Source organism: Aplidium turbinatum, chromosome 17 (genome assembly GCF_918807975.1).
Source record: "Aplidium turbinatum chromosome 17, kaAplTurb1.1, whole genome shotgun sequence".
NCBI classification, from domain to species: Eukaryota; Metazoa; Chordata; class Ascidiacea; order Aplousobranchia; family Polyclinidae; genus Aplidium; species Aplidium turbinatum.
Window position 1 is genome coordinate 12,061,822 of NC_137488.1, and position 63,301 is coordinate 12,125,122.

The following is a 63,301-nucleotide window of genomic DNA, read 5'->3' on the forward strand; positions in this document are numbered from 1 at the left end:
GTCAACGAGTCTGCTTCGAATAAAAAGGTTGCTCATGACGTGTTCAAGCTTGGAGATTCCTGCTTTATGACAGGTATGTTTCCTTTGCCAAAACCATTGTGTCAACGTGGATACGTGTATCAACCGGAGATGCGTGTTTTACTCGACAAGAACTTGTGATGTATCAACAATGTATAAAAAAAATTAATCTAAAAGTGGTAAATAACGAAGATAGAACAACGTGGCAAACCATTGCCTTAAACTAGGGAGGCACCACAGTGAGGAATAAATATTACCGATGCATTGCCTTACCCAAATATAGAATATATATCTATTTTATAAGAAAGCTGCAATTTTATTAACTTATATAGGTGATGTGCTTACCATGGACAAGTACGGCTACATGTACTTCAAGGACCGCACTGGGGACACTTTCAGATGGAAGGGAGAGAATGTGTCGACGGCTGAATGTGAAGCTGAAATCGCTAAAGTCCTTGGAAACCACCATACCATTGCAGTATACGGTGTCGAAATACCCGGTTGGTTGTTTGTGTTTGGGAATGCATTAACCTACGTCTTACAAAGCTTGGACAGCTTCTAGCCTTGTATGCGAATGGGTTGGTGAAGCATTGTATGTCAACATGTTCGGTTTGAAGGTGTATGCTCAGCACAACTTTTGCTTGCTCAGCACTTTGAGGTGACGGCCTTATCCAATGTTGAGTGATTTTAATTTTCTTTGTCTTTTTACAATGAAGATACAGTTGATTTCAGGCCGAATGCACTTAACTGTTCAAGTATTCTTGTCGCCTTGTTAACTGTTAATTAGTTAACATGTTGTTTTCAAGATTCATAATTTTTTGTGTGCTTGTGGCTACAGAGGTGCAGAGTACAAGCCAAAGCTAGTTAGCTTGTTTAAAAATCACAAAACAAGCAATCTATATGTGTAGTTTTGTTAATCTTTAACTGGGCAATCACAAGCAGTACTTTAAATACAGTACAGTGCATGGTTTTAGGTGAAGTAATAAAATCTGTTAAAGGTATTAAACTTTATTATCAACTTTTATAGGCGGCTTTACGTTGTCTGCGTTCGTTGCAATATTAAACTGTTTTTTGCTTGTTTTCTTGCGATTTCTTTTATTGAAATCGTTACAATCTAGGTATAGATGCAAAAAAGTTTATACCACACGACATTTCATCGCAGGTACCGAAGGCAAGGCTGGAATGGCTTCTATCATGGACCCAGATAGAGACGTTGATATGGAATCGTTCTATGACGGAGTCTCAAAGATGTTGGTGTCCTACAGCCGCCCGCTCTTTGTCCGGCTCTGCAATCACGTTGAAGTTACTGGTGAGAATATCAAGATTTTTCTGATCGAAAGTTAGCAGAAAAATGTGGTTTGCAATATGGTGATAACCTGATGGGAATGAATAACAAAAAATATCTGAGTAAGAAAATAGTTTGCCAGCATAACATCGAATTAGAGTTAAGTTAATTTTGTGCGATTTTGTACATCTGGGGGATCATACACTTGTATCGGGATTCGGCGTAACCCTGGACACGACAAAAACACTTCTGTAATGTTCGACACAGGCACTCATAAGGTCAAGAAGACGGATTTGCGGGAAGAAGGATACAACATGGATTCTGTCGACGATCCCATCTACTTCCTAGATGCCGCTAAACGAAAGTACGTTCTTATGGACAAAGAGCTTTATGGCAACATAAAAAATGGTTCTGTGCGTGTGTAACTTCCGTAGGATTATGCTGTGCTTGTGTGTCGTTTTGAACATGATATGCGAATGCTACCCCACTATCCAGAGTTTTGCAGTGCGGTATCTTGCATGTGATTTTGTAGCTGTGTTATGCAACAGTAACGATAGGAAATTATCAATTATTATACATGTTTGATTATTATGATTATTATTGTTGATTGTTATCAATTTTGTGTGTCTAGTAATTTAGTACATTGCTATTTATCTTAATATTTAACCGCCATTCCTAAACTTATCTAGCGTCATATGTAAACTGTCGCAGTTGTTGTTGTCTTGTCTTTAACATGTTACACACTGGCAGTGTATGCATTTTCATGAACTAAGCTATTGGTGAATTTTTAGTAGAAATGCTTGTCAAGTCCTTACTAAGCTTTTGGAAGCGTTGTTTTGAACGAATTTGATGAAGCATTAAGGTGCTCTCTTGTATTTATCTGAAATGTTTGGGACAGTGTTTAAAAAGCGTATTACGCATGTCATTGTCAAATGTTTTTAGTGTTTCTTCAACGCTATATAATAGACTCTGCAACTGATTTCACGCAAGAAGTTTAAATGAACCGCCAAAAAAAAATTTTGAGCTAAAATGAATTGTTCCATGTGATTGTTAAAGTACCATGCTGTGATTTATGCGCAAGTTCATCGCGTGATTTATTATTTTTGTGTGTGATTCCATGCAGTGACTTTATCGACTGTCTTGAATAGCCACATTGTTGAGCTAAGAAATGCTTTCATGGATCAAAAAGATTTGTCAGCGTATTTATAATCTGCAGGTCGCTGCAGCAGATGGAGTGTTTTGAACGGTTGACACTTGAAGACAATTTTCTCTATGAACCAGCTGACTGTAGCATTGTGAGCCTTCTAGCACTCAGCTAGAGAGCTGCTACTTGCTATAAACTGTGTTTGATAACAATTACTGAAAAAAAAAGAGTAATGGCATAGTGGGAATAGAATCCACGCCATGAAATTACTATTCTCTAGCCCTAACCCTCTCGGTCACTTCGAAACGTTAATTTAATTTTCTTTCTAAAGTTTATGAGTCGCATGACTGCACTCAGCTGATATAAATCTTGCTTTCTGATTGGTTAATAAACCTCATCTGCTGCAGCGACCTGCAGAATATAAATACGCCTACCGGTACTCAGTGTTTTGTACGACAACCTATCTGGATGAGTATTGCAATATCGGTTACTGATAACTTGATAAGTATGCAGTGATATATAAGATAACGGTAGCTCATATGAAAAAGTATTGCTAATATGCGGAACAGCTTGTTATACAGCGTTCTATTGAATCGGTGACTTCTGTCGTTTGTGGTAGTGCGTGTTGTAATTAAACAAATGTCTCTATGCATATTATAGCTACATCTCCAAAGTTTTGAATTTTTACCATTTTTTTTTTTGTATCAGTTCCTGGCTAGCATAGTCTACGCGTTATTAGGTTTCTCATATGCTCTTCAGATGTGCAGCACACGTAGCGCCAGTAGTTGTATGTTAAAAATAGTACTAAAGTAACCAAAAATATACACGAAGACCATATTTATCAACTACTACCCAGGCCATTAATTTATCAATTACTGATAGTTCTGGCCGCCATGAAACGATCGGCTTCCACTCAGTTGAAGGTTGGTTAGTTTTGAACTTTTCATCCTCGGACTGACAAAGCAAAGCCGCTGATAGGTTATTCCTGATAGTTTGGCATGGGTACAATAGAGGGTGTTCTGTTTAGCACCTTACGCATGGCTTGTGTAACCTACACACGCCTACTGTAGGTCGCCACGGTTTGGCAACGAAAAAGTGAAACTCAAAAGTAATCCACTTTTGCAGTGTAGCCTACCTCAGTGGCGTAGCTAGGGAATATGCCGCCCGGGGCGGATTCAAATTTTGCCGCCCCTTCAAGAAAAAGCATGTGAAAATGAAATGCGTTTTTTTATCAGCACTGCAATACGCAACGTGCTATTTTCAATTTGCGGTGTAAAGTCAGACGAACGTACCATTATCAGTAGCGTAGCCAGGAATTGTGAAAGGGAGAGGTTTTGACAGCCGTCGGGCGAAGCCCGATGGCGTGTTCGCCGAAGGCGACACTTAGCGGCTGGGGGGCCTCCCCCAGAAAATTTTGAAAAATTACTTTGAATTTGGTGCATTCTGAGAGCATTTTCAACAAAAATGTGGGTATGAATATTCCTGTAAAATGGTGCTGTCTGGTGGCATAGCAAAAGAATAAGATCATGTTTTCTTCGGCATTGTTCGAAAATAAAGCTGAAGTCTTTATGTTTTCTTGTTGCTAATTCCTGACTGAGATATTTGAATGTTTGGTATTGGAAAAACTAGCTCTTTTAATGCAGTTTCGTTTAAAATTAGGCAAACTTTTTTTTAGAGACATAGGTTGATTGCTTTTTTTTGCGAGATTATTACAGTTTTATTATTTATCAATTTTCTCCTTAGTTGATCCAAAAAACGATCTTCTTTCGGTAAGTCACTAACTTTTATGTTTTAAAGTTAACCCGAAGTTTAAAAAATGTAACGTCATAGACGTCATACATCTTAATGAGTGTCAGACAAAAAGCTTTGAGACAAAGAAGTTACTTTATTTTTGATATATTCCAGTTTTGTATAACGAATCACTGGAATCGGGTATAGGCTATAAAAGGTTAGTGCAATTTTTCACAGCTGTAGATATTGCGGTGTTTCCATCGACTGCACGAGTTAGCTGCATACCATGGATACTGAACAATTGTAGAGCGGTCACACCCTGCTATATGAAAGGTCATTCGAATTATAAAGCATATGACACACAAGTTCTTACTCATTTTAAAAGATAAAGCACCAGAATTGCTTTAACATGTCGAATTAGTAGAATCATGCTTACAGCTAACAGTAACAGCTATGAAGAATTCATCAACACAAGCAATAAGAATGCAAAAAATAATTGATACTGATGAAACTAAAGGGAAAAAGGAAGTCGACGAACCTTTTCACACATCTTGTTGACATCCTCAACAGTTGGGACCAATTTTCTATACAGATTAAGCAAAGCCAAACCATTTAATCGGTTTTCAGAGGTTGAATTTCTTAAATAAGTTTAAGTCTTCGAAGAGCAGAAAAAGATCTTTCATTGGTGCAAGTGGTAGGCTAACTGGAAGAGTAGCCAGAATGCGGAGTAAAATATTAATGTTTGGAAACGTTGACTGCGGGCAAAATGGCAATGCACTTACAGCACTTTTTGGCAAGCTGGTTCGGGAAGAATTGAAAAGACATCGATACCACATATACGCAGTTCAGATATAATAGCAAGGGCGTTTATACACGGCAGATCTGCTTCGTAAAATTCAAAAAGTGATTCAGTTTTCTCCATTTAGTTTTTCTCAAAAGGGGGGGGGTTGAACCCCCAACCCTCTTCCCCCCCTCTTGGCTACGCCACTGACCACTATAATTTAGTAATATACTGAATGCAAAAGCACAAAAACTGCTGCAGAATTAAAATAATCAATTTGTAACCTTTTACAAGGCTACCCAAGTTTGAAGAGCATGTTTCCGCCTCTGCTTAATAAAAGCTAATAGGAATTTTGTAACGTATTAAAAACATAACGGCAGAAAAATTCATGAAAATTTGAAACGTTTTTAGATGTTTTGAACGTTGCCATTCTGTTTGCTTTTATTTTTCGTGTACTTTTGCATTATCAAAAAAAAAAAAAAAAAAGGCCTGTCTGAAAGTGCCGCCCCCCAGACGTGCCGCCCGGGGCGGACCGCCCCCCCTAGCCACGCCACTGGCCTACCTACTGTATATTATCATCCGTTCAGTCGGTTTCGACCCTCGGTCACTCTATAAACCTTCCCCGTCCACAGCTCTCGATTCTTCACAATCTTTTTTAGCTTTTCCATGCCCATCCCTCTGACGTGCGTCCCAGTATAGAGCCATCTTGTTATGGGACGACCCCATTTCATCAATTCCGACAACATTTCCAAATATGGAAGTTTCTGTTTGACTATTCCTCTATTCAAGCTTCTAGGGATGTATATATATGCAGTGTATATAACTTGAGTGTATATACAACCAGTAGCGTAGCCAGGAATTTTGAAAGGGGGGGGGGGGTTTGACAACCCAGCGGCGGGGGTCCTCCCCCAGAAAATTTTGAAAAATTGCTTTGAATTTGATGCATTCTGAGAGCATTTTCAACAAAAATGTGGGTATGAATATTCCTGTAAAATGGTGCTGTCCGGTGGCATAGCAAAAAGATAAGATCATGTTTTCTTCGGCATTTTTTGGAAATAAAGCTATGTCTCTATGTTTTCTTGTTGCTAATTCCTGGCTGAGATGTTTGGTATTGGCAAAACTCGCTCTTTTAATGCAGTTTTGTTTAAAGTTGGGCAATATTTTTTTTAGACTGAAAGCATCATTCTCAAGCATAAAGAGACTGAAAGCATCATTCTCAATATCGTGACGTCACACGCGTGCCAAAGGGGGGGTTGTAACCCCCAACCCCCCCCCCCCCCCTTGGCTACGCCACTGTTACAACTTGCATATTTCGAACATGTAGCCCACTGTTTCAGGCAAAGAACCATTGATTGTTTCACAAAATCTTGAAATAGTGTATTTGGCAACTATAGAAACAGAATCCACAGGGAGCGTTGCCAAATAAACAATTCTGTGTCAAATTTTGGGGAAGTTTTAAATATTTTATTACACTACGCATCCTAATTGGATCGTCAGTTGAATCATAAGAAGGTTTGATGAAAATTTTAATAATGGCATTTTGTTTTGGAATTTTAAATGTTAGTCTCCCGATTTATTCTCTCGTTTTTGTAAACCACACTATTTTTTTCATCGCTTATTTTTTTTTTTAAATCTCTGACCCTGTTGAAGTTTTTACCTTTTAACAAATAATGGCAATTACTGATGCAAGCCGCGGCCGCTTTTGACTTTTTCGCTGCGTGGAAGGTTGAAATGACAAAGCCGCGCCGCTTGCCGCATAAACTTTCAAGAAATTGAACTTTCGTAAACTTCAAATTTAAATTGGAAACACGGAACAATTTTTTTTCCTTCGGAAACCCTAAGCTGGAAAGCTATGCATGTTGCGGTAGCCACTTTAACAAGTCGAAATTCTGCCACTGAAATTGACTAGAATGCAGCCGCCAACCAATCATGAGCTACGGCTCAAGTGACGTAAAAAATGGCGAAAAGAAGATCATAGAAAGCAAATTAAGTGATGGATTTTTTGTCAGCTCGTTGGCTTAGGGGTTAGGGTTAGGGATAGAAAGTAGTCATTTCATTGACGCGTGTTCGATTCTCACCACTGCTATTGCTCTTTTTCTTCTGTAATTACCAAATAAAGTTCAAAACAAGCATTAACTCTCTGGATGAGTGCTAGAAGGGTCACAATTGGACGGTAGCCTCTTATAACACGTTCTGATTGGTTGGCGGTTGCATTCTAATCAATTTCAGTGGCAGAATTTCGACTTGTTAAAGTGGCTACCGCATGTTGCAAAGGCAGAGTTGCAAATGCCAAATCATACTAATGGCCAGGGCTGCGATTTTTGCCTTTTTCGGTGACGAGGTCACTCGACACGCGCCATCACTATTCGACAAACGCCGTGCCTTACGAAAAAAAAAAAAACGAAAAAAAAAAGGAAAATAAGAAGGAAAAAAAAGCTGAGAGGACTAAACGTCGTCAGGTCGAGGAACAATCGGGGGGGGGGGGGAGCATCACGTGATGCAATCATAAGAGTGCTGATTTACGTAAACTTTCTTGCGCCAGGCACTTCAAAGCAAGGTCTAGAAGCGACGCTTCACACGAGAAACTCCCAAGGCGCCAGCGCCGCCATTTTCAACACTGCGGGAGAATGCTTTGATCGAAGTTCCAACGCCTGGCATCAAACATTTCACCACACACGTTTTGTGCTATTCGACACAACGGGTTTCTTTTATAGATAAAATAACCGAAGTAGGCTACTTTTAGTTGTCAACGTGTTTCCAAGTTTGTATTTATGTCTGACTTATGCACTTGTTGTTCCAAGATTGCAGAAAAGTTTTGCAATGTGAATAAAGAATAGTAGACAGATAAACACGGTTGCAACTTGACTTCCATCCACTAAAAGGGTTTCTGTGATTACGTAATGGGCGATTTTGCATTTGCATTCACAAAAGCACACAACCCAGCTGGCAAAACCCGTCGTTTTTACATTGATTCAACGTCTGCAGACGTTGAATCAAAAAAACGAGAAGCGAAAAATATACTAGAGTAGGTCTATCACGAGTCACGACCGCACTGTTTGATTTGTAGTGATGTAATAAACTAATAATACTGTTACGGCCAATCTCTGTACAAATCAAACGTAATATAAAACCGTTCAAGTCTACTGAATATTACGTCATGGAAATTCCTAAAGCATGTGCCAAAATTGCACCATCGTTCATAAGACCTGTTTGGACCGGTTTGGGCCTGTTTAAACAGGAAATATTACATCAGCTTAAACACCTGTTGGAATGACTTCATAATTGTCTTTCATTTATTGCGTCACAGTTACTTTCTACGTGAATTTGAGATATTGATATCTATTCTGGTCATTCGTAAAATGATTGTTTGAAAGTTGGCCGCACATTTAACTGTTGGCTTAGTGCTTGCTAGCTGGACAAAAGTTCCGTCTTTTATCCAAGTAATTTGTATTGTAGTGACAGTTTTTAGGTGTACGGCGTTGCACCAGTCATTTCGATAGCCTCGGGCTAATTTTACTGGAATACACTTTTGAATAGACGTTTCGAAAGTGTGTTTATTTTTGGGTCATTGCATGCAGACGAACGGATTTGGGAATCTTACGTTACAATTTTCCCACGAAGAGATTATGGTTTACCGCTGTGACCATAAAAAATAAAAGACGAGTTCTTGTTAGCTGGTGGGCCAAGAAATTAAAGCATAAAAAAATAAAAGACGAAGTTTGTAGTTGGTAGGCTAAGAAGCACTTAGAAGCAAAAAATAAAAGACGAAGTTGTTGGTTGGTAGGCTACAAAAGCAAAGAAATAATAAAAGAAGATCTTGTTGGTTGGTAGTCTAAAGAAGCAAAGAAAATTAAAGACATTTCTTCTCGGTAGGCAACTGAAGAACTTTAAGCTAAAAAGTAAAGACATTTCTTCTCAGTTTGGTACAGAAGAAAAATAACTTTGACATTTATTGGCAAGAAAGAAGATTAAAGGCAATCCATCTGTGCTTGAAGATTCAAGTGGAAGAATCCAAGCAAGTTTTGTGGACGTTTGGACTTCACATACTCGTACAGCTACGGTATCGTGCATTTAAATTCTTTTTTGTATTTTTTACGGTCTTTGCAGTTAAGTTTTTTATAACTACTGTAATTTTGTGTGTTTGTGTAACTTAATTTTTTAATTGTTAAATTTAGCCCTAACATTTAATATGTCTACACTCGGTGGTGACAGGGACTCGACCGCCGTCGACTCGACTGAGTTTAAGCCTGATGATTAGGGCCATTTTTATATGACCTTAAAAAATCAATAATATGACTTTATTTTTTGGAAAATATGACTTTATATGACTTTATGTGAATATCGTTTATTTTTACATGCGAACAACGTCACTCACGGAACTAAAGAGTAAAACATACGCAACATAACAGTAATACACATCCATTTTTATTTAAAACCACTGTTGTAGTACAATACAGTTTCATGTAGTGTGAAATGTTAGAGTCTTTGAAGTTACGATTTGGACGTAAAAATGACTTTAGTAAGGAAAATGAGCGCTCCACAGACGCTGATGTGGGTTGAAACTTCTGCAGTTTTGCATAAAGCGCTGGTGAAATGTCTTGTCCTTGTAGCTCCATAATTTGTTTCACATCGTTTTTGTCCAATCGCTTCTTAATGTAATATTTAAAAAAATATTGCGTGTTTTATTTTTTCTTGCCTTCAATCGCACTGCAGTATATAACCTGGTGAAATTTTATTTTGTATGTTATTCGCTCTGAAGATGCGCATTGTCATGGTGCGCGAAACGTCAGTGAAGCAATAAACCATCTTGTTTGTTGTTAATTTTACTTTCAATTTCATCAGATGAACGTTGTAACTAGTGCTAGAAACGATAATTGTCCTGATGAACACCCAAACTTTTCAGTATTGCCTTACTTTCTTAGTGCTTAATTGCTTCACCGCTTAAATTAGTACTTTTTATTTAAAGTATACAACGGTATGACTTTATAACTCAAAAATATGACTATATAACTTAAAAAGCTGATTTATGACCTAACCAGGAAAATATGACTTTATATGACTTCATAACTTTCTTAATATACCTCATAGGGATGCGGTTTTTGCGTTAAAATTGATTTCACGACTTACTGATGCATAGAAAAAAATATGACTTTAATGACTTTAAATGGCCCTACTGATGATGTTCTTTGCGGTCGGGCAGGCCATTCTGGGGAGGGACCCATTAACGATGAGGCTAAGTCAGTTCGAGAGGCCCGGCATCTTAGACGGGATATTTTGACTCAAATTGGGAAACTTTCTGTAGCCCTAGGTTCTTTGAGTGATTAGCAGGAACTGTTAATTTTTAGATCTAACTTATCTACTTTAGAAGAGGAATTACGGCATTTCCATGCTCTCTTGAGTAAAATTTTTAACTCTGCAATCTTAGCAGAACTTCGTGATAGGGTAGATCCCGAATTTAACTCGTTAAAAAATAACTTCGAACAAAAAGAAAGTGAGTTCTCAGATAGGTTGGATGCTGACATACATCCTGAGGATAGCGCCTCAAATGTAAGCACTAGGATGTCTGAGAGCTCGTCACGGATAGTTGCACAAATTAACCTACAGCTAAGACGAGAGGAGCTCCAGATACAAGCCGAGGCTGAAGCGAGAGCTGCTGAGGCCGCCGCGAGAGCTGAGGCCGAAGCAAGAGCTGCTGAGGCCGCCGCGAGAGCTGAGGCCATACGAGCTGAGGCCATCGCAAGAGCTGAGGCCGAAGCGAGAGCTGCTGAGGCCGCCGCGAGAGCTGAGTCCATACGAGCTGAGGCTGCCGCGAGAGCTGAGGCCGAAGCCAGAGCTGCTGAGTTCGCACTCAAAGACGCTCAGTTGAGGGCTGAACAACGTAAAGAGGTAGTTTTAGCCGAATATCGATCAGAGTTGGGCTCCCGGCGTAGCTCTAGGAAGGGCTCTTCTAGGCATTCCAGAAGTGAACATCAATCACAGTTTAATTTACCTAACCTTTTCCACACGCCTGTTCAATCCGTAAGTGGACCTGTACAATCCACATGTTTTCCAGCTGTTTCAGGAGGTCTCGGGGCCGCGGCTAAGGATCTTCCGAAGGCTGTAGAGCCAAGGTCTGCAAATTACAACCGAACTCCTCCCCCAGAGCGTACAGGTCACGGGGCCGCCATTAGCAGTAATGATTTGCCCCCTTCACAGTTTTCAGCGCCGCTAGTTTTTGATCGCCCAGCTACACGTAATTTGGGTGGTTGTGAGAGGCGTATCGCGTCTCCTGATTTTAACGTGTGTGAGGATCGTGATCGGGCTGTGCATGTGACTGAGCCCACTCAGCCCCTTAAGGGATATAGCTTGTCTTCTCCCGCTAAATCGAGTTCTCAACAGCAGGATTGCTTTTTTGAATACCAAAATAGTAGGACGTTCTTCGATAAGGCGGCCTTGATTGGTTACGATGGTAATAATATGCCATTTGTCTTCTTTAAAAATCGTGTTATGGCCTTGATGGCAGCTTCGCCCTTTAAGGGAACTCGTTTGACTTTGTTGCAAGCAGCTTGTGTTAGAACAGCTGCACAAACGATTGCTAATTTGGTTTCTGACACTCCTGGCTTGTCAGAGGAAGACAGGATAGAAATGTCGTTAGCTCGCTTGTCCCAACGTTTTGGAGTTCGTGGAGGTCTTTTCGCAGAACCAGAAATTAGAAAGTATCGCTATGGTAGCAAATTGACTTCTATCTCTTCCAGTGATTTGAAAGAGTTTAAAGATGAATTGTCGCAGTGTTTGCTTTACGCGAAAGCTTATGGTCAGCGTGATAAATTAGAAGGACGTTTTGTTTTGGATTTGGCTAAGCGACTCCCGTTTGACGCTAAGCAGCGTTATCTTGACTTTTTAGGTGATCAGTATGGTAGCACTGAGGAACCTACCTTTCAGAGTTTGTTTGAATTTGTAGTACGAGAGGAAACGCGCAAGTCGACTGATTTTAGCATTATGCTAATGGGCGATTCTGGTGAGTCGCAGCAATTTAAAAAGTTTGGCAAAGGAAAATTGCCTTCATGTCCGGTTAGGCAGACGTCGGTAAAACCCCATGATAATGTGATTTCAGGGAGTTCGCAGTACTCGACTGCTGTTGGCGCACCGCGCGGCGGTGTGGCCAGACGTAGTGACATACCGGCATGTTTTTGTTGTTCATCACGTGGTCAAGTTGAATATCATTTTTTGTCTAATTGTAAAGAATTTTTGCGCTTGACACCTAAAGGTCGGAGAGATGTCATTGTGAAAGCTGGCAAATGCTTGAATTGTTTGCGCCAGCATATGGTTAGAGACTGTAATCATGCAAATAACTGTCGTAAGTGTGGACCTACCAACGATAGGAAACACTATTTTCTTCTGCATGATTTTTATGTGACGTCACGTGATTCTCTGTATTCGGTCGGTAGAGATGATGCTGGTGCCAGAGTTCCTGTGCGTAATGTTAAGATTGGAAATGTTAAAGCAGCCTTTAACCGCGTTACTGCTGCTCGTGTTTTGAATCCAATGACTGGCAAATCGAAGTTGGTGTATTGTCAGCATGATCCTGGTTCGCAGTTGACCTTTGTTTCGAGTGACTTGGTGTGCGAACTTGGTCTTAAACCGTATGATAAAGCGTCGTTTAAAATGGATACTCTGGCTGGTCAAAAACCTACTTGTGCTGAACTTGTTAAACTCAACATCCAGTCGTTAGAGACTGATGAACTGTTTTGTGATATAACCTCGGTGGTTAACCCAGCTTGGGCTGACGATGTTAAAACTTTACCTCATAAACAAGATTTAAGTGGTTTCCGTCATTTTCATGACGTGAATATGTTTCATTTGAATGATTGTAGTACTGTAGATGTACTGATTGGCAATGACAACGCTTATTTGATGTGGACAAAAGAAGAACGTGTTGGTGAAAATCGCAGTGAACCGCATGCTTTACTCACTCCTCTCGGTTGGTTGGCTTGTGGTGGTAAGTCACCCTTAGTTGAAAGCGTTGCTAAAGTGTGCAGAGTGCAGACGTCTTCAGAGTCGGATGTCATCTCTGGCTTTCAGCGTAAAATTGAGTCTCGTGATATGGAAATAGCAGACCTGAATAAAGTCATTCAGGATTTGACTTTGCAAAATGAAACCTGTGAATTGTCTCGCAATGATATTTTGGCTAGAGAACTTGTCGAACCGAATATTGAGTTGAAAGATGGTCGATTTGAGATACCTGTTCCGTTGAAGGAAGATATTGATCTACCTAACAATTTTGTGTTGGCGTCAGATAGAGCTGCTGCTTTAAGGAACAAGGCTTTAAAACAATCTGAATTTCGAGGAACTTGTGTTAATGATGTAATGTTTTCGGGTCCTGATTTGTTAAACTCTCTGGCAGATCTCTTGGCTAGATTGCGGCTTGGCAGATTTGGTTTCGTGGCCGATATGACCAAGTACCTTTTTCACATTTTGGACTCTTCAATACGTAAGCCCAGTTTTATTGAACTGCTTACGTACACAGGCAGTGCCGTTCGGATCGTGAACGAACGCCCTTTGGTACCTTTGAGTGACGACCCTAGGGATTTTACTGTCATCACCCCTGCCTCACTTTTGACCCCATACTTAGACCCATACTGTGCTGTTGGGCAACCACATGATCGTGACCAATTAAGAAGGGATTACCGGTTCAATTTGTCACTTTCTCAGCAGTTTTGGAATAAATGGATCGATTTTTACTTGCCAGGTCTTCAGGGCCGGAAAAAATGGCTAAAAATGGCCGAGAATTTGGAGCCTGGTCAACTTGTAGTGGTAGGTTCTCTCCAAGACATTGGTAAACGTGGGAAGTATCAACTTGGGAGGGTGCATGAGGTAGTTCCACAAATTAGGAAAGGGAAGCCTGTGGTTCGTAGAGCCAAAGTTGCCGTCTGCAACTATGATGAGAGTACGGGGAAAGTGAAAGTAGACTACGTGTTGAGGGATATTTCGTGCCTCGCCCCCGTAAAGAACACCTAAGTGTTATGGTTTGAGCCTGGTTTTGTCTGCGGTGGCCGACCCTTGTCTGAGCCCAGAACAGTCGGTTATTATCGCAACCATTGTATATAGCGTCATTTTAGCGTGTACCTATGGTACCAATTTCATGTATCGTCGTGTTTATTCTTATTGCTGTTCATTCTTTGCATGCCCTTTGTATTTGCGTATTAACTTAAACGTGAGTGATTCAAAAAATTTGTGTATCGTGTGTTTTATTCATTGGCTCACGATTGTCCTTCAATTCTTTTTTAGTTATGCCATGTTAGACTGTCATAACTAGGGGCCGCTATGTTACGGCCAATCTCTGTACAAATCAAACGTAATATAAAACCGTTCAAGTCTACTGAATATTACGTCATGGAAATTCCTAAAGCATGTGCCAAAATTGCACCATCGTTCATAAGACCTGTTTGGACCGGTTTGGGCCTGTTTAAACAGGAAATATTACATCAGCTTAAACACCTGTTGGAATGACTTCATAATTGTCTTTCATTTATTGCGTCACAGTTACTTTCTACGTGAATTTGAGATATTGATATCTATTCTGGTCATTCGTAAAATGATTGTTTGAAAGTTGGCCACACATTTAACTGTTGGCTTAGTGCTTGCTAGCTGGACAAAAGTTCCGTCTTTTATCCAAGTAATTTGTATTGTAGTGACAGTTTTTAGGTGTACGGCGTTGCACCAGTCATTTCGATAGCCTCGGGCTAATTTTACTGGAATACACTTTTGAATAGACGTTTCGAAAGTGTGTTTATTTTTGGGTCATTGCATGCAGACGAACGGATTTGGGAATCTTACGTTACAATTTTCCCACGAAGAGATTATGGTTTACCGCTGTGACCAAATACCAAAAGTAGCGATACGCACGCTGTTACGTTAAATAACTCAGGGGGAAAAGAAGGTTAATTTTGGGTTGATTCAACGTTCGAGTCAACACAAATCTATTTAATTTTCCTAGCGGGTTACATTGCGTACCTAGACAGAAAAAAATCATCATTTTTACATTGATTCAACGTCTACAGACGTGAAGTCAATGCAAAAATAACGAATTTTGCTGCCTGCGTAACAATGCCCAAGAAGAAATTTACGTTTGTTTTACATTAATTTGACATCTAGCGACTTTGAATTATCATAAAATAACGTTAATTGTTCAACCAGGTACCGGTAACAAATTAATATCTCACTGCGAGATGATTGCCTCGATTTACGTTTACACTAACAATAATTTCGGCACAATTGAGATACTGCGAGCAAACACGAGTCTGTTTGATAAAGAACTAGCTGTCAGAATCGGAATCATAAGACGCTGTATGGGAGGATGAAGCTGTCGCATCGTCACTGGAATACTTGAAGACGCAAAACTGCCCGTTCATAAACGCGCAATGCCATATGATCAGAAGCATTATTTTTCTTTTCTGCCGAAGAACCGTTTATCCAATTTTGTACTACTTTTTTTAACTTGACCCCGTAGCTTTTCTAATTCCGATTTGTTTCCGTCATACAATTCTTTACAAATTTTGCAAAATACCACACTAACTTTTCCTTCTGTTTAATAATCTATAGCAGGTAAATTCCACTTTTTAACTATATCTTCTTTCACGATGATTTATATTCGCAACGACACCAGTAAACAATAAGCATTTGATGAAAGAATAACTTTTGCGTAACAATAAGCCGGTATTTATAAGGTTGCAAACTTTTTACAGTTCACAAGAGCATTGTCAGCGCATAAAATAGCTTGCGTGATGCTCTGGGCTACCGCCGTGTGACACGCGATGAAAAAGCGCATAAAATTTCGTTTGATTAAACATTAAAGCATACGACAATTGTCACAGCAATCCAAGGTGTGTTGATTTGGCGACGGCAATGTTTTTGCCGTCGTAGATGGAATCACTCAACCAGCGTGCGATTAAAAACTTAAAGTAAGTGACTCTAATACCACAAAACTTGTGCGGTAACACGCGGCCAAACGCTTATAATCTGACTCTTGTGACGTCATATTACTATTCGACAAACAAGCGTAGAACTTTTGGTCGTTCGACAAGAAAGAAAAAATCGCAGCCGTGCTAATGGCTATTGGCTTGCAGTTGACAGGGTCTTGAGGCTGGCTTGTGAGGGAGGCCGTCTTTAAATGTAGCAAACCTCGCAAACCACAAGGTTGCCAGATGGTATTTTTTATTGTATTCTTTTAAATTTCTTGCCTCTTTATTTATCGGGTGCATGTTTTTTAAAACCCTTTTGAACATGTTACTTGTTTAGTGTTGATGTTGCAGATGTTCTATTCTCATCTATAAAAAGATATCATAATCTCTGCTTTGTTATTTATGGTTAGTTTTGATATAAATACATTTAAAGCAATGCCTTTGCGATCAACATTTGTGAGATGTTGAAACTTGAAAGGTAATATTAACGCAATATTTGGTAGTCAGACCTTCGGGAATCAGTACTCCATCCCTTAGTTAGACCATGGTTGGGTGAGTTCACTAATCACTGGTTTTCTAAAAACCGGGCTGCAGACGATAAATAAAACTTAACTTTTGCAGACGACCGTAGTTCCAGCCCTGGGCTACGCCGTGTGACACAAAACGAAGAAGTTCCTAATGACAAGTTTTTGTGTGTGTTTAGAAAGTAAGGGATATTTTGTGAACGAAACCGGTTTTTCCAAGGTTTGGTCATTTGAAGTGTGTTTAAAATACCTATATGCTTTGGCTCTTTTTTGGACTACTTGCAAAAAAATGGTTTGTTTTTGGGATTGGTTTGAAACGTGTTTTTGGCTGGGTAATTTTGTGGAATCTGGCAACTCTGCAAGGTTTGCTTCTTTAAATGTAGCAAACCTCGCAAACCTCACAAGGTTTGTACATTTGTACAATTACCTAGTGATGGTAGCTACTATCTAGGTTATGACTTTTAATAAGGTCTGTGCATTTGTCAATTGATAGTTATGAGGTTTTCTCAGCGGGCGTCTTTAAATGTCGCAAACTCCGAATTCCTCGCAAAGCTTGAGAAGGTTTCTGCATTTGAAAACCTACCGCAATAGGTTTTCATAGTCTCCCTAAAGAAGATAGATTTAGACTAGCAGCAAGTAATGATAAGGTTGTCTGTAGTCTAGGCCTATCTATTTGATGCAAACTATGAACAGTTGAAAACCTCATCGGCCATCAATTGTAGAAACCTTTCTCAAGATTTGCAAGGTTTGCTACATTTAAAGAAGCAAACCTTGTAGAGTTGCCAGATTCCACAAATTACCCAGCCAAAAACACGTTTCAAACCAATTTTTTGCAAGTAGCCCAAAAAGGAGCCAAAGCATATAAGCATTTTAAACACAATTCAAATTACCAAAACTTTTGGAAAAACCGGTTTCGTTTAAAAAATATTCCTTACATTCTAAACACACAGAAAAACTTGTCATTAGGAACTTCTTCCTTTTGTGTCACACGGCGTAGCCCAGGAACTACGGTCACCTGCAAAAGTTAAGTTGGTGCTGGTTTAGGATCGGCCGCCTTGGTTAGTGACGTCACAAAAATATGTGACGTCATGCAAAAAAACGCAACTACTTTTAGGAAGGGTGCAAAAACGCGGAATAGAAGTAAAAGCGGAATGCCTATTGATTTTTAAATATTTGTAGGCATTATTATTGATCTAGCGCTAACTTAAACTGTTACTATTTTGTACCAATTCTCAGCAATGCAATCGTGGTTCAGTATAAGCCGCCCACAGTTTGCTGTGATCGATGAATACTGCCTCCACCAAATATGCTGTAGCTTTCTCATTTCTGCTTGGATTCTAACAATTTTACTATCGTTGGATGGCATTATGCTTCATCTATCCGAATGGATTAATTGCCAATCTAAAGTAGGCATTACATATATGTAGCGCTAACTTAAACTTTACTATTTTGTACCAATTCTCAGCAATTCATTTTTTACAATAAAAATACCAAACCAACACAAATTAAAAGAGTATGTCTTGCTTTAGTCAAATGTTAACTTTCACATTTATATCTAATCCACAAAACGAGCAATCGTTGTTCAAACGTAACCGCTCGAAGAAGCATTTTGACTTCTAACTTGTAACGCTACCGTACCATTGTCTATAAACTTGTAACAGTAGATAGGCCTAGCCTATTTATTGAGATTTTGTGCATTTGCAGTTTGTGTATTATTTTGTTATTTTTTGATGTTATTTCGTTGTTGTTGTTCGTTATTTGTGCATTTGCAGTTTGTGTATTATTTTGTTGTTTTGTTTTGGATATGGACAGCTTTGTCTGATGCAAATAAATTATTATTATTATTATTATTTACCAAAACAATGCAAACACAAAGCGATCAGTTTCCAGTGTTCATTACAAGCCGCCCACAGTTTGCTGTGATCGATGAATACTGCCTCCACCAAATGTGCTGTAGCTTTCTCATTTCTGCTCGGATTTGAGAAATTTTACTTTATTGACAAATGCGTGATTGACATTATTCCCAACATGACACAAGAAGACTCTCTTTCTCAGACACCATCTCTCGGAGAGGTCAAAACTGCCATCATGGCCATGAAAAACAACAAAACAGCGGGCCCTGATGGAATCCCAGCAGAGATTTACAAAGTAGGTGGCAGTTTAATCCAACATAACCTTCATCAACTGCTAATCAAAATTTGGACAAATGAAATTGTTCCATCTGATTTCAAAGATGCTAATATCATCACCATATACAAGCGCAAAGGTAATCGATCAGAGTGTGGAAATTATCGTGGGATCTCTCTGTTAGCAACTGCTGGCAAGATTTTAGCACGTATTTTGAACAATCGCCTCAAGCTGATATCCGAGAAGATCCTTCCTGAATCTCAGGCTGGCTTCAGGCCATCGCGTAGCACCACAGACATGATATTTTCCCTCAGACAATTGCAAGAAAAGTGTCGTGAACAACATCAACCACTGTACATGGCGTTTATTGACCTATCTAAGGCCTTCGACCGCGTCTCAAGAGATCTCCTGTGGGATGTACTTTCGAAATACGGATGTCCAGACAAATTTCTTCGTATTCTGCGTCTTCTTCATGATGGTATGTTTGCCAGAGTACAGACCAGCAACAACAGTTCTGAACCTTTCCTGGTTAACTCTGGAGTGAAACAAGGCTGCGTAATAGCACCAACTCTTTTTGTAATTTTTATTGCATCTATCTTGGAAATAGTCCACCATGACCTTCCATCTGGCATTGACATATCTTACCGCATGGATGGAAAGCTCTTTAACCTCGCCCGCTTTAAAAGTAAATCAAAGACTACAACACGGAGTATCATGGAGTTCCAATATGCCGATGATAACTGTGTAGCAGCACTGAGTGAAAACCACCTACAGCAGATTCTGAATGCTTTCCATCAAGCATACAAGAGGCTTGGACTTAGCGTCAATATCAACAAGACTCAGGTCCTCTTTCAACCACTTCTTAAAGATCGTACCAGTCCTCTGCCAGAAATCCTCCTTGATGGTACACCTCTAAAGAATGTGAAACACTTTTGCTACCTCGGAAGTGAAATTTCAGACAACGCTGATCTTCAGGATGAAATACAACATCGTTTAAATTGTGCTAGCACTGCTTTTGGAAAACTTCGCTCACGAATATTTGACAACCATAACATACGAAAAAGTACAAAGCTCGCCGTCTACAATGCAGTAGTTATCACAACACTACTATATGCTTCCGAGACCTGGACCACCTACCGAAACCATATTAAAACTCTTGAAAGATTCCAACAACGCTGCCTGCGCAAAATTCTGAATATCAGCTGGGAAGAGAAAAGAACAAATTTAAGCGTGCTAGAAGAGGCTGAAACAACAAGCATTGAGTCCTGCATTATTCGAAATCAACTCAGATGGTGCGGGCATGTAGTGCGAATGCCAGATCAGCGTCTCCCTAAACAAATGTTCTACTCGGAATTGGCTAAGGGTAAGCGTTCGGTAGGTGGACAAAAGAAGCGGTATAAAGACTCACTGAAAAGCAATCTTAAAATGTGTAACATCAATTATACAAACTGGGAGGAAACCGCAGAGGATAGGCTGCTTTGGAGATCTGCCACTCAGAAAGGTGTTGCCACGTTTGAGAAGAGCAGATCTAAAAGGTTAAAAGAAAAAAGAATGCAAAGAAAAGAACGACAATCACACCCACAACCAACTCTCCCAAAGGATCTTAAATGTACCAAATGTAACCGAACTTTTAAAGCCAAGATTGGACTAATTAGCCATTTAAGAACTCACCGTTAGCTTTTATTTTATTGCGAAGGCCATCATCCTCGAAAACGAGGGATAGCCATCACAAGCCGCCCACAGTTTGCTGTGATCGATGAATACTGCCTCCACCAAATGTGCTGTAGCTTTCTCATTTCTGCTCGGATTTGAGAAATTTTACCATCGTTGGAAAGCACGATACTGCATCTATCCGAATTCATTTGTTGCAAGTTTAAAGTAGGCATTATATTGATCTAGCGCTAACTTAAACTTTACTATTTTGTACCAATTCTCAGCAATTCATTTTTTACAATAAAAATACCAAACCAACACAAATTAAAAGAGTATGTCTTGGTTTATTCATATGTTAACTTTCACATTTATATCTAATCCACAAAACGAGCAATCGTTGTTCAAACGTAACCGCTCGACTAAGCTTTTTTCCAATGCATTTTTCAAGGCGATTCGATCGTGGTCCAGCATAAGCCGCCCACAGTTTGATGTGATCGGTGAATAGTGCCTCCACCAAATATGCTGTAGCTTTCTCATTTCTGCTCAGATTCTAACAATTTTACTATCGTTGGATGGCATTATGCTTCATCTATACGAATCAGTTAACCCTAATTCACAAATAAACACTGGAGCCATTAACTGATGGTTTAAACTTTACTATTTTGTACCAATTCTCAGCAATTCATTTTTTACAATAAAAATACCAAACCAACACAAATTAAAAGAGTATGTCTTGGTTTATTCATATGTTAACTTTCACATTTATATCTAATCCACAAAACGAGCAATCGTTGTTCAAACGTAACCGCTCGACGAAGCTTTTTACCAAAACAATGCAAACACAAAGCGATCAGTTTCGAGTGTTCATTACAAGCCGCCCACAGTTTGATGCGATCGGTGAATAGTGCCTCCACCAAATATGCTGTAGCTTTCTCATTTCTGCTCGGATTTTAACAATTTTCCTATCGTTGGATGGCATTATGTTTCATCTACCCGAATGGATTAATTGCCAATCTAAAGTAGGCACTATATTTATGTAGCACTAACTTAAACTTTACTATTTTGTAACAATTCTCAGCAATTCAATTTTTACAATAAAAATACCAAACCAACACAAATTAAAAGAGTATGTCTTGTTTTATTAACCTAACAACTTTCACGTTTATATGTTATCCACAAAACGAGCAATCGTTGTTCAAACGTAGCCGCTCGACGAAGCTTTTTTCCAATGCATTTTTCAAGGCGATTCGATCGTGGTTCAGTATAAGCCGCCCACAGTTTGCTGTGATCGATGAATACTGCCTCCACCAAATATGCTGTAGCTTTATCATTTCTGCTCGGATTCTAACAATTTTACTATCGTTGGATGGCATTATGCTTCATCTACTCGAATGGATTAATTGCCAATCTAAAGTAGGCATTATATTGGCAGTAAAGTTTAAGTTAGCGCTACATAAATATAGTGCCTACTTTAGATTGGCAATTAATCCATTCGGGTAGATGAAGCATAATGCCATCCAACGATAGGAAAATTGTTAAAATTCGAGCAGAAATGAGAAAGCTACAGCATATTTGGTGGAGGCACTATCACCGATCGCATCAAACTGTGGGCGGCTTGTAATGACCACTCGAAACTGATCGCTTTGTGTTTGCATTGTTTTGGTAAAAAGCTTCGTCGAGCGGTTACGTTTGAACAACGATTTCTCGTTTTTTAGATAACATATAAACGTGAAAGTTGTTAGGTGAACAAAGCAAGACATACTCTTTTAATTTGTGTTGATTTGGTATTTTTATTGTAAAAAATGAATTGCTGAGAATTGGTACAAAATAGTAAAGTTTAAGTTAGCGCTACATAAATATAATGCCTACTTTAGACTGGCAATTTATCCATTCGGGTAGATGAAACATAATGCCATCCAACGATAGGAAAATTGTTAAAATCCGAGCAGAAATGAGAAAGCTACAGCATATTTGGTGGAGGCAGTATTCATCGATCACGTGAAACTGTGGGCGGCTTATACTGAACCACGATCGAATCGCCTTGAAAAATGCATTGGAAAAAAGCTTCATCGAGCGGTTACGTTTGAACAACGATTGCTCGTTTTGTGGATTAGATATAAATGTGAAAGTTAACATATAAATAAACCAAGACATACTCTTTTAATTTGTGTTGGTTTGGTATTTTTATTGTAAAAAATGAATTGCTGAGAATTGGTACAAAATAGTAAAGTTTAAGTTAGTGCTACATAAATGTAATGCCTATTTTAGATTGGCAATTAATCCATTCGAGTAGATGAAGCATAATGCCATCCAACGATAGTAAAATTGTTAGAATCCGAGCAGAAATGAGAAAGCTACAGCATATTTGGTGGAGGCAGTATTCACCGATCGCGTCAAACTGTGGGCGGCTTGTAATGAACACTGGAAACTGATCGCTTTGTGTTTGCATTGTTTTGGTAAAAAGCATCGTCGAGCGGTTACGTTTGAACAACGATTGCTCGTTTTGTGGATTAGATATAAATGTGAAAGTTAACATATGAATAAACCAAGACATACTCTTTTAATTTGTGTTGGTTTGGTATTTTTATTGTAAAAAATGAATTGCTGAGAATTGGTACAAAATAGTAAAGTTTAAGTTAGCGCTACATAAATGTAATGCCTACTTTAGACTGGCAATTAATCCATTCGAGTAGATGAATCATAATGCCATCCAACGATAGTAAAATTGTTAGAATCCAAGCAGAAATGAGAAAGCTACAGCATATTTGGTGGAGGCAGTATTCATCGATCACAGCAAACTGTGGGCGGCTTATACTGAACCACGATTGCTCGTTTTGTAGATAACATATAAACGTGAAAGTTGTTACGTTTTTTTTTTTTTTTTGTCGTATCCAGGCTTACACCCGGTGGTTGAAGATTTAGATTAAGTGGACGGGAAGGCAAGGAAGCCAATCTTCGTGTCCACCTTCAGGCATGCCTTCAAGTGTCCAGCCACAGACACAGCCGCATGCTCTTGAGTGGTGTCGAACCGGCGCCCTTTCGACTGCCGTTCCAGTGTTCTCACCACTCGGCTATGCAGCCGGCGTTTATTAACGTTGTTACGTTAATAAAGCAAGTATTTTTAATAAAGGCAAGTTACGTTAATAAAGCAAGTACTTTATTAACGTTGTTACGTTAATAAAGCAAGTATTTTTATTGTAAAAATTCAATTGCTGAGAATTGGTACAAAATAGTAACAGTTTAAGTTAGCGCTAGATCAATAATAAATATTTAAAAATCAATAGGCTTTCCGCTTTTACTTCTATTCCGCGTTTTTGCACCCTTCCTAAAAGTAGTTGCGTTTAATATTTAAAAATCAATAGGCTTTCCGCTTTTACTTCTATTCCGCGTTTTTGCACCCTTCCTAAAAGTAGTTGCGTTTTTTTGCATGACGTCACAGGTGTTTGTGACGTCACTAACCAAGGCGGCCGATCCTAAACCAGCTTACCAGCACCGTTAAGTTTTATTTATCGTCTGCAGCTGCAGTTTTTAGAGAACCAGTGATTAGTGAACTCACCCAACCATGGTCTAAGGGATTAAGTACTGATTCTCGAATGTCTGACTACCAAATGTTGCGTTAATATTACCTTTCAAGTTTCAACATCTCACAAATGTTGATCGCAAAGGCATTGCTTTAAATGTATTTATATCAAAACTAACCATAACCAACAAAGCAGAGATTTTGATATCTTTTTACTGATAAAAATAAGACATCAACACTAAACAAATAACATATTCAAAAGGGTTTTAAAAAACATGCACCCGATAAATAAAACGCCAAGAAAAAAAAAATACCATCTGGCAACTTTGTGGTTTGCGAGGTTTGCTACGTTTGCTAGGTTTGCGAGGTTTGCTACATTTAAAGACAGCCCTCACTCCACAGAACAATTAGCCTTGTGAATCACTTAACAAACATCTTACTCCGAATCATGATGATGAGATTGAGACCAAAACAGTGGCGGATTTAGAGCAAAATTTTAAGGGGCGCCAAAGAAGTATGGAACAACCTCGCCGCAAATGGCTTGGGAAAATTTGAGGAAAATTGAGTTTTTATTAATAAAATTGCCTATCTAAGCCTACCAGTCATTCCCACATCACAAATAAAAACAATTCAACTGAACTGACATGACAAATTTTCATTTAATTGTTCAAACATTTTATTTCTATTTTTTTCTGCACGATTTCAACGTTTAGCGACGTTAAAACGATGTAAAAACGGCAATGATAATTGGGCTACGGTACCTGATAATTTTCTAAAAAAAAATTCAAAAAATCTCCGAATAGGAAACTCTCCGAAAAAGGCTGTCTCCGAATAGGAAACTCTCTGAAAAAGGCTGTCTCCGAATAGGGAACTCTCTGAATCGGACTCGCCGAAACAGGCCATTCCGATAAAAGTATGTATTTGAATTACAGATTGTCATTGTCACTGTCATTATGGAGTCTAATTTTAGTAGTGCATTACAATTGACTGACTTAAATGACTTTATCACACCTTCTCAAGAATGCATCAAGCCTGTACAAATGAAAAAAACAACCAAACAGAAAGGTTTAAGTAAAATTCAGATTGCAACTGATGGCAATTATATGGAAGTTGATATGAAGACTGGAAAATCAACAAAATTACAAAAAGCAGAGGTTGTACTCCGTAACATTGTATTGCTCTCAGACAGAAAACATCATTTTTGCATTGATTCAATGTAGCTGCAAACGTTGAATGAATGTAAAAATGATGTATTTTACTGTCTGGGCTACATTTCACTACTATAATTTTAGTTATGAATTTACATGCATTGAGGAAGATTTTTTCATCTTTCATAGTGTTACTGTTCTGTCACAATATGTTGTTTGTTTTTGTGAATTCTGGTTATTAAAGAAGCAAAGAGTTATAAGTTTCACACCATTGACTATTTTTATTGATGTGAAACTTGTTTGCATAGTCAAGTTAATACAACAAACTGCGTGACCTCAAACACCCAATTCATACAAAACATTGCTTTTAAATGCTTATTAACCTATATATACATTGATATGCAATTTCTGCCTGTTTAGGCATATAAACTTGTACATTTGACATACAATTCTGTACCTCAAGGAAATCATTTAAATACAGTAGGTTGTGACAATATTGTTTATTTGGTAGCCTACATGTTGTGTGTGATTGATTGACAATGCAAGCAATGATCTATGAATGCATTCAATTGGGTCTAGACATATTAGGGGAGTTGCAATGTTATCAAATACGAGGCCAACATTAGAAGCTATGTGTTTTTAGAATCGCAAGTTTGCAAAATGAACGGTTTGTTAGTATATAATTATACTTTATATCATGATAACTGCAACTTTAATAGTTTCTGAGATGGTTCTTTGCATGACAATGGAGTCATTACTTTGCATAACTTAGTGAGCAAAATATTGGACAAAGTAGTAATGAAGTCATACCAAATTCATAAAAATCACTTACATGCTGAAAAATTGTGCTAAGTGACTTTTGGCAAACGTTTAATTTTAAAACCAAAAATAAGCTATAGAAAAAGTCCGGAATGGCCCATTTCGGCTAGTCCGATTCGGCTGGTCCGATTCAGCTAGTTCCCTATTCGGGTACAGTCTTTCTCGGCTAGTTCCCTATTTGCCAAATTCTTGAAAATCCAACCATAATCCTTCTGTAATCCAACAAAATCTTTAAGTAAATCCAACAAACCAGCCGAAAAAGACTACAGCCGAATCGGACTAGCCGAATAGTAGCAGACCCGAAAAAGTCACACCTCTGACATGTTGCATTGTTTGGTATGGTAGATTTAATCCTCCCTGAATTAAGTATGACTAATAAAACTTTTCTGTTTTTTGTGAACCACCCAGCAAACTGTCCACTTGAAGCGGTTGACTCTCTTATCATTAGTCTCGTCCTGTTGCTCAACACAACAAACAGTGTACCAGCCTCATTTTTGTAATCAAATATTGATTTCGCTTTTAAAGCATCTTCAGTTTGATATTGTCAAGAGCCTTGGCAATTATCTTGACAATATTGAGGCTCTTGACAATATCAAACTGAAGATGCTTTAAAAGCGAAATCGATATTTGATTACAAAAATGAGGCATGAGGCTGGTACACTGTTTGTTGTGTTGAGCAACAGGACGAGACTGATTTAAGTCTGGGTATAAGAGCCAAATTTTTCATTGTAAAAGAAAGTGTCATCACTACAAATTTCCTCTTCCCTTGTAACATATCCCCAGCTAAGCACACAGTGGCTTGCTATTCATCAATACGATAAATTTTTTTCTGTACTTGTCAATCCCTCAAACACTTTCACTTCTGATAAAACCATTCTGTATTGAGCATAGATTGCAAACATGCCCTGCTGGTGCACATACAGAAGAATTGTCAATTTCCTGATGCAAAGCTTGGCCTTGCTTATCGACAGTTTTTCAGAGACCTGCTGAACATTTATAAAATATGTTCCCCCACAACCTTGCTTCAGCTTTCCAAATGGTTTCTCAAGAAGATCTGCTGATAAAAGGCTTTGAGCATTTGGGCAAGCTCAACTAGACCTAAGCAGGTACTGTATGATGAAAAGTTGCACAAGTTTGTTAAACTGGACAGTGGACAACTCTGCCGTCCCAAGGTAAAGCGACGTAACTACAGATTTTTGATTTTTCCACTTTTTAATGTTAAACGCTTCGGAAAGACTATAGGCCTATTTTTCTTCCAGCAAAGACTCAACAGCGTAACTGCAGTAGTTTGCGAGATATTTGTTGGTCAAAACGACGTAACTGCGTATAAAGATCATCTATGCAAAGCCAAAACGACGTAACTGCCAGTTACGTCGTTTTACCATGGAATCCAGAGCAAATAATATCAGTTACGTCGATTTACAATAGAATTTAGAGTTAATCCCAAATTCTCAATGGGATGCCAGTCTCTGCCAAACAACGCCAGCTGTTTCGCTCGTGTTGCAAAGACAATTACGTAGCAAAATAATAACCTCATTTTGTAGATAAAATTCTTATTAGCTTCTGAAGTGAAAACATTAGTACAGAAGCTGCAGAGTCAACACGCAACAAAGTATTAATCTCATTTTGTAGATAAACTTCTTATTAGCTTCTGAAGTGAAAACATTTTATCTACAAAATGAGGTTAATATTTTGTTGCGTGTTGACTCTGCAGCTTCTGTACCCAAACACTCCTCATAAAGCGTCTAGTAGCATCCTTTTAGTGAACAGAATCAGCAGTTAGCTTTAACGCAGCTACAAGTTAAACGCGAATAATGGCAAAAATTCGACTTGCATGAAGTTGTGAAAACGCTTATGAATGATTCTGAGGACGATAACGCCAATGACAGAGACTACATGGTGACATACTAGGGTCTGCTACTATTCGGTGAGTCCGATTCGGTGAGAGCCCTATTCGGTGATTTTTTTGAATTTTTTTTTAAAAATTATCGGGTATCGTAGCCTAATTAAAACCCCAAACCCCCTAACCTCAAACCCAAAAACCAAAACCCCAAACCCCCAAAACTCCCAAAAAACCCAAAACCCCCAAAAAATCCCAAAACCCCCAAAAACCCAAACCCCCAAAAACCCAAACCCCCAAAAACCCCAACCCCCAAAAACCCAAACCCCCCAAAAAACCCCAAACCCACAAAAACCCAAAACCCCCAACCCCAAAAACCCCCAATCCCAAAAACCCCCAACCCCAAAAACCCCTAACCCCAAAAAGCCCTAACCCCAAAAAGCCCTAACCCCAAAAACCCCTAAACCCTATCCCCTAAACCCTATCCCCTAACCCCTATAATGGCAATGATAATTAGGCTACGGCGCACAATAATTTAAAAAAAAAACTCACCGAATAGGGCTCTCACCGAAAAAGGCTCTCACCGAATAGGGAACTCACCGAATCGGGCCATTCCGGACATACTAAGCAAGCTATGCCCGCTTATGCCGGAAAATTGACCACAATTTTGGGAACAGCTACCCACCAACGAAAACTCACTTGACTTAATTGATGTTGAGAAAGATACTGCATTGTATATGAACCGTATTACATGTTTTGTGTGTGAATTCAATACATTTGCGTCAGATACGCCGGTTTGCCTTTGCAGCACTGTCAGAAACACAATCAGGTTTACAAAGGTAAAACGACCTAACTACACTAATCATCTTAATTAGCGAAAATTAGGATAGCAATCAATGTTTTTGTTCCCATTGAAACAAAAAGTAGACAAGGTCTTTTAGTTAAAGGCATCAAATGTTGAATTGCGATTAAAATGTTGTTATGGTTTACGATTAACTTTAAAGCGCTTTTTCTCGGTTTTAACTTTTCTGTAGTTACGTCGCTTTACCTTTAGACGGCAGAACTGTTGTATATACTTGTTTTTTTTTTGAACGTTACCCAATTACCCATACATTTGACCAAATTAGCCAACTGTGTTAAAATCTTCAGCTGAATGTCATTGTCAGATCTTACAACATCTCTGACTGGACCTTAAAGCGTAAATTAGCTCCTAATCCTTTCACATTGACAATCTTCCAAAACTGAAATAAACATTTCTATGAACTTAACCGTCCCTGCAGTATCAAGAGAGTCAAGGGCTGTGTGAGTTTACAATGCAGTGACTGTTTCATCACAAAATACACGTAAGCATGTCTTGTTTCTCGGCAGTCGAGTGTAACAAGAACTCATCTTCATCTTGGTTTACAATACTAAGTGCAATAGGGCAGGCCTCGAAATTCGTTTTTGTTGACGGCGGACAAACGTGTCCGGTCTGAGCAGCTATCTCGGCGGACAAATTAAGTCTCACGGCGAACACACCGGTTTTAACGTCGAACGTCATACTTAATCACTTTATCTTGATAAGTCTTCGCCATTTGAGCACCATAGTTACGATTTAGGCTTTTTAAAATTTCAGCGAAGTCACTCTGAAAGGCATTCATCTAACCAACGACGTGCGCTTGAAGAGTCATGATGTTTGTCAAAATTTTGAATTCTATGGACTTTGTGTCTGATGCAAATAAATAATAAAAATAATACGCCGCTTAACCGATTAACTTTCACCTCCGAGGTCGTATGGCTTCTTGCGTCACAATGCTCTGGGCACGAGTCGGAAAACTTCTACACTAACGCTATTTTCTGCTGTGCTAAGCTTCACTAGGCTTTTTTCTTTAAGTTTATTTTTGCGTGTCATGTGAGCGAAAGTGACGAAAAGAATAAACAAAACATTAGAAGAAGCGCAATTATTTTTTGCTCTCTCCGTGATGCGGTCGCCTCTCCAACATAGTATCAGTACAAGTATTCCACGAGATCACGACAGGCTCGGCGTTATAATCAGCGCAGTCAGGGCCGTCCAGGCATATGCGCATGAGAGCTTCAATAGTGTCGATCTTCAAAGACTTGCACCAATATCCGTGTCTTCTCTCCAGACTGGCTAATTGAGGGAAAAGCGTAAATGCGCGCTCTTGTTTAGCTATAAAATATGCGATTTCAAACAACCTCTTCATTTTGATTATTTTCGTTGTTACTCATATTGTGGGAGCAAGTCTTTTAGGCGCTGGTCAAATAGGCGCGCACACTGTGGCGTCTGGATATTTAGGTGCGGACACTGGCGCCGACTTACGGGGTTACGGGGTGGCCACGCCACCCCGTAACCGCTGTGACGGGGTGGCAGCCACCCCGTTTAGGTTACATTACTTGCTGCAAATAAATGTAATTTGAACGGACGTTTAAATCTTTTTTTGATCATTGGCTTTCGCTTCAAGTCAACGTAAAGCAAGAGGTGAACCAATACAGTATTGCGAACAAAATGATTGTTTTGTCACAAGCATGATACTCGCGTAACATCAAGCATGCTACGTGAAGATTGCGCAACACGTGGCTACGAGTTTTTTCCTTGTTGTTGTTGCGATCGTTTTATTTGTTACTTGTCATAAGTCATTCTTACATTTGTTAGGTTTACAATGGGATTTATTAATCAATAAAATACGATCTTTCCATTGCCTCCCTCAAAAATCTTTTTTTAAATTTTTTAAACTGCTCATACACCTATAAATTATGCCAGCTATAAAATACTTGGAAATAAAATTATCTCGATGATTGATAGCTCCACCCCCTAAATAAATAAATGAATATCTATTTTCAAATTTCATTAAAAAAATGCAATTTTCGAAGCTTTTTGAGTTTTATTTAAAAAGTGCACTTAGTAAAGTAGCTGTTTTTTAATGTTCTGCAAATTTACACGTTTACATGATTCTATTCGAGGAAAGCTACACCCCAATTCCCAATAATAAAAGCAACCTTTTTCAATTACTCAAGATTTTGCATTTTGAATTATTTTCCGATTTTAATTGGAGTGTACTGTTATCTACTTCATGCAGTAATATTGCGTGTCAATGCATGACAAACTGTGAGGCGGGAATTTATTGGTCTAACATAGGAGTTGCTTGTTACATCATAGAAAAAATCACGAAAAGTCGTCCTGTAAAAGTCTGAGGCGGGAATTTATTGGTCTGACATAGGAGTTGCTTGTTACATCATAGAAAAAATTACGAAAAGTCGTCCAGTAAAAGTTTTCGCCGACATTCCAGTTTTATTCAGCTTAAAGATGCCACCGAAAAAGCGTTCAAAATTGCAGGTCATTTTTGTTGCGTCTAGTCAGGATTTCAGCCAGCATGAAAGTGACCAAACGCCTGAACGAAAGTGTGCCACTGCCAAAAGGCGTTAGCACGATCAGGGAGGTGGAAGAACCGAGCACGAGCAGGATAATCGCTGTTGAAGGGAGAAGCTTTCAAAAATCGTGGGAGAGCGAATTCCCGTGGCTAGAATACGATAGATGCAAAGATAGAGCATTCTGTCCGATTTGCAACTATGTCGCAACTGCTTGATCTATTTGCAAGCAATGAAACAATTTCATTAATGCTTCCAACATGGTCTGCAGTGTGAAAATATACTTATCCTTGCCTTCCACCACCTGCGAGGCGGAGCGATCGTTTAGTGCACTCAGGCGCATAAAAACCTACTTGCGATCTACCATGACGCAACAGCGATTGAACCACGTCCTAATTTTAAATGTTTATCAAGCAGAAACTGCAAGGTTACAACTTGACCAGTTGATTAACAGTTGGATTGACAGAGCTGCTGTTCGCAAAAATACTTTTGCCAAATGTTAAGTGTCAGAGCAGCAACGTAACAATAAAATTCACGACGTACCTCCTGTGCTTTGTTTTCAAGTTGCTTTGTAAATTATCGAGCTACAAATCAGGTGTGAAAAGGCAATTGCCATCTACGAAACACGCTTAGTAAAAATCAAACAAAAACATGCAGTTTGAAAGTTTTTAGGTTGCCATATTGTGCTATCCGCCACCCCGTGCAAAAATAAAAGTCGGCGCCTATGGGTGCGGAGCACTGTGGCGCCCGTTCATTTAGGTGCTATTCGTAGTAAAGTATGCAGATTGCATCAGCTTGGCAGGTAGGGCAATGCTTTTCACACAAAATGTTATATTGAACAAAAAAATGTGTTGTTTTGTTAATGCGCGTGCATTTATTTGTTGTTTGTCATGGCTTCAGTGAGTGAAGCTGCTTTATCCGGCAATGCTTTTCACACAAAATGTTTTTTTTTTTTAGTGGGCGTGTTCGGCATTTATTTGTTGTTAGTCCAGGTTTGCGTCGGCGAAATCTGTATCAATAAATTATTCAAGTTTCCGAACATGACTGAGTTCACTTTTAGTTATATAAGTCAAATAATAACTACCACTAAACAGTAAACATCAGTAAAAAATATACCGTAGCCTATATTCAAGCGGGTGGTAGGCTTGAGTGAAGAGTAACTTAGTCTTCCGTCAAAACCCCAACTAGGTTTTGCCAAAGCTGAACTGACACAATCCGCAGACTTTACTGGGAATAGCACCTAAATGAACGGGCGCCACAGTGCTCCGCACCTAAATATCCGGACGCCACAGTGTGCGCGCCTATTTGACCAGCGCCTAACTGTCTGCGCCTAAAAGACGTGGACCCCATATTGTCGAGTGCCTTGATGATCAGAAATTGATGGCTTGAGGTATTGTCGGCCAGATATGCTGAAGCTGCAGCTATAGGCGGTAACGATGTGTTGTGATCTTTGACAGAGCTAATCCTTACATTCGTTGTTCCTTTAATATATGCGTCTATCACCACTTAATTTCCTAGTAGTAGGTTCATTGCTCCCATTCTCACTTTCAGAATTTTCCCTGGGCCTTTTCTTTCTTACTGTAATACCAAAACTTAAGTTTTGCTGCATCTTGCTGTAGTAGCCTACTTGACTCGTATTATCTAACTTTGTAACCAACCTTGCCTTATCAATATTACTCGGAGATCAAAGCCAGACATTGTGACATAAGGCTTGAACTAAGTTGGGCGTGATTAGTATAGAAATACCGGTACTTCCATCGATTCTTTGCGAAGAATTCACCTTTGTTACGCTGATTCAATATCATCAATTGTAGAAGCAACGCAAAAATCGAAAGTTTTTCTGCTTGAATGGAAGCTAAGGGATACAGTATTAACTTTTTCTAGATGCGCGCTGGGAATGCGATAATTTCGCATTCCCAGCGAAATTATATTCTTGCAACAGTTGCTCGTGCTATGAATGACGATTTGTATCGCTAGTTCCTGCGTTCTTTCTCGGCGGACAAATATGACCAATCTAGAGGGTACTTCTCGCGGACATCACATGCTGTGACGGCGCCGTGAATTTCGAGGCCTGTCAGGCTTCATCACAGATTCTAGCAACAATACGTGAACTGCACTGCTCAAGTTTATGGATAATAATGATAATTTGATCATATTTAAAGTCTGCTGTTAAACGATGAACTTGTGTCATTTTTAATAAGAATTCTGGACCACCAAAAAGACACTTAACCATGACTGCTAGAACAGTGGTTGCTAATTGTTTATGATTATTTTGAGCTTTCCCAAAAAATTTCCTTCCGTGGTTTGACATACCAGGCAGTCAGGCCTGACATATATTTCTTTTTCATCTTGGCGTCAACCCATAAAAACTAGCTTCACACTTACTTGGAAAGCAATGCATTTAAATATATACTACTGCAAATATGTTTCAGGGCCTTGGCTGCATTGTTCTCACTTAAATGAACACAAAAATAAGATATTAATTAACGGATTTTTAAAAACACGAATTTCCAACAAAGTTTATTTTAGCTGCCGGGCGAAGGGCGTGAGAATTTGGCTGTTGGAAAGAAGCTCTGGTGGGCCATGCTTGGTCGCTGGAAAAATAAACGACTAGAGGCTTGAAGTTAATTCTGATATCGGTATCTCCTTTTCAAAGTTTGAGCCAATAAAGTTGCTTTCCAGTGGCTATTCTAAATCAACAGCTCACTTTACCAAATCTTATGCAATTGCGTAAATGCTTGATCGATCGTTTATTGCATTGTTTACATTCTTTTGTATAATCAATATCATTACAATGACGCTATGGGATGGAGGCACCAACAGAGTTTAGCAACCAATTATAAGGCAGCTTGATTGGAAAATTTGCTTAATTGGTGAATCATCCACTACTGGATGTTGGTGCATCCACTCTTAAAAGTGCAACGAAGTTGATTAATGCTGAAAATTGAATTGAATGAGTTGATTAAGTTTGCAAATATTTTTTTTTAGATAACCTTGAATGACTGCTTGGCCTGTAGTGGGTGCATAACTTCAGCAGAAACGGTTTTGGTCGCAATGCAAAGTCATGAAGAACTTACCAGGTTGGATAGCAACTAAATTTAATGCTATCAAGCTGTATATCTAGGTATTCACTGAACAATAAACTATGTATCTTAAATCATTCTGATTCCTTATTCAATGCTAGACCCACTCAGCAAAATCCATCATTTTTACATTGATTCAATGTAAAAATGGCGGTTTTTGCTGTCCTGGAGAATCTGTTTTGATTAACATGTATATTTTTATCAGGGTTTTGGAAGAAAATCACAAAGCTTCAGATGAACAGAAAATGATTATAGTTGTGTCAGTTTCACCACAGGCCAGGGCTTCATTGGCTGCAAAGCACAATATGAATGCAAAAGATGCAGCGGTTGCATTGGATGTTTATTTTAAAAGTTTGGGAGCAAATATTGTACTGGACACAACCTATGCCAGAGATCTGGTTTTAATTCAAAGTGCAAAAGAATTTCTTAACAGGTGCTTTGTAGACTATATAATCGAATTGGATAGAGGAAATAAATTTTTATAAAAATGTTGTTTATGTTGGAAATTTGCTTTTTTTCACCAAACTTTAAATACAAAATGATGGTGCCATGTAGTACAGTGAATTACATTGCATTTAACCTAACTTGACAGAGCTTTGAAGAGAAAATTCACTTTGTTGTTCCACAAGCGTAAAGCCTAAGCAACATTGATTGATTCATCATATTAATTTTAACCACACAAAAGTGAGATGTAAAAATTGAATTAAACTTTTTCGACAATTTTTTTCCTAGTCTAGTTTTTGTGTGTTTACAACAACTGTGGTGAATCTGTTTATCTAGGTAGCTTGTTTTACAAAGTAGCCTGACACTTGGTTCTATCTACTACAGTATATACCTTGCAAAAGTTTAACAAATTTTTCTGCTTCAACAGGTACGAATCCAAAAGCGAGAAACCCAAGTTATTGCCAATGTTGACGTCATCATGTCCGGGTTGGATCTGTTATGCCGAAAAAACTCACGGAGACTTTATTTTGCCGCACATTAGCACTGTGAAGTCACCGCAACAAGTGAATGGAACTTTAGTACAAGAAGTTGTTTCAAAACACTTTTCAATAACACCAAATAGATGTTACCATGTTGCAATAATGCCTTGCTATGACAAGAAGCTTGAAGCATCCAGACAAGATTTTTATAATGACATTTACTCAACGAGAGATGTCGATCTGGTGTTAACGTCGAGTGAGGTGCAAGTGATGTTGAATAATAAAGACATTGACTTGAAAGAGATTGTGCAGAATAAATCGAAAGAAAAGGATGCTTTCAGGTGAGAACGTCTTTTGCTTTGGCTTCATACTGTTAGCCCCGTTAGCTCAGTGGTTACGCCCTCGGCTTAAGATCACGCGGCGCTGGTTCGACTCTCGGGGTGTGCAGTTGAGCAACGCATTCCAAGGACTGCTCTCCATTCAGAGGCAGCTAATGGATGAAATAATTCCCTAGCAACAACACTTCAACAATTAGAACTTCACTATGCCAATCTCGGTAACCGGCCCTGCGTCAAGAGCCTCTACAAGTAAGCGAAACTACCAGGAATAACCAATCAAGGTTTTGTCATTCCGAGGATAGATTCAAAACCAACTGTTCTTCCTTGTGAGGCCAGAAATAAAAACAAACTGATTTTGTAGCCTACAGTAGAATTCGGATACAACAAAGGCATAAATTACAGATAGATGTATTGTATATTGGATGAACTTTCTTAGCCCTATATTGTATGTGAAAGATGAATATTGCTTCTGACTTGGATATCTTTTTTATTGATCATGTGATGTTTTAGTACGATTCCTGAACTAGAAGCGGCTTATTTGAATAACCTGGAGTTATTGAACCATGCTGGAGGTGGCTCCGGAGGATACCTGGAGCACGTGTTTAAAACAGCTGCTCAAAGTTTGTTTGGCAAAACCGTTGATGAGATCAAGTATAAGGCTGTGAGGTTGGTCTAGTTATTGGTGCTTATTTCAATTCACAATAATTTTACTTTTTGTTTCCGAAAAGTGTTACTTTTAACTCACCTGGCAAAATCTTCAATTTCTAGAAACAACAAGGACTTCCGTGACGTGAAATTATTGGGAGACGACGGAAAAGTTATACTTCACTTTGCTGCAGCGTATGGTTTTCGGAGCATTCAAAACCTTGTACAAAAGATGAAGCGGGGAAAATGTCCGTATGACTTTGTGGAAGTCATGGCTTGTCCTTCAGGTTGTTTGAATGGTGGAGGACAGGTGAGCTCGTTTTTCCTAATGTCTGAGGCTTGGTAAGAAAAATGCCGAAGTTTTCCACTTTCTTGAAATGTTAAACAATAATTCCTTAGACAATAAGAAAAAAATACTCGAATGCCGCTAAAATTGGTTGTTCCCTGTCTTTTTTTGCAGTTGCCTTATTTTGATATATTGCTGCATCAGCATCTCTGTCAAAGAAAGTTAGATCTTTTTTAACAGATAGATCAGCTGTGACTTTCCTAATGAACTCCGTTTTATTAAAAATTCTGGTACGCTTTTTCGTCCTGTAATTTACTTGATATCCAAATTAGCTATCACCTTTTGTTACGAAGACACGTGCTGTGTTAATATTTAATTTTTTCTTATCTTTTTTTGTGTCAATCTGGTTATGTTACTTTGTTGTACCACAATAAAAAAAACTATGTTAACTCTCTACCACAGCACTAACAATCAAATATTTTAGATAAAACCTGACATGATTGACAAAGAAGAGCAAAATAAGTTGCTTTTGAAAGTCGAAGAAATATACAACCAAGTTGGTTATGTAATGCCTGGAGATATTCCAGCCACGAAGCAAGTATTAGATTCCATCAGAAGCGATGATGAAGAGTCCAAGAAACTATTAAACACGCAGTATCATGCCGTTGAGAAGGATGAAAGCTTATCGTTGATGGTGAAGTGGTAGAGTCCTTGATTGACCCGTTAATCTTAGTGTTATCCTCAGTATGTTTAAATTCATTTTATTGTACCGTAATGTAATAAAATAGTATTATGTACTATGTAGAAAGAAGCGATCTACCTGGCAGCTAGCACAGTGCTGAGTGCTCTATAGAACAGCGAGCAATTGCGATTCCCTAACCGTAACTGTGTGTGTGGCTTCCTTGCTAGCCGTCAAGACTATCCAAGTAACTGTGTACTCGCTGCCAATTCTTATAACTGGACTTTTTACCGTGTGTGCTTTAATCTAGCTAATGTTAACAAGTGATACGCAGCGTTTATTTCGACCTTTCTTCAACTTTGTAATGGCTCAACTTATTTTATAGCAAATACTAACAGTTTTAAACTTGAATGCCTGGTGAACAATTTCGTACAACTTTCATCTTAGCCAGTTGGCAACGGTTAAATGGGATCGAAAATGTGGAAAAATCCTGCTTCACAAGTGGTGATGGCAGTGTGCGGTAGACTTCTAACTGCAGACGTGCATCAACGACAAAATCTGCAATATGTAACGTGGTGTAGCAACAGCGTTTTCAACAGGTAACTTAAAACGGTCAATGTTGTAGAGTTGTGTATCCCACATGGCATCTTTTCACAAATTGGGACTAGGGGGGCAAATTTTCAAAAAAGGGCACTTTTAACGCGAGAGTTATGTTAAAAAGGGCACTTTTCGCGCGTAAATGATGGGAAAAAGGGCATTTTTTTGAGTGGAAAACATGAAGGTCTAAGCTTAAAAATGTAGATTTCTCAGGCGAATTGTGGGTAAAAAGGCATATTATACTTAGACTAAACTTTTGCGACCCATAATTGATTCCTATATTCATCCCCGCCCACAATATTTTATAAATAATGATGTAATAAAATTTAATCTAGCAACATTTAGTTGCAGAGGCATTTTGTACTAAAGTAAAAAGAAATAACTATGATAATATATGAAACACAACTGCTAAGATATTACAATGAGTTGAATCTTTGCAGAATTAGATGATTCTAAAGAGCTGGTATTTTATTTTGATGAAAATCAGGAAACAAACTTCGGTAATTCAGACATTTAGAATCTCACACAAAATTTGAGGTAGCCTACTCACAACACAAATTGATAATTAATCTGCTTGAATGGAACGTTAAGGATATTGTTAATTTTATAATCGACTTGAATATCATGTCAAGTAGCAGCCACTCTATGAAGCAGTCTATGTATCAGGCGAACAAGCGAATCTTTGTTGTTTTAAGAAAACCTTTGAAACGTCAATCGCGGCTTCGTGTTGATAGAATTATTACGTTACTTTTACAGACATAAAGCTTGTGTTTACTTAAATCCATATATCTCTTTCCACGGAGTTGGTGATCTATCGAATTGTACGAAAACAATTTACATTTTTAGCAATTCCTTATTCTTCCCGAAACACAAGTTTAAATAATTGCTGTCAGTTTCTAGACAAGAGACTGGGCTTGCAAGGGGTTGTGACTCATGAAACGGCACCAGAGTATCTGTAGTGTGTTGTTTTAAAATTCTATTTTTAACTCTACTGCTCTAAAAAACAATTTTATGTCATCTTGTAGGCTGAAAATTAATCATTGTTTTTCATCATCCATTTAAACGTTGGCATAGCACGGCCAACGGTAATTCAACGTCTAAATGTCGTTTGTCTGTATGTGAATGTAAATACTTGGTGTAGCACAATATTTCTTCGAAGCTTTCGCCGCATCTTGAAAGATGTTGTATGAACGTTAGCGAACGATTGTTATCCGCTTGCTTTCTTCAACCAAGGCATATTACTGAAGCTATTTTTTCTTATCGTTGTCTTTATATAGCGCATCTTCTTTGTGTTTTGCAATATCAGCATAAAAGGCTTAGCAAAGCGAACGTTTGAGAGCATAGACCAGAAATTCTGTTCAGTTTTGTATTAGCTGCATTTGGTAAAACGAGATGTTTAAATCTTAACTCTTAAGCATAAATTGAGAAACTTTATGTTAAATATTTCTTGACCATTTACTAAGGGAACGTTCAAATATTACGTAACGCTTTTTTTCCGAATTTTTGACCCCCCCCTTTACCATGTAACGCCAACGTAACGCTTTTTTCAATCCCCCTTCCCCCATGTTACGCTTTTTTACTACGAATTCAGCACAAAAAAACTACCATTCCGTACTCGAAAGCGTTACGTAACGTTTTGCTTGAACCCCCCCCCCCGATGTGACGCTAACGTAACGCTTTGCATAAACCCCCCCCCCCCTCGAAGGCGTTACGTAATATTTGAACGTTCCCTAATTGTAAATTTTCTATTCTATTTGAATAAGATGCACTAGTAGAATCAATTGCTGTATGACTGTTGCGACGTATTATTATTTGTACGGATTATCACTTCAAGCCCTGATTGCTGTCTCGGTGAGTCTGAACTGTAATCACCAGCTCTATCTAGAATTGAAGTAGCCTATATCTGCCCACTAAGTTTGTTAAACGACCTTGCGACCTGCAACCTTGTGGCTGAACCTTCGATCTGCAACTTGACTTGACTCAATCTACTTGGCAGTGGCGTATCCTGGTTGGTTGAGCAAGGAAAGCAATAAAACTCGTGGGGGAATAGAGCGTGCCGAAGGCACGTGTTTTCTAGGGGGGTCCGGGGACATGCTCCCCCGGAAATTTTTTGCAAAATTACACTCAAATATTGAATTTTACTGCTTTCTGGAAACACTTTTAGGGTAATTTTTGTATGAAATTTATTAGCAGATAAACAGCTATTAACTTATTAAAGGTAGCTCTTACACATGAACGGGCAATAGGCAAAAAATGCGACTATAATTAGAGAACACCAAAAACTCAGCTACAAAGTCAAGTCTAGCTTAGACCTCACATATCCTGTCTTATTCCAAAGTCTATCCAGCCAGGATAACAGTGTAAAGCCAACATTTGGCTCAAACTTTTGCTTACAAGGCCGATATTATAACCATAACAGTGCCCTAGATTTTCTCATTACATAGCTCACTAGTCACTGGCACAACATCCAACATAGCAGAGTTGCCAGACTATGAAAAAGTCTTAAAGCCAAAATAATACAAAGAAAAGGCCAAAACAAGGAAAATATTAGACAAAAAAAACAAATAGATATATTTACCTCTTTCTATCAAAAATAATACAATTTACATATATATTTTATAACTTGTAGTGGATTTTAATAAATTGTAGCAAAAATAATTCTGAAAGTAGCCCAAAAAATAGCAAGTTAGCCTATAAAAGTAGCGGATGAGTTTTGATCCGCCACATTACCAGTATTACACAAGTATAGAACATGTATTGAACAATGATGAATATGGTTTCATCTGGTAAGGTTACAATATTAGAGAAATATTGATTATTATGCATTTTGAAGAGTTTTTAAAAAAAAACTAATTCGCGGAATTTGGCTAATCTGGCAACCCCGCGATTGGAAGCAATTTTTAAATCGCTTCCAGCGATTAGTTAAAAGAAACGTAAATTGCGAAAACTTTGCGCTGCTTTTTTCCTTTCTTTCAAACTTGTTTCTTCTTATTGCAAAACCGAGAGCAACGGATGCAATACGAATCTTCGCTTCCGTTGGCTTCCAACTGTTTTAAAATTAAAACCGAGTTAAAATCATACGGGGGGCATGAGTTAAAAACCGTTCTAAATCGCATTTAGGTAAAGAAATTACGAAATCGTTTTACTGAAAAATATCAGCTTCTCTTTTTTCAATTTTGACAGGGGAAGCAATGCTTCCCTTGCTTCCATTGAGGATACGCCCCTGCTACTTGGCTTGTTTTTCTGTCTGTTGCACGCACTACAAACTACCGCCCTGGTAGTGTCATAAGAATAAGGCAATCGCTGTGAGCCTTCGCATCCCCTTCTTTAGATATCCCTGGTCTGTTGTAGGCGCATAACCGTATTAACTGAGCGACGCATATAATAATCCAATCCACTGTTTGGCGCCAGTGAGAAAGATATTCTTTAACGTAGAATTCGCGTCAAAATTCTACAGATATTATACAATATACAACATGTAAGGTAAACTTAACCTCGTAGCTCGACTGGTTAGGGCGTAATTTACATCAAACGACGGCTCCGCAGCGCTACCACAGGCGAAACTCCATATTTCACTGCTCTGGGACGACTTTGGTGGTATTACGTCATTGTAAGTCGGCGTTCTTAGCGACGGATGAAACATACGTTTCCTAGATGTGATTGCTGGATTACAGTTTAGTCGGAGTTGGTACAAGCGGTTGCTTTTTTCAAAGATCTGTTGTTTTTTACAGTTTAATAAAACTGTACTGGATACGTTCCTACAAAACCTAAAATATACTTGAAGTGAAAAATGAAGAAATTATACGAATCATCATTCATATTTAATTCATCATCACTATTCATAATAAATAAAAGTTCTCTCTCTCTCTCTCATAATGTGCTCTCAGTACGTACATAGCAGAGTCTATACATGTAAAAGCCTAGTTTACCTGTACAAGGGTACGTTTTTGTAAACGTTGTTGTTTAGAAGTGCTGAAATCATCATCAGCAACTGGTTGCATCTTTGCTGTTATAGATGGTAGCCTATGGCAGATTCCTTCAAAATGTAAAGTTTGCTCAAGCCCATTTTTACTTGAGTGGTATTAACAAAATCATCTTCAGTGAAGTGAAGAGAACAGATATGACTAGTTTTGTATGGCCCATCCTACTTTCGAAAACTTGTACCATTTTCTTCTCAGCACCTTGTTTTGTGGGAAAGCGTAAAAAGAAACCACACGGTCTTTGTCACTGACACTGTCACATATTTATTTATTATTTATTTGCGTCAGACAAAGCTGTCCACATCGAAAACAAAACAACGAAATACTGTAATACACAAACTGAAAATGCACAAAGATCACAGAGAGCCACCTTGGATGCCGTCGGTTTAAAAGCTCACTAAATAGGCTATCTACTGTCACAAATTTACATATAATGAGCGTTGGAAGAATTGAAAGCATTCAGAACGATAAAAATAATCAGATGACATCATGTCCGATATAAAGCGATTTGAGGAGTGTATGCAATCGGTTAATAAACGAAAACATGTTTTTTCCTCAATAAAGCATCAAACGTAGTTACATTATTCATTACTTGATATTCACGGGCACTGACCTAACGAGGCAAATTGTGCAATATTCTGAAAGAGTCATTGTAAGCAACACGTAATCGTTTTATACTAGAAGATCTAAACTTGTTCCACAACTGGGATAAGTAAAACGACATACAATAAGAATGAAACAAACTGTTTTTTACAGCGGGTGAGCATTTAGAAAAATTGAGATTTTGCATTATTTGCAGCACAGTACTGAGAGCGTACTTGCCTTGAAATATAATTTTCATCTGAGAACTATCAATAAATACACCCAGATATTTTACAGAGTCTGTGAACACAATTTCAGATTTACCTAGATGTAGCAGAGGAGCACGTAAAAGATAAAAGTTTTTTGGGGAGAATAACATACCAAATGACTTTTTAGAATTGAAAGTAATTTCATGTTCAACAGCATACTTGTGGCAAACATCTAACAAATTTTGTAAGCCACACAAACTAGGCGAGATGCAGCAAATGTCATCAGGAAACATAATTTGATTTAGACAAGAGTTGCCAACATAGCAACCAACTTTTGTTTTATTAAGATAAGAAAGCTGATCAATATATATATACGGCAAAAAGATAGGGGCTTAACACCCCACCTTGTCAGACTCCGCTGGACACAGTAAATGATTGGCACAGGTGACCTTCCCACCTCACTTGCATGGTTTTTTTACTATAAAGGCACAAAGGTCACCAGTATTCCAATAAGCGAACAAAATAGATAGGCAGTAGGCACGTTACGTGTGATAAGCGTTTTAAACAATAAATGATGATTGACTTTGTCGAAGGCTTTTGAAGCATCCAAAAAGACAGAATATACAGGAGTGTCATGACTGATATAAGAGGACACTGGTTGTTTTATTAAAAAACACTCATTTCAGTACTATGACCAGACTTAAACCCAAATTGATTGTCACTGGTATGCCAGAAGGGCAATAGATGATTCACATAAAACGTTCAAACAGTTTTGAGATTACTGTGGCTAGAGCAATAAGTCTATAGTTACCTGAATCTTGAATGTCGCCATTCAAATTCTTTACAATCGGGACTAAGACAGTGTTCAAGCAAGAATTTGGTACAGTGCCATGACTAAGACACATATATATTAAAAAGTACACTAATATAAAAACAAATAATCAGCATAAACAATATGTTCAGCTGAAATTTTGTCAGCACCAGCAGCGCGGTTTATGGCAGTTTGACAAGCAAGGAACCAATTGTGTCCATGTTGCAACAAAAGTTGTAATATTTATCCCTAGAAGAAATACATGAGTTAACAAATTCTTTTTCAGTGTTGGTTTTGCCAGAATTTAGCAAGGAGCTGTAATGATGTTTTCACATCTCAGCAATTGCTTCAGGACCTTGTGCTTCACCAACATTTACAGGAAGAGAACTCTTTTTGCAAGTAGACTTTTTTACTTTCTGCCAAAATGACTTATGTGAGCTGTCCAAGTTGAGTGCTGAGGCAAGCACATTTGCTCTATGTTGTTCAGAGGCATGATTACAACGGCGAAAGGCTTTTTTAAACTCCTTTCGTTTGCTCTGCATCAACTCATATAGTTAACCATTTCACTGTTTCCCATTTTTCACCTACATGATGTAACTTTCTCTGGCAGTAGCATGAGCTTGCTTAACATGATTATTCCAGCCAGGAACAGAAAATATGTTACATTTCTTCTTTACACCAACAAAGATTTTATCAGAAGCTGCTTTGAGAGCATCAGTTATAATATTATAGAAAGAGTCTATTGAGGCAACATGAGAAGCATCTGAACAATGAGAATTATTGCATTTAATACTTTCAGTTGGCATGGAAATTTGGGATAGATATTTTTAAATACAACAATACACATGAACAGCAATTTTTAAGCATTGCCTCAACCATAAATTAAAGGTAGCCTACTGTTTGTGAGATACTGTTGTTACACTGCAAATGGCTATAGCCAGATTAGGACAAATAAAAAAGTATCAAAATTGTAGCCCTATGAAACTGCAATTTCAATTGAATTGAGATGCTGTTTGATAAAAATAAACTCAACCTATTTGATCAAAACCTGGTAGTAATAGTAAGTTCACTTTTCTATTTCGGTAATTCTTAATTTGCACATGCTTTAGACCAACAGAGCCCCACACATTCACGTTTTGCAGTAGCCGTACTATACCTAACCAAGTCACCAGTCACCACAGATTGTATCCTTCCAGCTTACGGTGACGTCACAGCGACGTTGCCGTTTTTATTTTCGCAATAGAATGAGTGTCAGATTCGCCGATGTCAACGAAAGTTTGCAAGCGTGTAACTTAGTAGCCTGTTGATATTTTTTACAATTTTTTGGTCAGAGAAGTTTGTTAGTGTCACCTTTTTGATATCTTAGGTAAATTTCGCAAATTTATTTTTCTGTCAGAGGCACTTTAAACAAAAATTAAGTCTTAAAAATTGCTCACCTAGTTTCAAACTAGTGGGGCAAAGAAAGGGCTAGGGGGAAAGCAAAGGGACTAGGTGGGCAATTGCCCACCTAGTTTATATGTGAAAAGATGCTATGGTATCCCAGACTGCAAAAGTTACATAATTTCAACGACTTGCCTATATGTAAATCGGTCGTTGGGGACGAAGATGTTTCGAGAAAGTTCCAAGCATTGAAATTCCGATAATGTACATTAGGGAGTCCCACTTTTAGGCGACTTTTCAGGAAAATTAGGTTCGGGTCAAATTCTGACTGGATTTTCGTCACTGATTTCAAAAATGACGTTATTTTTTCATTATGACGCCATCTTGATGCGCCAGCTAGCGGATTTTTGCTATTTTGGCCTTATCACGAATATGGTGAGAGCTAGAGAGTTGGAACTTGCGCCAAAATGACCGGAAGGGACGATTTCCTATTTGTTGTCAATACAGTATGAAACGCTAACTGCAACAGAAAATGAGATATTTTGAAAAAACATGTTTTTGGTCATTTTAGGACAAAAAAGTGAAACATGGCAATTTTGCTTGAGTTTTGCTACACTGATGCTTTTATTTCGATTGTTTAGCTGCGCCACCTTGTTTAAAAATTAAGTACAGTGGTAGTAGCTTAACAATAGAATATAGTGACGCTTTTATTTCGATTGTTATGTCATAAACAGTACATCCTAAAATAAAAATGATGCAATGTTGCATCATTTTTGTTTGGGACATTTTGCAAACAAGATTCATAAATTTTGTCTGGCAGATGGTGGTTTGATGAACAGAATTAAGAAAATACCAAAACCTAAGCCCCAACATCTGAAAATCCGACAAGATTGTAAAGTTTCCATCACAGATATAGCCGCAAATCATTTAAAAGCCAAGATCTTATGGCTTTCTGAGCACAAGAAAGAAGCTAAAGATTCATCTTTTCGGAGCGACCATATGTGTCTTCTTGCTCTGGCAGCTCATTTATCGATGGATGTTCCAGGAAATTTGAAACTCCCACTTTTTTTTTGTCAAGAAGGCGTGTCCCATGCGCGTTGGATAACAACAGCGAGTGGTTACTTAAGAATGCTGATTTTTGGGTATTGTGTTGAGCCTCAGGATATCCCTAAACTTCAACGTATGGTTTCTTTCATTGTTTGTGTTCATTTGCCAGCATCTTTGGTCATCCATCTTAAAGTGCCCCTGACAGGTAAATAAATTTGCGAAATTTACCTAAGATACCAAAAAGGTGACACTAACAAACTTCCCTGACCAGAAAATTGTAAAAAATATCAACAGGCTACTAAGTTACACGCTTGCAAACTTTCGTTGACATCGGCGAATCTGACACTCATTCTATTGCGAAAATAAAAACGGCAACATCGCTGTGACGTCACCGTAAGCTGGAAGGATACAATCTGTGGTGACTGGTGACTTGGTTAGGTGTAGTACGCTACTGCAAAACGTGAATGTGTGGGGCTCTGTTGGTCTAAAGCATGTGCAAATTAAGAATTACCGAAATAGAAAAGTGAACTTACTATTACTACCAGGTTTTGATCAAATAGGTTGAGTTTATTTTTATCAAACAGCATCTCAATTCAATTGAAATTGCAGTTTCATAGGGCTACAATTTTGATACTTTTTTATCTGTCCTAATCTGGCTATAGCCATTTGCAGTGTAACAACAGTATCTCACAAACAGTAGTCTACCTTTAATTTATGGTTGAGGCAATGCTTAAAAATTGCTGTTCATGTGTATTGTTGTATTTAAAAATATCTATCCCAAATTTCCTTGCCAACTGAAAGTATTAAATGCAATAATTCTCATTGTTCAGATGCTTCTCATGTTGCCTCAATAGACTCTTTCTATAATTTTATAACTGATGCTCTCAAAGCAGCTTCTGATAAAATCTTTGTTGGTGTAAAGAAGAAATGTAACATATTTTCTGTTCCTGGTTGGAATAATCATGTTAAGCAAGCTCATGCTACTGCCAGAGAAAGTTACATCATGTAGGTGAAAAATGGGAAACAGTGAAATGGTTACCTATATGAGTTGATGCAGAGCAAACGAAAGGAGTTTAAAAAAGCCTTTCGCCGTTGTAATCATGCCTCTGAACAACATAGAGCAAATGTGTTTGCCTTAGCACTCAACTTGGACAGCTCACATAGGTCATTTTGGCAGAAAGTAAAAAAGTCTACTTGCAAAAAGAGTTCTCTTCCTGTAAATGTTGGTGGAACACAAGGTCGCAATTTCTGAGATGTGAAAACATCATTACAGCTCCTTGCTAAATTCTAGCAAAACCAACACTGAAAAAGAATTTGTTAACTCATGTATATATTTCTTCTAGGGATAAATATTACAACTTTTGTTGCAACATGGACACAATTGGTTCCTTGCTTGTCAAACTGCCATAAACCGCGCTGCTGGTGCTGACAAAATTTCAGCTGAACATATTGTTTATGCTGATTATTTGTTTTTATATCAGTGTACTTTTTAATATGTGTCTTAGTCATGGCACTGTACCAAATTCTTGCTTAAACACTGTCTTAGTCCCGATTGTAAAGAATTTGAATGGCGACATTCAAGATTCAGGTAACTATAGACTTATTGCTTTAGCCACAGTAATCTCAAAACTGTTTGAACGTTTTATGTGAATCATCTATTGCCTTTCTGGAATACCAGTGACAATCAATTTGGGTTTAAGTCTGGTCATAGTACTGAAATGAGTGTTTTTTAATAAAACAACCAGTGTCCTCTTATATCAGTCATGACACTCCTGTATATTCTGTCTTTTTGGATGCTTCAAAAGCCTTCGACAAAGTCAATCATCATTTATTGTTTAAAACGCTTATCACATGTAACGTGCCTACTGCCTATCTATTTTGTTCGCTTATTGGAATACTGGTGACCTTTGTGCCTTTATAGTAAAAAAACCATGCAAGTGAGGTGGGAAGGTCACCTGTGCCAATCATTTACTGTGTCCAGCGGAGTCTGACAAGGTGGGGTGTTAAGCCCCTATCTTTTTGCCGTATATATTGATCAGCTTTCTTATCTCAATAAAACAAAAGTTGGTTGCTATGTTGGCAACTCTTGTCTAAATCATATTATGTTTCCTGATGACATTTGCTGCATCTCGCCTAGTTTGTGTGGCTTACAAAATTTGTTAGATGTTTGCCACAAGTATGCTGTTGAACATGAAATTACTTTCAATTCTAAAAAGTCATTTGGTATGTTATTCTCCCCAAAAAACTTTTATCTTTTACGTGCTCCTCTGCTACATCTAGGTAAATCTGAAATTGTGTTCACAGACTCTGTAAAATATCTGGGTGTATTTATTGATAGTTCTCAGATGAAAATTATATTTCAAGGCAAGTACGCTCTCAGTACTGTGCTGCAAATAATGCAAAATCTCAATTTTTCTAAATGCTCACCCGCTGTAAAAAACAGTTTATTTCGTTCTTATTGTATGTCGTTTTACTTATCCCAGTTGTGGAACAAGTTTAGATTTTCTAGTATAAAACGATTACGTGTTGCTTACAATGACTCTTTCAGAATATTGCACAATTTGCCTCGTTAGGTCAGTGCCCGTGAATATCAAGTAATGAATAATGTAACTACGTTTGATGCTTTATTGAGGAAAAAACATGTTTTAGTTTATTAACCGATTGCATACACTCCTCAAATCGCTTTATATCAGACATGATGTCATCTGATTATTTTTATCGTTCTGAATGCTTTCAATTCTTCCAACGCTCATTATATGTAAATTTGTGACAGTAGTGAGCTTTTAAACCGACGGCATCCAAGGTGGCTCTCTGTGATCTTTGTGCATTTTCAGTTTGTGTATTACAGTATTTCGTTGTTTTGTTTTCGATGTGGACAGCTTTGTCTGACGCAAATAAATAATAAATAAATATGTGACAGTGTCAGTGACAAAGACCGTGTGGTTTCTTTTTACGCTTTCCCACAAAACAAGGTGCTGAGAAGAAAATGGTACAAGTTTTCTTCAAGTGTTCGAAAGTAGGATGGGCCATACAAAACTAGTCATATCTGTTCTCTTCACTTCACTGAAGATGATTTTGTTAATACCACTCAAGTAAAAATGGGCTTGAGCAAACTTTACATTTTGAAGGAATCTGCCATAGGCTACCATCTATAACAGCAAAGATGCAACCAGTTGCTGATGATGATTTCAGCACTTCTAAACAACAACGTTTACAAAAACGTACCCTTGTACAGGTAAACTAGGCTTTTACATGTATAGACTCTGCTACGTACGTACTGAGGGCACATTATGAGAGAGAGAGAACTTTTATTTATTATGAATAGTGATGATGAATTAAATATGAATGATGATTCGTACAATTTCTTCATTTTTCACTTCAAGTATATTTTAGGTTTTGTAGGAACGTATCCAGTACAGTTTTATTAAACTGTAAAAAACAATAGATCTTTGAAAAAAGCAACCGCTTGACCAACTCCGACTAAACTGTGATCCAGCAATCACATCTAGGAAACGTATGTTTCATCCGTCGCTAAGAACGCCGACTTACAATGACGTAATACCACCAAAGTCGTCCCAGAGCAGTGAAATATGGAGTTTCGCCTGTGGTGGCGCTGCGGAGCCGTCGTTTGATGTAAATTACGCCCTAACCAGTCGAGCTAGGAGGTTATGGTTAAAAAGTTCGCTAAGTATGATTCTGCGCAAGGAAATGCTTTAAAAAGTTACTATACTTGGATCCAACCTGTCAGGGGCACTTTAAACCTTCCGCTGCTGAAGGTCCCTCAATTGTACTGTTCACAAGAGGTTTATAACTTGCAGATAAATATGTTGATGAACCAGTATTCAACCCTGTTCTGATACATCGTTAAGCATGCATCCTAATGGTTGAGCACTAAAAACGTTGCTTTAAGTTCCCACACTGAAGCTCCGCCTTTTGCTGCTGATGCGGTAAGACAGAAAAATTTTCCAAGAACGTTGATATCGAGCAGACGCTTTTGAAGTGTGGCAACTTACGTGATTTTTACTCCGAAGAAAGTCAGATGGCTCCATGCATAGCATGTTTTTCGTCTCCATCAGTGTTTTGGCGTAGCCTATGATCGACAACAACAACAGAGCGCTTCATTGGAAGACTGAAAGGCGTTGTGAACGGCTTGATTCGAGATGACCAAGATGATTTGGCCAAAACAGACTTGCGCATTTGTGCTGCTTTGCACAGTATGGTGTGATAAATAATCCCATTGAACTGTGTTGTGTTGTTGAATGGTGGTTTTGTTTGATAGATCTTTGAACTAAATGACCAAGAGTTTAACGTTTGCTAGTATTAGTAATTGCAACATGCATGCAAAAATCAATGCTGAGGTAATTAATTGTAAATACAATATGCTAGTAGACTACTACCAAATACCACTGTACTTAATTGTTAAACAATGTTGCGCAGCACAGCAACTTAACCGATATAAAAGCGTCACTGTAGCAAAATTGCCATGTTTCTCATTTTTTTGTCCAAAAATGACCAAAAACATGTTTTTTCAAAATAACTCCTTTTCTGTTGCAGTTAGCGTTTCATACTGTATTGACAATAAATAGGAAATCGTCCCTTCCGGTCATTTTGGCGCAAGTTCCAACTCTCTAGCTCTTACCATATTCGTGATAAGGTCAAAATAGCAAAAATCCGCTAGCTGGCGCATCAAGATGGCGTCATAATGAAAAAATAACGTCATTTTTGAAATCAGTGACGAAAATCCAGTCAGAATTTGACCCGAACCTAATTTTCCTGAAAAGTCGCCTAAAAGTGGGACACCCTAATGTACAATTGTACATGCTGATACAACAAAGAGCACTCGCGTTTCTTTTTAAAACATTGATTATTGAACTCGCTTTTACAGACCGTGACGAAAGATCAAGCGCTAGCAAAGTCCATTAATCAGAAATACATGATTTATGCAAATTTTACTAAGAAATTAATAGTTAAGGAAATTGTGTAAAGTAGAGGATACCAGGCTAGCAAAAGTTGCCTTTTTTACATCGTTTCAACGTTGGACGGCCTTGAAACGGTACCCGGTCAGTTGGTCGACAGGACAATTGGTCGACAAGACAATTGGTCGACAGGACGTTAGGTCGACAGAAAGATTCATTTTAGGGTTAGGGTTAGTTAACTAATCTTAACCCTAACCTAACCCTAATTCTAACCTTAACCCTAAAATGAATCGTTTTGTCGACCTAACGTCCTGTCGACCAATTGTCTTGTCGACCAATTGTCCTGTCGACCAATTGTCCTGTCGACCAATTGTCTGTCGACCAATCGACCGTACACCCTTGAAACGATATAAAAATGAGCGACTTTTGCTGCGCGGGTAAACAGCACGACCTTTTCGGCTGGCGGTCACCCAACGCAATTAGCTCTGACACTATCGATTCAAGAAAACCGTACATGCACGAAAAATCTCCTGAACGATCTCAGGAGGCAATGAGTTGTTCGAATAACAAGATTGTTTTCCTCGGGTTAGCTTCTGCGGGGGCATTCACCCCTGACATCTCTGAAAAAGTCGCGAAGTGATTTCACAACCCGACGCGGGCCAGAAGCAAGTTAGTCGTAGAAGTCGCAACAGGTCGTAGAATGGAGACGCTTCAAATCAGCCCCCTACGCTTTTTGTAGTCGGCAAGATTGAGGGAACGGCGAGGAATGTCTACATTAGGTGGAACGGAACTGACCTTGGGAGCCACCAAAGATCGCTCTGCGAGCAAAAATAATCACAAAGATTTTGAATGAAACCCGTTTCTACCACAGAGCAAGTGAACCTGACGCATAGCCGACCGAAGGCATACATTTTTACATAAAATATTGTTTTTTAAATCTCACTAAACGTAATAAAATTGAAAATCCAACCTGCAGAGGGCATTTGCAAGTCTAGCTTGATGTCGAAATCGTGCGCGTCAAACAAGTCACCGGACACTTGCTTTGTCTTTTCTGTGGTGGTTTTATTTGCCGCTGCTTCTTGTGCGTCCATCACTCCGGTCTAAAGGAAAGTTAACGTCCGTAACAAGTCCGGGAGCAAATAGCAGAAAAAAGATTCCAAAAAAATTTACTTACACTGCTCCCGTATCGCTTCTCCATCTCTTGAAGAAGCCGCTGGGTCTGTTCGCCATTTTCAGTCTGTGCAACAAACGTACGGTAAAAAATGTGTAGCAGGAAATTATCGTATGAGGTATTTTTAAATCAATCATAATAACAGATTGGTAGAAAGGAGTGAACTATCTGTCAGTCAGCACAAGGCTCAGTACTGAGAAACGCACATGATCAGTTTTAAGACGAAAAACTTTCTACTTTTAACACTATAGCGCTAAGTTTTGATCGACTGAACAGAACATACATTAGATACGAGGACTGGCTGACACCTCCTACGGGTGAATGGATCTGCGACGGTCTTTCGAAGGACTTTCCATTCTTCCACACAAGCTTTTTCTTTTTGGAGGTTGTCCGATTTGATGCGTTCATTGATATATCTAGAAACACAACTAAGGTTTACAAAGAATCTCACGGAATGGCCCGATTCGGTGAGTCCGATCCCTTAACGGGAGATTTTTTCAATTTTTTTTTTTAATTATCGGGTACCGTGGCCTAATTATCATTGCCGTTTTAGGGTTAGGGGTTAGGAGTTAGGGTTAGGGGTTAGAGGTTAGGAACTCACCGAATCAGACTCACCGAATCGGACTCACCGAATAGTAGCAGACCCAGAATCTCATTTACAAATATAAGGTGGCCCACACAAAAACCGCAACAACCTTTCAAGGACTGCAATCAGCTCCAAAATAATGTATCAAACTCCATGTCTACATGCGACCGATAAATTTGCGCTAAAAGCTGTCGCTAGCCTGCTGTTTGAAACTGTGGACTTTGTACCAGGCTGAGTATTCTTTGGATCTGTAATTGGTCTTCTCTTGCACTGGCTTGACTGGGCGTGCAATTGTTCTCTAACACATTAAATTGCTTACCTCTTTTTTGTTCAACTATTACCCCAACTTGTGGCAATAGCCTTCAAGTTATTCAAGCGAAAAGTCACCAGAAGTAAGCTTTAAACACGGCGTTTCACGAACAGGTTATAGTTGAACTGTAAATGCTATTAGAAAATGTCCTTTTACGTCTAATGCATAAATAAAGCTCACTGCAGTGCAAGCAGGGTAACAATGACAAACACGTCACAGCATACCAAGTCACTCACGTGATTCCGGTCATGTTTTCTTGCCGTTGCTTGTCGAGATGAGTTGCCCGGTGTTCAAGCTCGTCCAGTTGGCTGCTGATGCGAGCCATTTCATCGCCGTCTCCACGGACCTCTGCCATTTCTTTCTGTTTCATCAGGTTGGTTTTTCTTACGGCGAAGTTGAAAGGAGTTTTACGAAACTTTCCTTTTTCTTTTATTATCTAAAGTACCGTATAGAAAACATGAAAGAAAAGTCACTGGCGTTATTTTGCTTTGTAAAACATGAGTAAGTGTAGCCAACAGACAACAGTTTCTTGCATTGTTCAAAGTGGATTGCACGTCAGCAATACAAGTTTCAGGATGAAGCTATGGAAGGTTTCAAAGTTATTATCATTTTGTTTTATTTCAGCACAGTTTTATCTTTCTACATTTTCTTAAAGTTTCAACAGATTTTGATTTGTTCTTGCAATTGCCACGTAACAATCCATTTGTTGCGTCATTCGAGAGGCTCATAACGTTCTTTAAGTTTGTTGATGGCGACTGGTGAATAGAAAAATATATTCAACGCAAAAGTTCAAGAAATGGCAACAAGTGCATTCTGAAAATGGGATGAGAAAATGCTTTGGAAAGTAGTGCAGCCTTCCGGGGTAGACTACTTCCACGGGGACTTGTGTATAAGTTGCTATAGGTAACCCAAAACAAACTTTGGGCCAGTGGAAAGAAGCTTCCATGTTTGTGAGAAACGATTGGCGAGAGACAGAAATGTTCAAGTTGTTAGCCCAGGCTACCAAACGTCAGCAAAGTCAAAATTTCTTTATATGCTCAAAGTTTATAAAACACATATAAGGTCATTTTCAGGTTGATACGATACAAGGTTTCAAAGCCCTCAATCAAAAACAGTCAAAATTTTAAGATTTTAGATTTATTGTTTGGTGCCTGAGTAGAATCACTAGATCACCGCTTATAATTTTTCGTGCCATCCTGATTGTGCCATAATAATGTAACCTACTTTTATACAATGTATTGTTTTGAAAATTTTATTTGCTGTGTTCGTTATATAGTGCCAGCGAAACAGAAGGTTGACTTTACTAGGTAAAAAAATCGGTTGTCCTACACTAAACTATAAATCAAGCTTTATAATTTTGAACATTGTATAATACCAAAAACTAAACTATTTTCTGCGTTGCACCAATTTTGAAAACGTATGACCACAAAAGCAGTCACTATGAAACTTCTTACGTGGTCAATATCTGTGTCTTTTAAATTGTAAGTGAGAGCTTTAGCAATCGAAGCTTGTTTTCTTTGTATTTCATCTGCTGTTGGAAGCTGCAAATCCGCTTCTTTCATCTTGAAAACAAATGTTTCGTTTTCATCCATTATATAACAAAACGTAAAAACATTCTTTTCTAACTTTTTATGGTAACCTGATGCTCTAAACATAAGACCGCTGAAGCAGTAGATAATTTTACTATAAAAATATTCACACTCTACTGCTAGCAAAAAAAATCCTGGCTTGTTATATTTGTTTACATGACCAATCAAGAAATTACCGTTTCCTTCCACTTGAAGAATTCGGAATCTGTGAAGTCAGAGTTGGAGACAAATTCAAGGCGAAAAACTCTTTCTTGTTGGCCATGCTTCAACCTCAAGCCTTTGTTAGTTTTCGTCTTACCGAGTTGATAAATCTTTGCGGTCTCAACAACGTCAGTTATTTCAGCAATCTGAAAAACACATCAAATCGTTTTCTTGGTGATTCGACTTGGGACGAAGAAAAATGATACCAGAAAAGTTGACTGTTCATGATGAGGCTACCTTTTCAGAAACAAAAAAGCACATCTGCATTAGGGCTAGAAAGATTGAAGGTGCTGTCTGTCTGTATCATTCGTCAGACCACAACAATTATTTTGTTAATTACCCAGCCACCAAAGTTCATTGTTTTACATTGAATCAACATCAGCATGTTGCTGGCTAGATGATAAACAATCCAGAAAAAAAATTAACCATTTTTACATTAATTCAACGTTGTAAAAAACAATGTAAAAAACGGCTGACTTGCTGTCTGGGAATGTGAGTCAAGAGTTTAAGATTTGCGTAAAGTTGAACCTGAAGCTAGGACGGTTGCATTTGTCAAAAATGACCAACAAGTCTGTTACTTCTATAATTGGTTTGGCAAAGTCGTATGCAACGCTTACGTACCCGATAGACTGGTCTTCCATCGTGGTTGCCGATACCGATTCGTACAAAACAACCTTTCACAGTCTCTTTGAAGAAAGGAAGGTGAACCCATCTCTCCAGCTTGTACCGAGACAAGCGAACGCCGGTGAGCTTCTCTTTGGATTCGATAGGTTGGAACCGCTTTGCGTTGGAGCTCTTGCTAAAATGTTGACATTGTGGATGGAACACAACACGCAGAGAGGCTTTTAATCGATTGATATAAACGTAATCTTACAAGAAGTAGAATTAGCAACTTCTCAACCAGCCAGCCGTTGAATCAATGTGTAAACCGACCGGATTTTTGGCTTGTGGACGATTTTAACATATCACGATTTTAACAATTTTGATCCACATGACATCGTACAGACGTAACATTGTGCACAATAATTGGTGTGAAGATAGTTTGAAAAATCTGTCCAAACATGTCTTAATTTTTACTATAAATTTTTAATCCAGGTACAAAAACTCCGGTTGAAAAAACTTTGTAAGTGTCATCAGCAGTTCTCCATCTCACCTCATATTATCGTCACTAAACGAATCTCCCCTTCCACTGATGTCACTGTCGCTATCAGACGACTCCGATGACGACACCACCCCAGCTGATCGGCTTTTTGACATTGGAATTTCTGTGAAGAAAAACAATTGTGATTAATTTTCACAAGTAAATAATATGCTGAAAAGTGATGCAGTATAACTTTATAAGTCAGTTTTTTAGTTGTTTCATGGCCTCGTTCACAACAGACAAATACCTAACCATCCAAACAACTGTTCATTTACGTTTTAAAGTGTGCAGGGTCATGAGATTTTTCCCGCCCATTGAAGTGCTGGCATATACATATAATATATCGTAGCGACGTAGCCAATAGGTCTATATAGGACACACCCCATTTTCAGACTCTATTTGAATAAGGACCCGGTGGTGATCCAAGTAAAGGTGAAACAGGCTGCAGGTTTTTAGAAAGTAGTATCGTAACTGAATTTGATGTAGGACATATCCCATATAGAACCTGACATGGGCACTTACTTTATCGTCTGACACGTTAAAAGTAAACAAAACAAAAAACGACAACACTTGTGGTATTTTGTAATTTACCGAAGTGAAATGGTGTTGAAGTGCTTTAGACTTTTTATTGTAAAAACTCAACAGTTCAACAAAGAACAGAAGTTGAAACTGGGACATACAACAACAAACTTGTTATACTTAGCAAAATCTTACCATCGTCTTCATCATCATCGCTGTACACTTCACTATATTGAAGAATCTGCTTCTTTTCGTGTTCAGCTGAAATACATTGTCGTTTTCAAACAGGGTTGGAACACAACTTATCGCAAAAAGATGTGTCTTGACAGCACACATCAGATAACAATCTGGCATGTCAAATGATAATACCTGCTTTATTTTTCTTTCGCTCTCTTTCGGCTTTTAAGGTTTCGAGGGGTTTGTTTTCCTTCTTTTCCTCCATTTTTCTTCTTCGGTCTGTTCTTCCAGCTGGTATGATAGTTGAAGAGCGTACTGACGACGATCTGAAGAAAAATTCCACGCATCGATAAAACGACCAAAAGCCAATATCATATGCAAGGTTACAAGTTAAAAAGGTAGTGTTGAAAAGACCACTTACTTCAGCATTTTCTTCTTTTTCTTGTGTTTATCATCCTTCCCTTGAAGTTTCGCGAGTCTCAATTTTTTCTCAATCTCGAATCTACGAATGGAAAAAAAAGTAGTTGATCATTTCTAGTTTTTTTTCAAAAAAAATAAAAAAAATTCTAGTGTTCATGTTAGATACAAGTGAAGAGTTGAGTTGTGGTACAGAACTTGAACATGGCGAGAAGGTTTTTCATAGATCAAAATTGCAAAACGTTTCGTCTGACTCTCGTTAGGAGCTGGTCGTCAGAATAAAGTCAACACTGTGGTGAGGGCAGAAGTAAAGAAAAAAGAAAGGCTAATTAACGAGAAGTCATTTCAAACTAACAAAGCAGTTTCAAGTCATTGACAAATTCTTTTGTCTTAAAACTCTTTCGTTAGCCGCCAAAAAGGTTTCGTCTATGCCTTGAAACTCCTTCCTCACCCTGAAAGTACTCCAAGTTGATTAGCCAAACTTTAATTCTTATTTCCTTCTATCTACAAACACAGTCTCACCATCACCACATTTGGTTGACTTTATTCTGACAACTTCTGCCTGACAGTAGAGCGACAAGTGCTGCAGCTTCGAGCATTGAAAAAACTTTAGCATCGCCATGTTTATGAAAGTTAAAGTACGCATGCTGATGGAAACAAACATTACCGTTTCTGCAGTGCTTCCCGTTTCTCCAATCTATTGTACAGTTCCTGTTCACGTTCTTTCTCAGTCATATTTTCCAGTCGTCCACGATCCTCCTCATCACCGACTAGTTCCGAATCATAACCATCATCAAATTCTTTTTTCAATGCCTCCTCATCAAATTCACTTTCAGATCCAGATGCTTCATCCGAACCACTTTTGGAAGAACTTGACAATATCTCACCTGCAAGATGTTATAGAAGATTTACTAATTTTCATCTGCTTCCACGTTTGAAAGGATCCACTATCACCACAAGAGTCATCAATGACGTAGTTTATGTGGTTAAATACCGAATTATTCATATTGGTCGGAGGGCAGTGGTAAGGACAAAAGATAACAAAAAAACAATGACAGTGAGGTTGCTGGCTGTGTGGAAAAATATGGACAAAAACAAGAAAATGAAAACGTGTAGGCTACTTTATGCCTACCATCTTCATAAGAACTTCCATCGTTGCTGATAAGAGCACCAGGTGATTCACTTTCATCAGACGAGGATTCATCTGTTCCTATATCTCGACTTAGAGATGATTTTCCTTTCTTCCCGCGTACAAGCTTTTTTGATGGTTTCTTTTTCTTAGATTTTGCTCCAATTGTCCACTGGTTACCAAAGTATGATTGTAATGATATTCAAAACAACACAATATGTGACAACATTTTTTTAATTAAAAATGCTTAACTCATCAGCAAGACTGCAAGTGCAGGGTCTGCTACTATTCGGTGAGTCCGATTCGGTGAGTTCCTAACCTCTAACTAGAGCTCGACCGATATATCGGTCAGCCGATATGTATCGGCCGATATCAGGTGTAGCCGATATATTGTATCGGCTATTTTTCGCCGATAAACATCGGCCAGCAAAAGCACACTCAAAACCAGCCATACATGCCTTTAGAAGAAACGCAAGTTGCTCAAACGTGCTTGCATAGCACGAACAATTGTTGCGAGAATACAATTTTCCGCGCATTCTAGTGCACGCATCTAGAAAATGTTAATACTGTATCCCTTAGCTTCCATTCAAGCAGGAAAACTTTCGAGTTTTACGTTGCTTCAACGATTGATGACATTGAATCAGCGTAATAAAGGTGAATTCTTTGCGAAGAATCGATGGGAGTACTGGTGTACTACTACACTAACCACGCGCAACTTATTTCAAGTCTTACGTCACAATGTCTGGCTTTGATCTCCGAGTGGTATTGATAAGGCAAGATTCGTTACAAAATTAGATCATAGGAGTAGGCTATCACAGCAAGATGCAGCAAAATTTGTCAAGTTTTGGTATTACAGTAAAAAAGAAAAGGCCCAGGGAAAATTAACCTTCGCTCACATGACATGCAAAAATAAACCCGAAGAAAAAATCCTAGTGAAACTTTGCACAGAAGAAAATAGTAGCGTCATTGTAGAAGTTGCAAAAATAACCCCCCAAAAAAAGCCTAGTGAAACTTTGCACAGAAGAAAATAGTAGCGTCATTGTAGAAGTTTTTCGATTCGTGCCCAGAGCATTGTGACGCAAGAAGCCACACGACCTCGTTCGGTAGAAGTTAATCAGATATGCGGCGTATTGAGCAGCTACAGTACGACGCTTTGACTCTTCAAGCGCACGTCGTTGGTCCGATGAAAGCCTTTCATCAATCATTTTATTTTTCGTCATTAACGCGTCCGGGACGAAAAAGATATTAACTACAAAAATCGATATAAACCTACCAGCACGTTAACGAACGGAAAAAGATTTGACCTTGAAAAGAGTGACCTTGCTAAAATTTTAAAAAACCCTCTAATTTGAATTGAAAACAAAACAATATTGCATTTGGTTGTTTCTTTTTTGTGATTAGTGTTAAGAATGATTTTTCCATTACAGCAACCAATGCATAAACTTTCTTGGACTGGTTTGTTGCTTAATAACTTTGTTGGTAACAAATTTTTCGTAGTTGATATATATCGGTATCGGCCTAAAAATTTCATAAATATCGGTATCGGCCTGAAAAAGTGATATCGGTCGAGCTCTACCTCTAACCTTAAAATGGCAATGATAATTACTTAATTAGGCTACGGTACCCAATAATTTAAAAAAAAATTGGAAAAATCACTGAATAGAGATCGGACTCACCGAATCAAACTCACCGAAATGGGCCATTCCGGCAAGTGCAAACAGTGAATTTTAACAAGGAATTGGCAGAGAGTTGTATAAGACAGTTTGCTATAGTTTACACGTATGCAGGCAGTAACAACAGCATATCGCTTGTTAAGACTGAAAAACACATTTAAGATTGAGTTTTTGACAACCTCACCTCAACATCATCATCTGATGTATCAGAATCCGAAGTATATGTTGTAGTTGCTGGTGCTTTAGACACAGGGACATCACTACTACTGCCATTTCTTGGTCGTTTAGATGATGAAAAAGAGCTCTAATAATGCAATAAAATGTAATGCAGCTTTCACTCATGAAAATTTTTACAAATAGCAAACTAACAATTCAAAAAAAAATAAATACTGCTATAACATTAAATAAACAATAGCTTTAAGTACCACCAAACCAAGGAAGCTAATTATCATGACTACCAAGTCTACCATCCAGTATGGTATAAGACCAGGCCAGTGTGGTCAAGCAAAAATATGTGACTCTGACTCTTCAGGTTATAACTGGCCGATTCCTGGCATGCCAAAATCCCTTTGACTCCACAGCCCTGATAAAGACACAGCTGTATGCTGTTAAGCCAACACTTTTTCAAATGTCCGACAGATATTATACATAATCTCAGCAATCAGCTGGCAAGAATAGATGAAACAATGTTTGTTTATATAAAGATCACAATAATTGGTACCTTTCAGCGATGCACCATGTGGGATGTACATCAATCACAATACTACTTAATTTGGGATGCTTGGTAAAATGTTTTATGATGTCTGGTTTGTTAATTCATGGATGTTAACCTACCTACTAGATATTAAATGATAGGCTTTGTTTGTTTATACTGTATTGTACTGCTATAGATCCTAAAGACATCAACAAGCTCATGTCACATGATTTACAAAAATATCTATATAATATGCCAAGAACTTTACCTCTGGCCTGTCAATGTCACTTTCATCACTGTCAGAGAGGACTCGATTCTTTCGTCTCTTGCTCATATTACTCTGTTCAAGTGGTTTTAATAAATATCAATGACTGTTGATCTTTAAAATCACAATGAAAGATCAAAAATGTTGTCATGAAACAGCAGCAAAATTTAGCTTTAGAACTTTTGACCAATGTGAAAAATGTATCTCACTTTCTACAAATACAGCATGTAACCTACAGTCCTACACCTATATAAAAATGCAATCTTAATTTGACTGGATACCACAACATTGACTGGTTACTGATACTTTAGTTTGAAAATTGTGATATTTATGATAAAGTAAGTCATAAATTTTCAAGCTATCACATAATCACTAGATAATGCTACATTATTTAAACCAGTGATTCCCAAACTTTTTCTATTCAGGCACCATTTAGCAGTTTTATACAGTGTTTGCATACCACCGTCTTATGCTACAATCAGAAAATCTCAAAAATATACAATAAAAGACAAGAAAGTTTAATGAATTTTAGTACTGAGTTTCAAGACAAAAAGATTTTAATATTACGCTAAATATAATTATAGTTAGCTGTTGAGCTGTCGGATTAGTAGAAAACCAATAAAGAGGGTGCACTTCTACTATCAGTAGGGGTCTGCTACTATTTGGTGAGTCCGATTCGGTGAATGATAATTAGGCTATGGTACCCAATAATTTAAAAAAAAAATTGAAAAAATCCCCCATTAAGGGATCGGACTCACCGAATCAAACTCATCGAAACGGGCCATTCCGTATCAGTAGCAACATTGAAAACGAAAAAAATTTGGCTTTTCTGTTAAACAAACTAGGTCAGAAGTTCTCAAACTGCGTTGCCAAGCCTTTAGTGCCTATCTGCGTAGTTTCAATTTTTCAAGGGCATTGCACAATGATTCTGCTTTGTATCTAAACTCAATTGCATAATAAAGCGCTCACAGATATTGTTATACCCTGATATGTGTAATGTGCATGAGAACTCATCATTGTGAAACTGTAGCAGTTGCTTATGGTTTAACAATCACATCAGCGCAATTCTAAATTCATTTCATCGCGAGACAAATAAAGGCTAGAGACACAAATAGATAAAAATGACTGAAATTCCTATCACTGAGCGCGTTGCAAGTCCAACAAAAATTTTCAAAAACGTTGCAACAAAAAAAGTTTAAGAACCACTGACCTAGATGTTGCGTCATAAACGCTTGAATCTCCTACACATAAAATTAGTTATGACACAATAATGCACATTGAGTAATCTGAAAGTTTGCGCAAATTGTATTATTTAATGTTAACTACTGTCAACCGTGGATGTCCACGTGTCAACTTTAGTGAGTTTCTCATGTACCATCTGAAAGACTTTCGCGTACCACAGTTTGGGAACAAGTGATTTAGACTGACAGTCTAAATTTAGACTAAAAATAGGCTTGATTTAGATTGCCTTATTGCATGATATTCAATCATTTCATACGGTTTCATTTCCCTAAACCTTTTGCCGTTTGCAAAGAACAAACTTTGTGACTGATTACCATATCATGTTTACTCAATCTGCTTGACATTATTCAAGTTGTTTCGATTTTGGCTACAATATTAAACTTTTATAGATTCCTGGTATGTTATGGAAAGTAATATATTTTTTCTCTGATACAGTAATAGAAAATAAATAAAAGCAGAGGCTATAGAGTAATTATCATATATATATACACTATACAGTACTATTGATTGATTGGATCTTTATCTTCAGACTGAGAAAGCTTCTTGCAGAGCTTCATCCAGGCAGCTTTGCATACTTGAAAAGGATTTACTATAGTCCTCATGGCATGAATTCTTGCAATCAACAGGGCTCCGGACACTTCCTGAGAGTGAGGGGTAATTTAAGCAGGGGCGGGAATAATGATTTGACATCGACAAGGAGCTTATTCGATTATCACATCACATACACTTAACTGGGAGGTCGCCCCCAGACCCCCTTTGCATTACTGAAAGCTTCAGTTTCTTATACATCATCTTAGGCGACATGTTTCGCGCCAAAGGGACAAAATTTTTGCTTTTCAGCACGATTTAAAAGCAAAAAATTATTTCAACAAATCTGAAATCGCGAGCAAAAGATTTTTAACATTTGCCACAATTTTTAAAGTTTTAAGACAATTTTGACTGGAAGAGGGGACGTACGCAAAAATTCCTCTCTGTATTCTTCCTTGGCTCAAGTCCTCCAAATTTTGCACTTCAGATGATAAAAGGTTAGATTTAAAAGGTCAAAAGTGTTAAGGTCAGCCAGGCAACATTCAACTCAGAAAAAAAAAGAAGCTAAAATGCATTAACTTTTACAACTGAAAATGGAGAGTCATATTGATCGATACTACAGGAAGGCCTACCATCTGCGCTGTGTGAGAAATAACACTAAACAAAAAATGAATTTTACAAATAATATTATTATTTAAAAATAAATAGGAACTTTACTTGACTCAGCAAATAGCTGTCCCTTGACTCAGCTATCCTTTGCAATCAATTTTAAAAGCTACGGTACCCATCGTCTCGCAATCAACAAAGCCGCATGGCATGGCAAAACCATCAAGCCCTGCATGGTTCAAACAAAGGCGAAGAAAAGCTATCTCCGTGAAAAAACCCGCAGAATTACAACAATTCAACGCTGAAATACATTGAAACAGTGCTAGTAGATTTTGTTTGTAAGTGGTAAAAAAGCGAAATTAAACACTTTGCAGCAGTGAGAAATTATGACGTCACACATACCACTTTCTGATGCGTATATTTTTGATAGGACATACATACTTTGGCGTTGTCTTGCGTATCAGAGTTTCCAAGCAAAAAAACTAAAAAGTTGTGCAACAAAATATAAAAATGAAAATATAATACAAAAGTAAAAAAATGTTAAAAATGAAATTTTTATCTCTTTTTTAGTGGGGGGGTAATTTTGCATTAGTTACCCCCCCACTCCAATTAGTGGGGGGTAATCACCCCCCTGGTCCCCCTCTAACGGAGCCCATGGCAATCAAGCATATGTTTTGGAAA

The 63,301-nt window shown here is 38.2% G+C and overlaps 3 protein-coding genes across 3 annotated transcripts in view; 2 read left to right on the forward strand and 1 right to left on the reverse strand.

Annotated features, from left to right (window-relative positions):
• Positions 1–3,769, forward strand: part of LOC145786368 (long-chain fatty acid transport protein 4-like) — an 11,355-nt gene extending 7,586 nt beyond the window's left edge. Inside the window, exons 9-12 of the mRNA XM_082598012.1 lie at positions 1–73; positions 351–518; positions 1,181–1,327; positions 1,571–3,769. The exon at positions 1–73 is cut by the window's left edge and continues 65 nt beyond it. Of these exons, the coding sequence (XP_082454138.1) occupies positions 1–73; positions 351–518; positions 1,181–1,327; positions 1,571–1,728 (546 nt within the window). The 3' untranslated portion in view covers positions 1,729–3,769. The remainder of the gene's footprint in view (positions 74–350; positions 519–1,180; positions 1,328–1,570) is intronic.
• A 20,890-nt stretch (positions 3,770–24,659) lies between these two features.
• On the forward strand, positions 24,660–37,548 carry LOC145786382 (cytosolic iron-sulfur assembly component 3-like). Its single transcript, XM_082598025.1, has 7 exons — positions 24,660–24,877; positions 33,885–33,976; positions 34,185–34,412; positions 34,851–35,243; positions 35,751–35,906; positions 36,009–36,195; positions 36,656–37,548. Exons 1-7 carry the CDS (start codon positions 24,677–24,679, stop codon positions 36,875–36,877), a joined length of 1,479 nt encoding a protein of 492 aa, XP_082454151.1. The 5' UTR covers positions 24,660–24,676; the 3' UTR covers positions 36,878–37,548.
• Positions 37,549–50,330: 12,782 nt separating this feature from the next.
• On the reverse strand, positions 50,331–60,482 carry LOC145786480 (RNA polymerase-associated protein RTF1 homolog). Its single transcript, XM_082598145.1, has 16 exons — positions 60,248–60,482; positions 59,470–59,589; positions 57,616–57,784; positions 57,151–57,370; positions 56,488–56,568; positions 56,259–56,392; positions 56,085–56,150; positions 55,383–55,494; positions 54,851–55,028; positions 54,205–54,375; positions 53,894–54,001; positions 52,676–52,875; positions 51,827–51,959; positions 51,547–51,609; positions 51,343–51,472; positions 50,331–51,190 (listed from the first exon to the last, which is right to left on the reverse strand). Exons 1-16 carry the CDS (start codon positions 60,311–60,313, stop codon positions 51,084–51,086), a joined length of 2,058 nt encoding a protein of 685 aa, XP_082454271.1. The 5' UTR covers positions 60,314–60,482; the 3' UTR covers positions 50,331–51,083.
• Between the last annotated feature and the right edge of the window lie 2,819 nt (positions 60,483–63,301).

Bases quoted from the DNA above. Each gene is read 5' to 3' on its own strand.
- LOC145786382 (XM_082598025.1), top strand. From the start codon at position 24,677: ATGGAGTCTAATTTTAGTAGTGCATTACAATTGACTGACTTAAATGAC. The intron at 35,907-36,008 runs GTTGGTCTAGTT...TTCAATTTCTAG, and splicing joins ATCAAGTATAAGGCTGTGAG to AAACAACAAGGACTTCCGTG. The intron at 36,196-36,655 runs GTGAGCTCGTTT...CAAATATTTTAG, and splicing joins GTTTGAATGGTGGAGGACAG to ATAAAACCTGACATGATTGA.
- LOC145786480 (XM_082598145.1), bottom strand. From the start codon at position 60,313: ATGAGCAAGAGACGAAAGAATCGAGTCCTCTCTGACAGTGATGAAAGT. The intron at 59,590-60,247 runs GTAAAGTTCTTG...TTGCATTATTAG, and splicing joins GTGACATTGACAGGCCAGAG to AGCTCTTTTTCATCATCTAA. The intron at 51,610-51,826 runs GTATGTTCTGTT...TTTGTTGCACAG, and splicing joins AGCCAGTCCTCGTATCTAAT to ACTGAAAATGGCGAACAGAC.